Source organism: Electrophorus electricus, chromosome 9 (assembly GCF_013358815.1).
Source record: "Electrophorus electricus isolate fEleEle1 chromosome 9, fEleEle1.pri, whole genome shotgun sequence".
In the NCBI taxonomy this organism is placed as follows: domain Eukaryota; kingdom Metazoa; phylum Chordata; class Actinopteri; order Gymnotiformes; family Gymnotidae; genus Electrophorus; species Electrophorus electricus.
The window spans coordinates 15,813,035-15,883,260 of record NC_049543.1 but is presented as its reverse complement, the minus strand read 5'-3'; the positions used below and the strand labels follow the sequence as shown (position 1 = coordinate 15,883,260).

At 41.9% G+C, this 70,226-nt stretch overlaps 4 protein-coding genes and 3 non-coding genes across 13 annotated transcripts in view; 3 read left to right on the top strand and 4 right to left on the bottom strand.

Annotated features, from left to right (window-relative positions):
• Nucleotides 1-13, bottom strand: part of trnaa-ugc — a 73-nt gene extending 60 nt beyond the window's left edge. The window contains exon 1 of the tRNA in view: nt 1-13. This exon is cut by the window's left edge and continues 60 nt beyond it. This is a non-coding gene — a tRNA (tRNA-Ala).
• Nucleotides 14-3,024: 3,011 nt separating this feature from the next.
• On the bottom strand, nt 3,025-3,097 carry trnaa-ugc. The gene has a single exon. It is a non-coding gene; the product is annotated as a tRNA-Ala (tRNA).
• A 1,467-nt stretch (nt 3,098-4,564) lies between these two features.
• trnaa-cgc lies at nt 4,565-4,637 on the bottom strand. The gene has a single exon. It is a non-coding gene; the product is annotated as a tRNA-Ala (tRNA).
• An 8,063-nt stretch (nt 4,638-12,700) lies between these two features.
• fnip2 (folliculin interacting protein 2) lies at nt 12,701-34,266 on the top strand. Of its 6 annotated transcripts, none has more exons than XM_035530242.1 (18): nt 12,701-13,294; nt 16,923-17,046; nt 21,571-21,663; nt 21,749-21,849; nt 22,696-22,770; nt 23,823-23,881; nt 23,974-24,081; nt 24,668-24,739; nt 26,138-26,273; nt 26,454-26,655; nt 26,783-26,871; nt 28,810-28,956; nt 29,465-29,634; nt 29,774-30,509; nt 31,003-31,159; nt 31,622-31,822; nt 31,934-32,049; nt 32,195-34,266. In XM_035530242.1, exons 1-18 carry the CDS (start codon nt 13,206-13,208, stop codon nt 32,271-32,273), a joined length of 2,754 nt encoding a protein of 917 aa, XP_035386135.1. In that variant the 5' UTR covers nt 12,701-13,205; the 3' UTR covers nt 32,274-34,266. The 6 variants fall into 6 exon arrangements, with proteins under 6 accessions (XP_035386135.1, XP_035386134.1, XP_035386136.1 ...); XM_035530241.1 differs by having other exon boundaries at nt 21,568-21,663; XM_027024601.2 differs by lacking the exon at nt 12,701-13,294 and adding an exon at nt 14,920-15,037 and having other exon boundaries at nt 21,568-21,663; nt 26,457-26,655.
• Nucleotides 34,267-38,480: 4,214 nt separating this feature from the next.
• Nucleotides 38,481-44,367, top strand: LOC113586467 (zinc finger and BTB domain-containing protein 5). The gene is made up of 3 exons (XM_035530067.1): nt 38,481-38,764; nt 39,587-40,720; nt 40,974-44,367. Exons 2-3 carry the CDS (start codon nt 39,599-39,601, stop codon nt 42,066-42,068), a joined length of 2,217 nt encoding a protein of 738 aa, XP_035385960.1. The 5' UTR covers nt 38,481-38,764; nt 39,587-39,598; the 3' UTR covers nt 42,069-44,367.
• A 1,429-nt stretch (nt 44,368-45,796) lies between these two features.
• Nucleotides 45,797-50,020, bottom strand: grhprb (glyoxylate reductase/hydroxypyruvate reductase b). The gene is made up of 9 exons (XM_027024606.2): nt 49,756-50,020; nt 48,885-49,015; nt 48,719-48,791; nt 48,472-48,588; nt 47,983-48,071; nt 47,615-47,719; nt 47,064-47,199; nt 46,650-46,780; nt 45,797-46,408 (listed from the first exon to the last, which is right to left on the bottom strand). The coding sequence occupies exons 1-9, from the start codon at nt 49,908-49,910 to the stop codon at nt 46,287-46,289; spliced, it is 1,059 nt and encodes a 352-aa protein (XP_026880407.2). The 5' UTR covers nt 49,911-50,020; the 3' UTR covers nt 45,797-46,286.
• A 1,089-nt stretch (nt 50,021-51,109) lies between these two features.
• uba6 (ubiquitin like modifier activating enzyme 6) lies at nt 51,110-65,760 on the top strand. 2 transcript variants are annotated; one of them, XM_035530218.1, is made up of 33 exons: nt 51,110-51,181; nt 52,014-52,093; nt 52,219-52,313; nt 52,413-52,441; nt 52,634-52,728; nt 53,410-53,521; nt 53,698-53,778; nt 53,944-54,066; nt 54,869-54,992; nt 55,153-55,256; nt 55,353-55,415; nt 55,499-55,575; nt 55,673-55,739; nt 55,900-56,043; nt 56,158-56,225; nt 56,371-56,449; nt 56,527-56,607; nt 56,735-56,812; nt 56,945-57,126; nt 58,574-58,679; nt 58,810-58,899; nt 59,881-59,961; nt 60,862-60,990; nt 62,112-62,163; nt 62,311-62,374; nt 63,007-63,076; nt 63,220-63,291; nt 63,436-63,559; nt 63,678-63,871; nt 64,275-64,402; nt 64,511-64,598; nt 64,751-64,845; nt 64,969-65,760. In XM_035530218.1, the coding sequence occupies exons 2-33, from the start codon at nt 52,056-52,058 to the stop codon at nt 65,099-65,101; spliced, it is 3,066 nt and encodes a 1,021-aa protein (XP_035386111.1). In that variant the 5' UTR covers nt 51,110-51,181; nt 52,014-52,055; the 3' UTR covers nt 65,102-65,760. The 2 variants fall into 2 exon arrangements, with proteins under 2 accessions (XP_035386111.1, XP_026880415.2); XM_027024614.2 differs by lacking the exon at nt 51,110-51,181 and adding an exon at nt 51,430-51,438.
• Nucleotides 65,761-70,226: the final 4,466 nt, after the last annotated feature.

Genomic DNA, 70,226 nt, shown 5'->3' with positions numbered 1-70,226 from the left:
GAGCTAATTCCCCTTCGCATAAACTTTTCTTTCCATGGGCAATCAAACAAAAGCTTATGGCTCAAGACAGAATAGGACAGCCTGCAAAATCCAGCAACAGTTTCAAATGTTTTCTACTGCTGGCAACTCGAACATACTTGATCTGGAAAGATGCCGAAATCTATTCTGCTCCCCTGTCATTTCAACCAAACATTCCACAATTTGGGAAATATCACATCTGGCATCTCTTGTCTCGGGATTTCTTTTTGTGATGAAACTGCCACTGCTATCACAATACCTTTCCACAGCTTCGAGGACTTGCAACTGTGAAAATTTCCAGACCTTTTAAGCCAAATAGGTTATATGCATTCAGGTACCATACTAGCTGCTACTGTACCTTAGCTAGCATGAGATGGTTAGCTCCACTCTTGGCATGAGGAAAAATGTGCTCAGTGTCTTTTTGCTTATAGATGATGCTAAGAAACAGATTGCCAAATCGTGAGGTACAGACGATAAGAAATGTTAACAATTGGGGGAAATAATCTTCCCTAATCAGTATCACTTGAGACTTGGAGCAGTGACTATCACTGGTATAGTGATATATAGTCCAGAGACGGTCAAGAAGTACTTCCTTGGCGTACCATTTTAGCACAAGTTTTTAATGGAAGTGAAAGTGCACCTCAAGGCATGACTGCGCCGGGAGATCCTGCCTGAGCGCTCCATGGATTTCACAGTGGTACAGTCATTATTTTCTGAGTACATACCATATTATTGTAAATTGAGCTACATTCATTGGTAACGTTTTAATCGGAATCAGGCAAAGGCATTCTACTACGAGCTGAAATAGGTCACCTGGGAGAGCACTAGATTGAAGATCTATAGGTCCCTGGTTCACTCTCAGGTTTTGTTGTGTGTGCCAGACATAGCTCATCATCAGATAGTTCTCTTTTATAAGTATATTTAATAAACATTTACATTCCTTTTCTAAAAAAGGAATAAAACATTCCCGTCTTTATGCTATTGTTAGATGTAAAGGTGTAATCGCGCTGAAGACTTTGAGTTCAATGATCCTACTTAAACTTTTGTGGATCTTGCAATGTCTTATAATATGTCTCCTTGCTGCACAGAGAGGCTATTGAACAGTGGCTTCTGGACAAATGCTCTTACAATTTATTTCATTAGTTGACTGCTGGCCAAACACCTGGACAAGGGAAGGGTATGAGTCAGCTTGCATTTATGCTTGGTTCAAAAGTGTTGGTATCCTGGTTCACACACTCCATGTGTTCTCATGGAATGGGGCCTACCTCTGCTTCCTTTGGATCATGAACGGGCTTTATCCTACCAAATCAGATGATGCCAAATAAGTCATTTGCTAGTAAAGTTCTTGAAAATCACACCTTCGAAGAAGAATTCATAATGCCAAAAAGACTTACAAAATGCTGTTTTCTAAAGACACTGGCCAACATTGTTATAATAATTTTACTACTCTGCTGAAAAGATGCACTGGAGAATGTGGGCATCAATCCCACTACCTCTTGCATGCGAAACAAGCGCTCTACCACTTGAGCTAATTCCCCTTTTAGTAAGCTTTTTTTTTCCATTGGCTATCAAACCAAACCTAATGGCTCAAGACTGAATAGGACAGCCTACAAAATCCAGCAACATGTTCAAATGTTTTTGTATGCTGGCAACTCGAACATACTTGCTCTGGAAAGATGCAGAAATCTATTCTGCTCCCCTGTCATTTCAACCAAACATTCTACAATTTGAGAAATGTCACATCTGGCAGCCCTTGTCTCGGGATTTCTTTTTGTGATGAAATTGCCAATGCTATCAGAATACCTTTCCACAGCTTCGTGGACTTGCAACAGTGAAAATTTCCAGACCTTTTAAGCCAAATAGGTTATACACATTCAGGCGCCATACTAGCTTCCACATTACCTTAGCTAGCATGGGATGGTTAGCTCCACTCTCGGCATGAGGAAAAATGTGCTCAGTGTCTTTTTGCTTATAGTTGATGCTAAGAAAAAGATTGCAAAATCGTGAGGTATGGACCATGCGAAATGTTAAAAAGTGGGGGAAAATAAACTTCCCTAATCAATATCACTTGAGACTTGGTGCAGTGACTATAACTGGTAAGAATATAGTCCAGAGATGGTCAAGAAGTACTTTCTTGTCCTACCATTTTAGCACAAGTATTTAATGGAAGTGGAATTGCAACTCAAGGCATGACTGCGCCGTGAGATCCTGCCTGAGCGGTCCATGGATTTCACAGTGGTACAGTCATTATTTTCTGAGTACATACCATATTATTGTAAATTGAGTTACAACCATTGGTAACGTTTTAGTCGGAGCCAGGCAAAGGCATGCTGCTACTAGCTGAAATAGTTCACCTTAGAGAACATTAGACTGAAGATCTATAGGTCCCTGGTTCACTCTCGGGTTTTGTTGTGTGTGCCAGACATAGCTCATCATCACATAGTTCTCTTTTTTTAAGTATATTTAATAAACATTTACAATTATTTTCTAAAAAAAGAATAAAACATTCCCGTCTTTATGCTATTGTAGATTTAAAGGTGTAATCGTGCTGTAGACTTTGAGTTCAGTGATCCTACTTAAACTTTTGTGGATCTTGCAATGCCTTATAATATGTCTCCTTGCTGCACAGAGAGATTCTTGAACAGTGGCTTCTGCACAAATGCTTTTACAATTTATTTCATTAGTTGTCTGCTGGCCAAACACCTGGACAAGGGAAGGGTATGTGTCAGCTTGCAAGTATGCTTGGTGCAAAAATGTGGGTATCCTGGTTCACACACCCCATGTGTTTTCATGAAATGGGGTCTACCTCAGCTTCCTTTGGATCATGGACAGGCTTTGTACTACCAAATCAGATGATGCAAATAAGTCATTTGCTAAGTAAAATTCATGAAAATCACACAGTCGAAGAAGAAATCATAATGCTAAATAACTTTACAAATTACCATTTTCTAAAGAGAGTGACCAACTTTCTAATACTAAGTAGGCAACTCTGCTGGAAAGACAGACTGGAGAATGTGGGCATCGATCCCACTACCTCTCGCATGCAAAGCAAGCGCTCTACCACTTGAGCTAATTCCCCTTCGCATAAACTTTTCTTTCCATGGGCAATCAAACAAAAGCTTATGGCTCAAGACAGAATAGGACAGCCTGCAAAATCCAGCAACAGTTTCAAATGTTTTCTACTGCTGGCAACTCGAACATACTTGATCTGGAAAGATGCCGAAATCTATTCTGCTCCCCTGTCATTTCAACCAAACATTCCACAATTTGGGAAATATCACATCTGGCATCTCTTGTCTCGGGATTTCTTTTTGTGATGAAACTGCCACTGCTATCACAATACCTTTCCACAGCTTCGAGGACTTGCAACTGTGAAAATTTCCAGACCTTTTAAGTCAAATAGGTTATACACATTCAGGTTCCATACTAGCTTCCACATTACCTTAGCTAGCATGGGATGGTTAGCTCCACTCTCGGCATGAGGAAAAATGTGCTCAGTGTCTTTTTGCTTATAGTTGATGCTAAGAAAAAGATTGCAAAATCGTGAGGTATGGACCATGCGAAATGTTAAAAAGTGGGGGAAAATAAACTTCCCTAATCAATATCACTTGAGACTTGGTGCAGTGACTATAACTGGTAAGAATATAGTCCAGAGATGGTCAAGAAGTACTTTCTTGTCCTACCATTTTAGCACAAGTATTTAATGGAAGTGGAATTGCAACTCAAGGCATGACTGCGCCGTGAGATCCTGCCTGAGCGGTCCATGGATTTCACAGTGGTACAGTCATTATTTTCTGAGTGCATACCATATTATTGTAAATTGAGTTACAACCATTGGTAACATTTTAATCGGAATCAGGCAAAGGCATTCTACTACGAGCTGAAATAGGTCACCTGGGAGAGCACTAGATTGAAGATCTATAGGTCCCTGGTTCACTCTCAGGTTTTGTTGTGTGTGCCAGACATAGCTCATCATCAGATAGTTCTCTTTTATAAGTATATTTAATAAACATTTACATTCCTTTTCTAAAAAAGGAATAAAACATTCCCGTCTTTATGCTATTGTTAGATGTAAAGGTGTAATCGCGCTGAAGACTTTGAGTTCAATGATCCTACTTAAACTTTTGTGGATCTTGCAATGTCTTATAATATGTCTCCTTGCTGCACAGAGAGGCTATTGAACAGTGGCTTCTGGACAAATGCTCTTACAATTTATTTCATTAGTTGACTGCTGGCCAAACACCTGGACAAGGGAAGGGTATGAGTCAGCTTGCATTTATGCTTGGTTCAAAAGTGTTGGTATCCTGGTTCACACACTCCATGTGTTCTCATGGAATGGGGCCTACCTCTGCTTCCTTTGGATCATGAACGGGCTTTATCCTACCAAAACAGATGATCCAAATAAATCATTTGCTTAGTAAAGTTCTTGAAAATCACACCTTCGAAGAAGAATTCATAATGCCAAAAAGACTTACAAAATGCTGTTTTCTAAAGACACTGGCCAACATTGTTATAATAATTTTACTACTCTGCTGAAAAGATGCACTGGAGAATGTGGGCATCGATCCCACTACCTCTTGCATGCGAAACAAGCGCTCTACCACTTGAGCTAATTCCCCTTTTAGTAAGCTTTTTTTTTCCATTGGCTATCAAACCAAACCTAATGGCTCAAGACTGAATAGGACAGCCTACAAAATCTAGCAACATGTTCAAATGTTTTTGTATGCTGGCGACTCGAACATACTTGCTCTGGAAAGATGCAGAAATCTATTCTGCTCCCCTGTCATTTCAACCAAACATTCTACAATTTGAGAAATGTCACATCTGGCAGCCCTTGTCTCGGGATTTCTTTTTGTGATGAAATTGCCAATGCTATCAGAATACCTTTCCACAGCTTCGTGGACTTGCAACAGTGAAAATTTCCAGACATTTTAAGCCAAATAGGTTATATGCATTCAGGTACCATACTAGCTGTCACAGTAACTTAGCTAGGATGAGATGGTTAGCTACACTCTCGTCATGACGAAAAATGTGCTCAGTGTATTTTTGCTTATAGACGATGCTAAGAAACAGATTGCCAAATCGTGAGGTACAGACGATAAGAAATGTTAAAAATTGGGGGGAAATAATCTTCCCTAATCAGTATCACTTGAGACTTGGAGCAGTGACTATCACTGGTATAGTGATATATAGTCCAGAGACGGTCAAGAAGGACTTCCTTGTCGTACCATTTTAGCACAAGTATTTAATGGAAGTGAAAGTGCACCTCAAGGCATGACTGCGCCGTGAGATCCTGCCTGAGCACTCCATGGATTTCACAGTGGTACAGTCATTATTTTCTGAGTACATACCATATTATTGTAAATTGAGCTACATTCATTGGTAACGTTTTAATCGGAACCAGGCATAGGCATGCTACTACGAGCTGAAAGAGGTCACCTGGGAGAGCATTAGACTGAAGATCTATAAGTCGCTGGTTCACTCTCAGGTTTTGTTGTGTGTGCCAGACATAGCTCATCATCAGATAGTTCTCTTTTATAAGTATATTTAATAAACATTTACATTCCTTTTCTAAAAAAGGAATAAAACATTCCCGTCTTTACGCTATTGTTAGTTGTAAAGGTGTAATCGCGCCGAAGACTTTGAGTTCAATGATCCTACTTAAACTTTTGTGGATCTTGCAATGCCTTATAATATGTCTCCTTGCACAGAGAGGCTATTGAACAGTGGCTTCTGGACAGATGCTTTTACAATTTATTTCATTAGTTGTCTGTTGGCCAAACACCTGGACAAGGGAAGGGTATGTGTCAGCTTGCATGTATGCTTGGTTCAAAAGTGTTGGTATCCTGGTTCACACACTCCATGTGTTCTCATGGAATGGGCCCTACCTCTGCTTCCTTTGGATCATGTACGGGCTTTGTCCTACCAAAATAGATGATGCAAATAAATCATTAGCTTAGTAAAGTTCTTGAAAATCACACCTTCGAAGAAGAATTCATAATGCCAAAAAAACTTACAAAATGCTGTTTTCTAAAGACAGTGGCCAACATTGTTATAATAATTTTACTACTCTGCTGAAAAGATGCACTGGAGAATGTGGGCATCGATCCCACTACCTCTCTCATGCGAAGCAAGCGCCCTAATGCATAATGCTAAAAAATCTTCCAAAATGTTGCATTCCAAAGCCAGTGACCAACATTCATATACTAAATAAGAAAATCTGCTGAAAAATTACACTGGAGTTCATCTAGTCAGTCTTGAGCCATAAGCTTATCTTTGATTGCCCATCGAAAGATATGGTAAAGGGAAGTGTTAAAAATTGGTGCGAAATAATGTTTCCTAATCAGTATCTCTTGACACTTGGTGCAGTGACTATAACTGGTAAGAATGTAATCCAGAGACGGTCAAGAAGTACTTTCTTTTCATACCGTTTATGCACAATTATTTAATTGAAGTGAAAGTGCACCTCAAGGCATGACTGCGCTGTGAGATCCTGCCCGACCGCTCCATGGATTTCACAGCGGTACAGTGATTATTTTCTGAATACATACCATGTTATTGTAAATGAAGCTGCATTCATTGGTAACCTTTTAATCAGAACCAGGCAAAAGCATGCTGGTATTCACTGAAATTGTTCAGCTAGTAGAGCATTAGACTGAAGCTCTGAAGGTCTCTGGTTCAGTCTTGGGTTTTGGTGTCTGCGCTAGACAGAGCTCCTTATCAGATAGTTTTCTTTTTTAAGTATATTTCACAAAACTTTACATTCCTTTACTAAGAATGAGATGTTGCCATTTTTATGCTATTGTTATATGTCATGATGTAATGATAGACTTACACTAATGTGAAATTGCCTCTGATTTGATACTTTTCTCTGTGATCTCCAAAATTTGTAAACAAGCCAAAATCCATGGATAATATTGCTATTCGCGAAGTCAAGATTATAATCTCATTTTCCTGTTCTTGGATCATCTCTTAGCACACTGTGATTTTCAAGCAATGTTACAAGTGGCACAAGTTCAAAGACGTGCCTTTTTTTGCAATGTGCTGCTTGTTGGTTAGGGGTCATTCATGAGCCAAAAGCCAAATGGCTTATAGGGGGATCTAACCCATGACTTTGGTGTTGTTAGCACAATGCTCTGACAAACGGAGCTAACCTGTTTCTTAGGTGTTCTCTTTACAGCAGTGAAGGGCTCCTTTCCATGAAATTGTAGACTTAGCGTCAACAAGATTACGTGCACTTTTCGACTGAGCATAGGTGAAAGTTGACACATTTCATTCCCTCCTACAAATGGTTATTCTGCAGCCAACTATTGAGTTAAACTTGAAAACCAAATGTGCAGAAACTGTTAAAGAGCAATTCAGTGCGCTTGTACACAGTGAGGAAATGAACAATCAATTGCAATGTCCACTGAGCTTTATTGCTGTGAGTTACATAATGCAGTCTATTACACCATGAAATCTGCCATAACAGCAAAAATGTAATGTCTGATCCTGCGAGCCAAGGAATATAAAACTTTTAGGGACATATTTAAAATATCAGATTTTCTGCCTGGGCCTAAAGTAGGCATTTTTGTCTAGCTTTAACCATACCTCCTCTATCTTTGGAAATCTGGTTCCATAGAAAGTTATTCTGTAAGCATTAGTTAACTCATTAAAAAGAGACAGTTAGAGCCAATGGCTGCCAGATCTAACATAGCTCACATTTTATACTGTTTGCATAGCATGTCAGAATCTGCAAGAACTATTCCTGTCATTTCAGGAATAAGCTTTTTCGACTTCACAGCTAGATGAAATATTTAGGGTGGATGCAGGATTTGGTATGATCTCCTAGAGAATTGCCATTCCACTGTGTCTTCAGCTTTTGTATGATCTGCAAACAAGTCCCACTCTAGGAGAACTAGCTCAAGTGGTAGAGTGCTCTTTTAGTATGTGAGTGTTAGTGGGATTGATGCACACATTCTCAAGTCTAGAATTTGTAGTTTTTTTCTATGATGAAATCATTTCTGATAGCAAATGTTTTCGGGACCTGCTGATACACTAATGCCATGCACACATTACGTGACATTTGAAGTTTTTAAATTGATGTATGGCTCACACTGCACAACTCTATGTCTTGGAATCTGGAGTCCTTAATTTGTGGTATCTCAGTGGCAGGTATAATCAGATCCCAACACATTTCAGACTAAAAGATTTGAACTCCCTGGCACTGCCAGACATCTAGCCTGCTATAATTTGATTGGGAGGGTGTAATTCATCTGCTTGCCTCTGGAACAGTTTTTTTGACAAATTCACACAGCAATAGAGAGCCTTACACTAATGCCAAAGTGCTTCTGATTTGATACTTTTCTCTGTGATGTCCAAAATTTGTAAAGAAACACAAATCCAGCAAGTGAAGGGCTCTTTTCCATGAAATTGTAGATTTGGTGTCAACAAGATTATGTACACTTTTCGACTGAGCATAGGTAAAAGTTGATACATATTGTTCCCTCCTACAAATAGTTATTCTGCAGCCAACTACTGAATTAAATTTACTTTTCCTTGCTTTAAGATTGGTCATTTAAACACTTTCAGTCTGTTTTATCCAAAAAATGAGGAAAGAACATAAGGATAAAAAAGAATTTGTCCTTTAGAGTCCTTTAATAACGAACTTTTGAAGTGAGAATATAAAATGGATTTTAAGTCACTGTAAAGTTTTAAGGTCTTGCGAGTGGTCATCTTATTAGGAATGCTTTAAAAGAGCTAAACATGAAAGTGGCATTGCTAAAGTTTCATTTTCTTGCCTCTGGTAAAAACACCAAAGAAATAATAACGCCAAGATGCTTTGGTGTAGAGCTTATCGTTTTTATGATGAATACTGTTCAAAGCTTTGCAGAAGCTTCCATGTCCATTTTACACGTGCATACTCACAAAGGCAACCCAGTTACCAAAGTTCCCTCTTGTAGGATTATTTCAATAACATGTTCTTTTTCATTATTTCTATGCACAATAGATATTGTGTCCTGAAGAGAACTGTGTAGTATGTACTTTCCTGTGAGTCTTGTTTGTGAAGTGGGTAGTGCCTGATGTGGAAGGTCATGGTTTGATTACCCAAAGGGGAGGACCCTAAACTTTATCTAAGAGTCCGACAAACTGTGTGGCATACCAGGAGGTTATGGCTCACTGACTTAGCCCCTTGGTTCCCAATCCTTCAGTGGCATATGTTCTATGATTACAAGAGTTCCAAGGCTTCTGATATGAGCATGCCGGTTTTCATGGTGGAATAAGCAGCTTGGTTACAAGACTTTTCCACTGGAGAAACATGACTCTATATCATGAAGACCTGAGGGTTTTTACATGCCTGATGTCTGGCATAAAAACATGTGTTGGATATTCAATATTTGATGTGTGGTATGAAGCAAATTGATAGCATGCACAGGAATGAGATTTATCATCTCTGGTTTTGATGCCAGATGCATGCCTCATACGCAAAGTTTTTATGATTGATTTGATTTTTATGAATTTTTGCCATCCAAAGTGCCTCCTCATTTAAGGAGATGACAGTCTTTCCCCTTCTTCTTTCAATAGTCACATCATGTGCCACATCTAAAATGATCAAACAATTACCATATAGTGACAGATCCACATTTAAAGAGATCTGCTGGCCGGGAAGCTAACCTGCTTGGTTAACTGCTTGGAAAACCGCTATGCTTGCCACTATACCACCAACTCAATTGTCAAATTTCTTTCAATGCGTGCACATTGCACTTTTAATGTTTAAACGAGCCTCTTAAGAGGTGTTATATTTCACAGGCACTTTGACATCTCGAATGCAGTACACATTAACTCACCTTTCTTTCCATATGTGCACATTACACTGGTAATGTTTCTGATAATTCAGCCTCTCATTTCTCTCTCTTAGTGACGACGCTCTAGAAATTTTCTCCAAAGGAACTGAATGTTATTCTAACCATTTATGACCTTGCTCCCTTCATATACACAAAGTCTAGTATGCATCCAAAAGTCATGAAAATAGATATCTGTTGGTAGCTGAACAATGCGAAGTTTCTTCTTTGTGTTAAATGAACTTAAAAATTGAAATATGCACGACTGGCTGTGTTTCTTGCCATCATACTTGTGTTTGGACCTATGTGAGCCTTCGTGTGATAGCTCAATTGGTAGAGTAGAGTACTGTAGATATTCAAACTGTTATCTTAGGCTGTTGGTTCAAATCTGTCTGTATTGCTTCTATACTGATGATGTTTGAATGTATACTGGACTTGCTATGCATGAGCAGAAACAGGCCATAAAGCAAGGTATTCATCTTTTGTTTTGTTAAACAAAACATGAAGTTTGCAAGAGTCAAGACCATCTGGAATCACTCAAGAAAAGTGGGAACGCTAGTGTCACAAACACATGGAAAGAGCTGTTATTGTAATTTCTTATATACCCAGGGAAAAATCTTCATCTGAATGACCAGATGAAGTGGACCTTTGTAATTTGATGTTGCCATCAGAGCTACAGAGTTTTAAGATGAGAAGAAGAGCAGTCATTATATGCAAACTGACTGGATCTCACATGATACTTAGCATGCTATGACAATACACTGCCAAAGGAGTTAGCTGACAGACGCTGTAGCATTCCCCATTCATCTCCTTCACTATTGGAAAGCTCTTAAAATGTCATGTAAGTTAAGATGTACTGGACTGGGGAGGATGACCAAACCAGACCATGTGGGCCTTTGTGTGTCTTAAGAAGATTGACACAGATACCATATCAAAGCTTGAGACTTAGCTTTCGAGTCCTGAATCCTTCCTGGAGTAGCTAGGAAGCATTATTTGTCATCTGGATAGCTCAGTTGTTAGAGAATCTGACCTTCAATCTGAATTTGTAGCATTCGAGTCCTTGTTCAGGTGACAATACTGTTACTTTGCCACACTTTAGAAGTTTCTTGAAATACCTCTATGTCAAACTAAGTCTGGGAACAGGCCCATGTTTCCTTGAACCTTTCATATTCCTACCCATTCCCCCAGCTGTGACAATGTGTAATTGGCATATGTGCATATCCCAGGTTAGGGTAGCTAGGTCTCTTGGCAAGAATTAAAGGTCAAAATCCTTCTTACTTTATAAAATCAACACTTCTGAGCCTATCCCTTTTGACTTACTTACTGAGATTATTCTCATTGAAAATTCATTACACATGGTGTAGTTCTTGTAGTGCAGTGAGCAATTTCAATATTGGCTAAGAGAAGAAGCAGACTTGTTCAAGTCAAAGAATCCATTTACATTTAAAGAACAGAAGCTTGTCAGTGGAGGATGTACTTGCTCATACCCTTCTGTTCACTTCCTTTTGTACACACTACAGACTGTGACCTTGAGATGCTTGAATGAAAGTTGAACATATGGCCTTATGAACATATGGTTGAACATATAGAACATATACAATATCACTCTTGACTCTCAGACCTAATGTCTAAGTTTATTCACTAAACAGAGATAGGAAAACATGCATAAAAACCACTGACTAAGATTCTACTAATGACCAGAGGTACTGACTGCACTAGAATAACTGTAGTAAACAGATGAAACAATATAACCAACCAGAATTATCCCAAATTATTCATAGTGGACCAAAGTTACTGGGCAGTCTACATATCCAACAAACAAAGACCAACAAAGAAAAATTATTAACCAAGCAAGATTTTTGTGAAAAGAACTCAAAGATATAACATGAAGAACAGGTGAAAATGGGAAACCTTTGTGAAAAAGTTGGTGGGAGAACTAATTACAGAATTGAGGAGGCTGCATAGCAGAGGGGAGGAAAGAGTTAATGATATAATTCTTATATATATAAACAGTACTGGTACTGTTGATAACAACTGGTAATGTAAAAAGGGAAATGCTTGTTCTTACGACTTTTGTTCTTGCTTGTTGAAATGCTCGTTCTTGCTGGATTTAGAGGGCAGGGTGCTTCCCATTTATCACATCTCATATTGATGGTCATTTGTTTCTAAGACATCAGTGCAGTTTATATAACTTCACCTTGCCAGGGTCATCAGCATGCAGGCATACAACTACAGGCATCGACATAATTGTGGCAACAGATGCTTTGGCTCATTCATGAAATCTGGTCAAGAAACAGACAATCTAGCCATTTACAATAGTTTATAGCAAAAAGACACATATAAGCGCGACAGGTCAGAGAGATTTAGGCTTGATCTCAGATCATACCAAATGGAGAGTGCTTACTCACTGGAAACTTCAAAATAACCTTTATTCCTTATACCTAAATTCAGAGTCCAGAATGCTTACCTTTATGGTTTTGTCTCTGAAACAAGGTGGGGGACATTTTGCAATTTTCCACTGAGAATTGATCGTTTTTGCTTAAGTTAAAAACATATGGTAAAGACAGTAAAATGACTAAGGCAATAAAATCATTTGGATTTGCTTATTGATGTTAATAGTATTTTAGATAAGTATTATATTAATAATTATACGCACATTTTTCTATCTTCAATATGGCATATGGCAAAAAAAATGCAGAGATTTTTATGTTTTGAACAAAACGCTAACTATATTTAGATATCTTGGATTTTTTTATCAGTATTATTTCAGTATCACTATTATGCTGCTTGCTGCCACATCTACAAAAATGTACTAAATACATTTTCGACATTTATTGACATTGCAAAACACTAGCATCGCAGTTCTTCAGATACATACAACGGGGAGAGAAACAGGTTGTACAAAGTAAGTCTATTGTTTGTGACAAAATTATAACTTTTCTAGAATTCAGTTCTGTTGCATAAATGTGGGGTTTGCTTCCTTTAGAATGACAACAACAGAAAGCAGCATTTGTCTTTACTGTGTACTAAGACAGGAAAACAAAGGATGTCGAACCATTCGTCCACATCTACAAATTTGCAATTTCACGTAAGAGCCGCCAGAGGGCACCAGAACACTGGTTTGGTGGGACTGCTGTGAACGCACGTCAGCTATACGTGCAAGGCGCACCAAATGGTGAATCCTTTACTGCGAAAGCCGTATGATTTTTTTGTGATTGCTGCCATACGCGTAAAGTCCACCTGTCTTAACTGTCACATGATTGAAACACCGTGTCGACGATATTCGCGCTAGCCAGTATGGTGGACAGGGGTTCCCGGTATGTAGGCCCGCGTGTGTGATCTCGATACGGACGGTGCACTAGCAGCATGGCTCCGACACTCCTGCAGAAACTCTTCAGCAAGAAGGCGTCTTCCACGGGGGGCGCGAGGGACTGTAGAAAAGCTGCCGACCAGTGGTGAGTGGACGCGCCTTTGTTACCGTTAGCTCGCGGACAACCGAACAGTTAGGGCTGCTCGTCAGCAAAACAAAACAAAACGCGCTCTGCTGGCTACCAGCGTGTATCCACGCGCATTTCGCCCTAGCGTGCTCATTTAAATTCCGTGCGTGCGCGCATGAAATATGCTTTATTCTTAGTCAGCATCTCCGAACAGCTGGAAGTTGAAGTATTTTGTGTATGTTCTCTATAGTGTGTCAGTGGGAGTGTGTGTGAGTCAGTCCCGTTAATACGCAGTATTCCACACGCGGTTGTTAACACCCCGATTCCCGTAGTGTTCGCTTGTTCGCGTGCAACCTCACGTGCGGCCAGAGGTTCTGCGCGTGACGTAACGTCTGCACTGTTCAGCAGCACTGGCTGGATGCCTTAACGTTATGTTGAAATGTACCCATGTAATACATTTTACGCTATTTTTCCATTCAAAATTATTATTTACAGAAAATTAGCGCGACGTTCTCCCATAACCTTTTATTACTGTAGATCTTTCTTTTTTAATGCAAATTTTTATTCATTTTTTAACGCACGACCCCTTGATTTTGAAGTGCGGCCAGCAGGCGTGTGTGCGAGAGCTAGCTTGCTGTACTAGTGCGAGGGCCAGACAGAGGAAACCGTCACCTGGTCACCTCATCATATATGAATCTGCCATGGAAAATATTTCATACTTCCTCATTTGAGTCGTGAAGTCAAAATTTTAATGTTAATATGTGAAATGGAGAATACTTGGTTTTGGTTGTTATATTTGGAGAATATTGAGTGGTGGAGTTTGTGCAACCACAGGCTTGTTTTAAACATTTTTATTCGTTTAAATGAAGAGATCATTTATGTGTACCAAAATGGCTTGTATCTTATGTTAAGAATGGAGTTTTTTGGTCTGATGTGTTCTCCTTGCTATACTTGGTGTGTAAAACACCAATTTTTCATTCCTGATTTCTGTATCCTAACCTCTAGTTACTATTCATATGGGGTGTATTGGTAATATTGTAATATTGTAATATTGGTATATTGTAATATTGGTGTAACTGTTCCTGATTTGATGCCTTAACAGCCATGCTTGTTCTCTGGCCTAAAACAGCAGTAATTAGAGTTGCAGTATGTAGCATTTTCAAGCGCAGCCTACACATTACACATGAATTGTTCACTATGCGTCACATACTTGGTCAAATGACTTGACCTGATATGTTTTGGGGTTTTTTTTGGGTTTTTTTGGGGGGGGGGGTTTTATACAACATCTAATATTGTGATTATGATATGTTACAGTATTGTTTGCCTCAGCTGTCATCAGATGAGTGTGTGGTTCGGATGGGTGGGTGCTGAGGTGTGCAACTTTGGCTGCAGGGAATGTCATATGACTGTTGAATCACATGCTGAGTGAGTGAGTGAGTGTGTGTGTGTGTGGGGGGGGGGGGTGAGTGGTGAAAAAGAATGAGAGGGACACTGTCACATGATGCTCATGTTCCATTAAATCCATCATCAGATAGATAAGAAGGACCCTCCTTACATGCTTGGCAGTATGTGTGCACCTCTCTCTCTAGTGTAACTTTAGATGACCGTATAGAATATAGGAGAACACAGAAAGTACAAGGTGCATATGGTGTTTTGCCCTTCTTTTTTTCTTTCTTTTTGCATTTTAAAAATGAAGATTAAGAGTCAAAGAAAATCTGGTTCCGCCTGGCACTATAATATGGAGGCATTTCTACGTGACAGGTAGTGTGTGTGTGTGTGTGTGTGTGTGTGTGCGCATGCACACTCTCTCAAAATACACTTACAAGTCATGCTGACTGGGTAGAAACTCTAAAGCAACCATAGATTAATCTTACAGACACACTCGGATGCACCTCATTCTGGATCTCCTTCACATACAACTTGTAGGATATTAATACACACCACGCAGTAGTCCATTATGCGGGATTTTTTTTATCATGGTACGCATTTACAAAAGATAACATTACTGTATGAACCACAGTGAGAGTATAAGCAAAATTTGATTTGATTATGCTAAATATCAGATAGTGGTATATCAGAAAGAATCAGGGCTGTCCTCAGTCCCCTGATGAATTTTTAGGACACACAGGATCTGATTTCATTGATGTTTACAGCATTTCACTGAGACACTTATCCAGAGTACACAGGCTTCCTTGGGATTCGAACCCACGATCTTGGTGTTGCCAGGACCTTGCTGCTCTAGCAGGAACGCTTCAGAAGCATGCACCCCTGTGTACTCAGAAGAGTTCAAAAATGGAATCGCAGCACAGGAAGGAGCCGATGTGCTTGTGTGATTCACTTAGGGCCATGAGCGTGCTTGCTTGCCACTGTGGTCATATGACTGTATGTGTTAAGTTCTTTTATAGACCTTTTTACATCAGCTCTTTTTCAGGCTGTGTGTTTTCTTTGGCGCTCATGTGCATGTGTGAGCGCCAGTGTGTATCCGAGTGTGTAGTGGCAGTACCAGCCCAAGTTAGTGGTACTCACACACACAGTGTATGAGGATAAAGAGATCTTGTGTGTGTGTGTGTGTGTGTGTGTGTGTGGGTGGGTGGGTAAGCATTGCCTATGTGAAGCAGTGCATTGTTCTGCAGCTGGTCTAGTGAGTTGTCTCTAACACACATGCACACACAGACACAAAGTTTCCATAACGTAGTCTGAGCTGAAGATCACACACTCAGCAGCAAGTAATTATATAATAACACACTTGCTTACACACACACAGCCTGTGATAGGAGTAAGTGATATAACACTGCATTCTCTCTAGACCCCCAAGAAAAAAGCCCTCTGCATCATGTGGGTTCATCAGAAGAAGGAGTGGGTGTGGGTGTGTTGCTGATGCAGCATTATTTAACAAAAAATGAGAGCGTGGTCTAGCCAGCCTTTATGTAGCCTCTTTCCCAGTGTCAGGACATTTCTGGAAGTGTGTGTGTGTGTGTGTGTGTGTGTGTGTGTGTGTGTGTGTGTGTGTGTGTGTGTGTGTGTGTGTGTGTGTGTGTGTGTGTGTGTGTGTGTGTGTGGGGTGGGGGGGGGCGTATGTGTCTATGGGCAAGTCTGAAGTCAACAAATGGATGTGTGTTGACTGGACAGGATGGAGAGCAGGTACTGTAAATTTGTGCATTTGGCAATGGTGCATCTGTTTGTGGTGGAATGGTATGGCAGGCTGGGGTCTGTGTGTGTGTGTGTGTGTGTGTGTGTGTGGTGCATGCATGTGGGCTGGCGTGTATGTGGTGTGTGCATGCATGGGCGTTGTCCTCAAGATATTTACACTGTAATATGGGTTTAGAGCAAGGAAACTGTCTTAAAAGAAAACTGTTTGGTTCTTTTCAAGTTACACATGTTGTAATTTAAACCAATGCTCCAGAGTAGCTCACATCTCACATTTAATATCTGATTGCTTACTGATATTTAGTTGCATGTGCTTGTTTGCATTCGTTTCCATACTGGCTGACAGCTGATTATGCTTGCACTGATTTGGTCACAGCTTTTCTTATGTATTCCAATGCATGTTTTGACACTTTAGCTTGTTTCATTAAGCGCTTCTTGCCAATGTGTAGCTGTTAATATTACATTTTCTTTCTCTCTGTCTCTCTTCTCTCTCTTTCAGCTGGGCAACAGCAGAGTTCGATCTTGCTCAGATCAGATTGATTGTGTATCAAGATTGCGAAAGAAGGGGTCGGCAGGTTCTGTTTGACTCCAAAGCTATACAGAAGCTGGACCCATTAAAACAGGTATCTAGCTTCATTCTGTGTGTGTAAATGAAGGATAGAGAGATGGTGTTTTTCAGTGTGACAATGTTCTTTCAGGAGACATCACATGTTGCAATCCCTCTTGCTTGGATCTTATGACAGATGTGACTGATTCGATAACGGGGTCAAAGAGTTTTGTGTGTGTCTGTGTGTGTGTGTCTGTGTGTGTGTGTCTGTGTGTGTGTGTCTGTGTGTGTGTGTCTGTGTGTGTGTGTCTGTGCGAGAGGTTTTTTTTAATGTGTTATGTGTATCAGATTTATAGTTGCTTTCTGTTGGTTCTTGGTTTGGATGTTATGCTTATTATCCTTTAGAAGTGGAAGCAGTTGGGAATTTTATTGTATCCCACATGTAATAAAATGTGTATTATAATAGCAGTATATACAGAGTCTGTTGATGAGATAAAGCCATCCAGTTATATCAGGCTTACTTATTGGTTGTCCAGACAATCCATTTGTTTTACAATTCAATGTTTCCATGCATCAGATTACAGATATTACAGAATCCTCCACACCAACTCTCTCCAGTCAGAATGTGTTTTATGGTCATTAAGTTGTGGTCACATGAGAATCTGTTCTTAAGAGGTGTGTGTGTGTATGTGTGTGTGTGTGTGTGTGTGTGTGTGTGTGTGTGTGTGTGTGTGTGTATGTCTATACAACATTGCTACCTCAAAGTGCTTTTTGAGGCCAGTGATGCTGCTATCCGTTTCCACTTCCATTGCTCATGTGATGAGCCACTTTTGATGGAACTCCAAAGCATTGGTTTTAACCAGCGGCACCTCTCAAGTGTGTTTATAGTCTTAGTTGGATAAAGGTGTTGAATCTCTAATAATACTGCATATTATTTTGTATGAAGATGTCCTTTTCTTTGTGCATAGTATTTGTCAAAGATCCTATTGTACATTAAATTGCATGTGGTAGATGCTTTCATCCAGGGAAGCTTGCATATATGTATCAGTATGTATCACGTTTCATGTGCTCCCTGGGAACTGATCCCACATTCTTGCTCTGCCTGCTCCACCAGGTGAGCTACCGGATTATGAGCCTCAGCATTCCCAACATAAGCAGCATCATCAGTCGGCTCTTCATCTGCTGTGCAGTTTGGCCAGCAGGAGTAAAATGGTCTGTTTGCCCTATTTGAAACTATTTGCGACCATTTGAAACAAACCCCTTCATTTCTGGCCATGAATGTGGTGCAGAGTAAATCACATCAGGGCATCATCATCATCATTCCAGACCATATGCCCTGCAGCCTTCCAGTAAGCTAGTTCCTGCTTTGCAGGCACATGGGGCACAAATCCTCTTTTGGTTGAATCAGCCAGTAACACGGGGTGTTTTAAACCACACCATTAATAAGTTTTTGATCAACTGTGGCCAACAGTCAGACCTGGTGTATGAGAGGGAGCTGTTGATTGTTTTAAAGGAGTCACTTATAGGCGTGTTTTTACAACCCACAAAATGTGCACTCATTGCACGTGACTCGGTGAGACGTTTTGTTCATTCGTGCAAAGTGGAATGACCCTTGAACTCAAGCTCTCGAATTTCACACCCAGCCCAACCTGGGGTTTCTTGTGTCACAAGGTAGGGTGCTGGTCATCCCCTGCACCGCACCTGGAAAGTTTTGACCATGTCCAGTTCAAACTACCTGTGACCACACTCGCACACTCCCCATTCTCCACACACTCAGCTAGCAGCTCAGGTTCCTTGGCCAGTGCCGGCCACACCCGCTCTCTCTGTCGCCACGGTGCTGCTGAAGCTGGTCCAATTGCAAAAGGCGTGTATACGCTATATATGATCTTGCCGGCACAGCCGATGAAGGACCTCTGTCTGAACATCCCGTTTCTCTGGAAAACTTTACATATATGCACATATTTGTTGGAGCCACTTCTCCAACTTTAGTGGTCATGGCCCCCAAGTGCCCCTGTTACTACTGAGAAAGCCTTGGTGTTAACCTTCCACATTTCCCAATCTTTCCTCTTTGAGTCCCTGGTATTTATCTAATTTCTCAAATTCCTTCCTTTATATGTTTTCATCAGTTGGTAGTGCCATATCTATTGCTACTACTGTTTTCTGCATCTTGGTTGTTTATCTGTCTGGATCTGGAGGTCCTATGAGAGATTAACGTTGATCTCCACCACTTTATGGAATTCCTCCCATTTGGACTTGGAGGGGTGTTCAGGACATATACCTTGCATATGTTCCTGTACAGGATCCCTGACACTTGATTGTGTCTCTCAGTTTATGCTTTTCCCCTCCTCTTTTTAGGTCTTCTCTCTCTCTCTCATTCATATATATATATATGTGTGTGTGTGTGTGTGTGTGACATGCTGTTAGCTTTAAGTGTGTGGATGGTGCCACATATGAAAAAATATGTTACATTATAGGAAATAATTCTTTACCAGTCAGTAGCTTGGACACAACTGACTGATTGTACGTATGTTTTTCATAGTATTTTAATTTAATTGTTTTATGCTTATGTTTATGACAAATATAGTCAGAGTTGGTGGTCTATGTATGAAATGATCCACCTCCTCCTCCTCCAAAAGAAAAAAAAAGACATATAAATTCAGAACTTCATAGGTGACATATTAGATGGCTGCCTCATGAAACTGGGTAAGAGGACGCCAAAGTAATGAATGCTGTTGAAGAACTTTGAGTAATCTAAAATCAAATGTAGTCAATTTTTGTTTATCATGGCATAATCACATGTGCTATTTCAATATTTTTAAAATAATATTTTTATTTTTATTTTTTTTTCTAAAATGTAGAAAATATTTAAAATAATAGAAAAGGTATTTCCAGTAGTGGCTTGCTTCCATTTGTTCAGGCATTTGAAATGCAAAAGAAAGGAAAAAAGCTCAGTCCTGACTACAACACAGACACAGGTGTCAGACAAATAGAAATTCCTTGGATTCAGTGTGTACAGAAAAACAAAGACCAGAGGAAGGACTTTTATTTTGCATCACTAGCTTGTTTGTAGGAATCTTTTGCTGGAAACGTTAATACTTTCCATGTCCACTGATTATATGTAGGTTCTACTGTTATGCACACAAGCTGATTGGAGAAGACTGTCAAGAAGCAGGAGCTTGAGTGCTGCACCTGGATTAGGTTGAGAAGATCATGGCTTATTGAAGGCAACTATAGATGGCACGATGCCAGTTTTTCTGGTCCGATACAGATATCTTGCATTTGGAATATTGATACCGAACCAATTTTATTTCCTTAAAAACCACTGTTGGGCTGTAGTTTAGTTATTTGAGAGAATTATATATGCTACTGTCTGATATGTGGTTTTTATATATATATATATATATATATATATATATATATATATATATATATATATATATATATATATATATATATATATATATATATATATTACACTATTTTACAGATATTATGTGTAGATATGAAAGATAAAATAAGTAAAATTATAAAAAACAAAACACTTTGCAATTAGCTAAAGCATTTAATTTTTGTCTTTCCATTGCCTTACAGTTAGTGTCTCTCTTGCTGAGATCATATTTACAGCCTTGGTCATCACCTGTTTGTTTCTCAGCTTTACTGTAGTCACCCTCAGTATACACTCTCGCGCTCTCTCTCTCTCTCTCTCTCTCTCTCTCTCTGTCTAGCTGTCTCTGCTCAGTACGGCTGCCTCATTCTCTCACTGCTGAAATTTACACTATAGTTTGTCTGCTTTTTTCTTTAGTGTAATTCCACATCAACTTAATAATTTTATAGCAGTCCTTGTGAATTTCAGCAGTGAATCACTGTTCTACATGCTACACACCGATCGCACTTCAGGCACTAAATGAGCAGACAGAGAGAAACTACTGGTACTACTCTTCTCTCTTCACTTGAGCTCTGCTTTAAACCAATAGAAAGCAGATTAAATTATGTTTACAAGATGGTTATTCCTCCTCACCTATAAATAAAATAAAATAAAAATCTATGGACAGTTGTTTGAAGTTGGCTTATTCTGCAGTTTCTTATTCAAAATATCAAGAAGCAGCGGTTTTCTTTGAGATTACTAAACACATACTGCTGCACCTCCTAGCGTGGTAGAGTTAATATATTTTACACAGGCACAGAGCATACGTGCATCAGCTATAGCCTGTTTGGTGTGTTTAAGTGTAAATACACATAGGTGACGAGGGACGATAGTGAGCCAATAGAAAGCGATCAGTCTCTGTTGGCGTTAGTTCTTCAGTGTTAGTTCTATGTGTTCCTATCCTAAAGGCCCTTGTTGAGAAAGAGATAAATTGTACTATTCAACAGTGAATGGTAATGTCTGCCTGCAAGGTTCCAGGGTACGATTTGTAAGTTTTGGGGGTTGAGATTTGGACTGATCTAAAACTTTCCTGTGTTGTTGATGTGGGGTTGCAAAAATGCCTTACTCCTATTATTTGGTTATGCATATTTAAAAATTATTATGCTAGCCAATAAAAAGTATCTGTTCTGAACTGATTGGTTGATTCACTATACCAATTGGTTGTTTCACCAGCAGAATGCAGAAGAGACAAAAGCCCCGCCCAGCAAAAGTGGCACCTGTCAAATCAGCAGCAGAGAAAACCAGAAAGAGACTCAACCTATATATCAGGTTAAATTCTCACAAATTCAACCAAAGTAACCATTCTTATGTTGAAGGTTCAGTAGAAGAATAATTGTGCTGTATTTGCATACAGTACACCAGACCAGCTTCAGATGTGAACATGCTTGGGGAGATGATGTTTGGCTCAGTTGCCATGAGCTACAAGGGTTCAACGCTAAAGATTCACCATATACGGTGAGTATAAATGTTTTTTTGTGTGTGTGTGTGTTGTTGGGGGGACACAAACGGGTTTGTTTTATAAAAGCCATATGCACATCATAATTTTTTTTATTTAATGTGTGGTGGTGGTAGTGCTTTGAAACCATCTCTGTCTTGGTCCAAATTTGGCTTTTTTGCAGGGTACAGTTGGCAGATTGGCCCACTGACATGAATACAGTTTTTTGGAAGACTGTGGGTTATAAACACAGTCTCCATAAGACACAATTTATGAACTGAGCATAAGATGGCATGTTCACATTAAATACCATGGCAGATAATAAATCAAAACTAAATCAAAACATATGTCCAGAAACCAGAACAGACTCTATTTCACTTGACTTGTCTCACTGCGCAACACAGTTGCGCAGGGTATAAAAGAATATTTAATCAGTTATCATGTGTCTTTGGAAGTCTGTAGTGAGAGCCTGATGGAAGATGCTGAAAGTTTTTTTGTTTTTGTTTTTGTTTTTTTATTATTCAGCGGTTCTGATCTGATGCAATAATTCATTCAATAATTTATAATAATTAACTGTACTGTAGTATTCACCTCAAACTGTACTGTTTCAAGGCTAACCATGAGTCATTTGTTTCCTTTAAAATACATGTATGTATAAAATAAACAAAACAAAGGTTAAGACAGGTCTATCAAAGAATGGGTCATTTAACTCTTTATACTGACATCTGCACAAATTTTGAGGTCTCTGGTGATGTATGTGTGATTCATTGGTTATGTGATGGTACATTTTCTTAAGAAGGGGGTGGGTGGGTGGGTGTGTGTGTGTTTGCTTGCGCACATGTCTTTGTGTCTGTGTGTTTAATCAGGTCTCCTCCTCAGCTGATGGTCAGTAAAGTTTTCTCCACACGATATGGCAGCAGTAACACTGGGAGCACCACCACGTGAGTCTGTCTGATTGGCTCGTGGGTCATGCTGCATCGAATCACTATCTGTTGTCAACACCCTGTCATTCCTAAATTCCTCTATATCCTGATAGGAATTATTATATTTCATTCAAGAATAAAAATGTAGACTTGAATTGAGTTGAATTAGTAAAAGAAAATAGCTGGTCCTGTTCTTTATTGCAGGTCAATATTAACAAGCATATTGAGGCATATTGAATGTAAATCACACAAAGAACCCAAATATTTATACAGATTTCAGGAGTGATTATGTAATCACCCCACCTTGAAGCAAGTTGAAGCTTGACACCATATCCTCTTTTCTTTTTTATCAACAAAGATGATTTCAACTCTTACCACCAAACACCTGCAAGATAAAGTTGCTCTGTACCACTTTGTCCTTTGGTGATAAGATAAGGAACCTTGCTTAGCCACAGAACTCTCAAAGAAGCTTTCAAGTCTTTTAAAAACAATAATCTTTCTCAATACTCACAGAAACAGTCACAGAGACTTGCACAGAGACCTTTAAACCACCTGCATCAAAGACTCTGCTCTGCACCCAGAGACCCACAAGGGCCTCTATTGTGTTCTAATTCCTAGGCTTTACCTTAGGGTAAAGGGTCTTATTCGATGCCCAGACCTACAAATTATTTTTTTATATTACCACAACCCCTTCCAGAACTTCGAACTGATGAACAACAAGGTCCAGATTTAGGCACTTGAGTACTTTGTGTAAGCATCTTGACCCAAAGAAGACTGTAAATCTCTGAAAGCCAAATAATCCATTCTCAGATCTAGACTAAGTATATCTCATGAAATCATTCTTTAATCACGAGTTATCTATAAGTGATTTTTTTTTTTTTTTACAGAACTCATGGAATGTATAGCTACAGGCAGTCCTTGTTAACTACGTAGTTTTAGCTGAATGAACATAAAGTGACACTTTTGCCTTCATTTTTTCACCAGTTCTGATTGGCAGCAGTTTCAGTGTAGTCATGCTTGAACCTGCTTGGGGGTATTTAACCCTAACTCTTGCCTCTCTTTCTCTGCAGTCTACAAGACAGTTTTGAATCTCTAAGCCAGACTTGTCCGAGTCACAGCAGTAGCATAGGTAAGATGCGTGTACACACGTGTTGTGTTACTGGCCAAGGTCACATGGCCTTAATTGATGTGTCCAAATAACACGTTACTTCAATGTTAAAGGTGTTCCTGGTTCAGGGGTTTGGAGATTATATAGGTGCACTGTTACCCTGGGTTATTCACTAGGCTCCACCCCTCAGCTACTCTCCGAGAGTGCATCATTCTTTGCAGGTGTGTGTCTGGCACAGATGCATCATGAGCTCATGTGGCACGCAGCACATGCATGATGTCACATGCGGTTGATGTTACACTAACAGTTTTTCACATTTCTCTATTGCAGAGACTCTCTAGTGTCCTCCACCCCCCCCCCCCCCCCACTCTCTCTCTCTCTCCCTCTCTCTCTCTCTCTTCCTCCCTCCCCCTCTCTCTCTCTCTCTGTCTTTGTCTGTTATTCTCTAAACCTGTAACACCTAATGCACGGCTGCAGTAAACCAAAACAGCTGCTGAGGTCTTAAAAGCACTCATGATGCACTCGCGTGGTGTGGTATTAATAGGACAACCCAACCAAAAAAAATGCGATAACCTACTTTGTTAGGACCAGCAAAATTATCTGGCCAAAGTAAAGTTTTTAGTTCATGAGGTTAATGTTAGGCTTAGGACTCTTGTTGTCTATTTACATTCATGCAATACATTGTGACATAGGTGTGACGCAAATATAAAAAAAACAAATATAAATGTGTGCGCGCGTGTGTGTGTGTGTGTGTGTCCGTGTGTGTGTCTGCGCTCATACTCATTTTATCGGTGTCTTCTGCTCTAGCCCACAGTAATCCTGTGGACATGCCAGGTAGAGGTTGCAGCGAAGACGGGGATTCTGGCATTGCCCGTTCAGGTACACAAACTCACACACATGTGCACACTAATGCACACTAATGCAGAGAAGCCCAATCACAAAAATATACACAAACATACACAAACACAGACCAATGCACACAAATGCACAAAAACACAGACCACTTAAACAAACACAACACACACCCATACTGGTACACACAATTGCACACTAAAACATACTAATGCAGACAAGCACAAGCACATGGTAATACAAATGTATGCAAACACAGAGCAATGCATACAAACTGAAACACACACCCACACACCCATATCAGTACAGACGAGTGCACAATAATACACACAAACACAGACAAGCACAAGCACACACAAATGCATCCAAACACACACAAACAAGTCCACACTAATACATACATACAGAGAGAAGCACAAGCACACACCAATACATACAACTGCACGCAAACACAGACAAGTGCACATGAACACATACCAATACACACAAACGCACACAAGCATGCACACATTACAAAAGACACAAGCACACAACACCCATCAATACACACAAACTTGCATATACACATACCAGTACATGCATGTGCACAAACACACTTTCACACACACTCGCCAGTACCCACAAGTGCACTCAAATGCAGAATACTCAAGCGCACATACACACACATCGGTGCACACGCAGCTGGCAGCGCTTTGTGTTTGTAATTGAGTTGCTGTTTGAGAGATGTGTGAGTCTCAAAGGCTTTATACTGCCCTTTTTCAATCTACACTAAGGTTCAACTTTCTAACATTTAACATATATATTTGATTTAATTCTGTACTGATCACATTATGTAGTAGTAGCAACAAACGCTCTGGCTTGCTACATATCAAATGTGGTAGCAGGTAAACGATAGCTTCAATAGAGCTGTGTTTGATTTTAATGAGATATTTAGCATGTTTCTAGTTACATTTGTGTGAATGCATGATGGGAAGTTGAGTGAATGTGTTCTGAACTGCAACTTGAAAACTGCTAGTAATCCTCTAGCTACTCTACATGCTGATTCAGTTTTAGGTAAACATCGCTGTTTACCTGTTAACTGTGAAGGCCATTTGTGAAAATATTGATTGACCTTGGTGTAATGGTCAATTAGTATAGTAACCCAATGGAATGTGTTTATCGTGTATTTTGAACAGATTTTCATGGCTTGTTATGTATATTTGCATTGTGTAGCATGCATTTGAACTGTCCTTTTATATTGTAAATACATGTAGATCAGAGTAACTGTTATATTCACTAATAAAAGAATGAAACTGCATTACCAGCTACCAGTTTCTAGATCCATCACCGTTTCCTTGCAGTTCAATGTGCATGCATTTAATGCTATGCTTATTGTTTTATTCCTTCAGTCTTATTGATCTGTAAGTTGAATTTCACCTTTTACAGCATCACTAAGCAGCCTGCTGGCCACGCCGCTTCCTTCTCCTGGCTCTTCCTCCAGCAGTGGCTGCGCCAGCAGTTACCAGCGGCGATGGCTTCGTAGCCAGGCAACTAGCCTGCAGCATGGCCCTATCCCTCGCTGGTGAGTGTGTGTGATTTTAAGGTGGAACCACAGTGTCCAAATGGCTTCCCTCATCTTTGGCTTTTATGTGATCTTGTTTATGATCTTCTATGGTCTTGTATGTTGATAATATGTTTTTCTTGTGTGTGTGTGTGTGTGTGTGTGTGTGTGTGTGTGTGTGTGTGTGTGTGTGTTTGGCAGCAGCACCGAGGAGATGTTCAGCCTATCGGATGAGAGCTGTGGCTCAAACCCAGGTGTGGGCCGGCGGAAGAAGATCGCCGTCAGTATCATCATCAGCCTGCCCGAGAAAGAGGAGGAGAGCATCAGCTTCCAGGGGTTCTTCTTCTCCCACTTCCCCCTGTTTGAGTCACACATGAACAAGCTCAAGGGTGCCATCGAGAGGGTGAGCTGTGCTATTGCGGGACACTAGAAAGTTTTGTGCTAGCCTTTGTTCTTTTCAAACAAGTGGATGGTTGGAGAACAATGAGTGATGCAAGTGGACATCTTCAGATTGTGTGTGTGTGTTTCAGGCGATGATTGTATGCAGAAGAGTAGCAGAGGCGAGTCAGCGAGTGCAAGTGTATTTGTGTCGAGTTATGGAGGCATTGGGAGAGTTCAGGTGAGGATATATGCATATTCTTCATAAATGTGTTTTTTGTGTGTCATGTCTGTGTATCTGCATGGTTTATTATGTCTAATATGTTGGAACTTCAGTTCTATTTAGGGGTCGACCTATATGGTTTTTCAGGGTTGATATTGATTGTTAATAATCAAAGTCAGAGTCAAATTTATTTACATGTGTTGTCACAAAGCAGCCTTACAGATGTTTGGGTCCAGATCACTAATGAGCTAGCCAATAGCAACAGTGGCAAGGAATTAAGGAAGGAACCTTGAGAGGACCAAGACTTGAGGAGAGAGAGATATAAATATATACACACACACAGCCCATGTGACGATACAGTAGCATCAGTTTATTTATTTACTGGTTGAATTTGATGTTTGTAGCTCAAACCTTTATAAGAATGCACAATTTACTCACAAGTGACATTAAATGAACATAATGTTTAATATTACAACAAAAATGCTTTCAGCTTTACATAACATAAAGGTTGAAAAACAGTAACTTAAAAACAATTTCAAATAGATAAAATAAAATTAAATAATAGCTCTCTTATAGTAAAAATAGCTTCCCAAATTACAAATGGAATGACAACAACTCAATAAGTAAATTTTGTAAAATGCAAAATTTATTAAAAAGATTTTTTAAAGTTGCAATCTTCAGTATGTCAATATGAGTTACACAAAGTTATTGCATAGAAACTATGTTTAAATTACATGCTGTATATCCAATACATTATTAAAAAAAGGAATTTCTGTTTTATTTCATATATACATCACTGGAAAAAGCTAAGAGACCAATGCAAAATTATTCATTTCTCTGGTTTTGCTATTTAAAATTTTTGTTATATTCCATAAACTACTGACATTTCTCCCAAGTTCCAAGTAACAATATTGTCATTTTGAGCACTTATCTTCAGAAAATGACAACTGGTCAAAATAACGGCGTTTAAAAAAATGCAGTGTCGTCAGACCTCAAATAAGCAAAGAAAGGTTGCTATTTATATTTTACATTTAGGGCATTTGGCTGATGCTTTTATCCAAAGCAACTTACAATTATGACTGAATACAACTTGAATAATTGAGGATTAAGGGCCTTGCCTCAGGCCCAACAGTAGCAACCCAGCAGTGGTGGTTCTTGAACTGGCAACCTTCTGATTACAAGACGAGTAACGTAACCAATAAACTACCACTGCCCCCGTGTCATGCTGTTCTGCAGTCTTTCACATTGCTCAGTAAATAAGATTTGCTTCACGTGATGACCTAATCAGATGTATAGTCTAAAAAAATACCCACTCACCCTCCTCTGGGCACGCACTGACAAAACTGACAACTTCTCAGAACAGGCGTTGTTTTAGATTACACCAAAATATATGATGATATCCATCATCTCAAAGTGTGTGTGCACAAGTAAGTAAACAAAATTATATGACTGAATGCATTGTGCTTTTTGCCAACTGCATTGTTCAGACTTCCCCTCAATGTAGAAGTGAATGCAGGCTTGGCTTGATTCCCACATTCCTCACAAATTTCAAAGAGCATGTTTGATTAGATTTACTCAACATGTCCACATTTCTGTAAATCTAAAGGCGCTGCAGATGGGACATTGAACCAGGCTACAGAACTAATTTGTGTGGTTACACAACAATGATCCTTTTATCAGCAAGGAAATAAGTTCAAGGGACGATTCTGATAATCAGGAAAATAATAAATGTCCGTAACCATTATTCGTCAGGCCAATAATCAATTGAACCTGGTTCTATTTCTACCTTTTTACTCAATTTCTCTCTGCTAGATGTTTCTTCCATACTTGATCTGTGTGTTTTTGGTCATTTGCTGATGTCTGATCTTTGTATTTGCCTTGTGGCTCATGATCAGTGTCTCTGTGATCGTTGACTTGGGTCTGATTGTGGGTGCCATTCCCTTTGCTTTAATGTAGGATGACTGTATGGAACCTGTACATGGCACCACGGATCACTGAGCCTGTCTGGCTGACCATGGTATCCCAAAGTGCCGAGCGAAACCCACTGTGTCAGCGCTTCCTGAAAGAGATGAGCCTGCTTATGGAGCATGGGGCCAAGAACCAGTTAGTACTCCCTTCCCCTTTTAACCTTTAACTTTTAACCTTTTTAACCTTTACCAGTCATGGACAACTGAGCCCTTGCAACAATAAACCACACATGCATATCCATAAACTGTTCTTCTGCATTCTCCAAAATAGAAACTTAATGGGCTTAATTGGAAGTTTTCTTTTTAAATGTCCACATGAATGAAGTAAGGTAAATCTAAATAAAGCATATTTAACATAAGATCATTTTTAAAAGTAAAAGTTGTACAAAATCCAAGTCTAAAATAACTTATTACATAAAAAGAGCTGATATTATGGTTTATCATTGCAAAGGCTCAGTTATTATGTCTAGGCAAATCGGTGCATTAGCATATTAATTTAAATGTATTACATGAAAGCTCTTGTTTTATGCATTTTGTTTTATTACTTTATCTTCTCCCACCAAACTGCAAAAATGCCATATCATAGCATTACTACAGAGGTGTGGGTCATGGGAAAGCCCTTTCTGGTTCTTTGTTCTCCCCAGGTTCCTCTCTGCTCTTCTCACTGCTGTCCTGATGTACCACCTGGCCTGGGTTCCCACTGTGATGCCTAGTAACCACCTGCCAATCAAGCCTGTCTGCCAGAAGCATGCCTCCCCAACAGTGGATCTGCTGGCCAAGTCTCACCCATACAATGCTCTGTGGGCTCAGCTGGGTACACACACACACACACACAGTACTCTGAACTTAGCTATAGTAGGGACACACGCCCTATTAGCACGGACACGTGCACTCACTCTGTCAATCCATTGTGTGTGTGTGAGAGCCTGGTTGTTGTGGTGTTTGTTGTGTAGGGGATCTCTATGGTGCCTTGGGCTCTCCGGTGCGCGTGTGTCGCACAGTGGTTGTTGGGCGGAGGAGGGAGCTGGTGCAGCGCGTGCTTTACGTCATGTCCTACTTCATCCGATGCTCCGACCTGCAGGAAAACACCCAGCCTCAGGGACAGATGGACAGTCCAGCCAATCCTTGCCCTGCTCAGCCATCTAATCCCATCCCCTGTCCTGAAAGGACCAGTGAGAAACCGCTCACCACCCCTGGCTCAGGGGCTGTAAAGCCTGACATTGGCCCTGAAAGGACCAATGAAAAAATGTTAAGACCTGACTTGGATTCTGCAGTGCCTTTCATGCAATCAGAAAGGGCCACGGTGACAGCTGATACTACCCCATTTCCCCAAATGACCAGTGACATGTTGGAGGGTGCAGAGGTTGGACTGGAATGTTTTGGGGAGAGTAACATCTCTGTAGGGGTGGGATTAGAGCACATTTTGGCCAGTCAGAGTCCTCCTGTACACAGGGTGCAGTTCACCATTGGCAGCCCTAAGGAGCGGAAGAATGATGGACAACTCAGAGATTTGGTCAGGACAGGATGTGGGCAGGAGGTCCATAGGAAGTTACCTCATAGGATATTGACAGACATACAACGGAACACGAGCTTGGACAGCTCTCTGGGCGACAGTGATGAAGAGGAGTCAACACCCCAACGGCCGTACAAAGCGTCAGAGATGCAGGAGTATGAAGTGCCCCTGCTGAGGTTACCAGAACACACACACACACACTCACACGCTCTCTTAACTCTCTCTATCTCTTATCTCTTCCCCAGTGCTGCAGTTCTCAATAGCAGGACTTAGATTCAGTTATTTGAGGCATTACTAAGCTTAATAAACAGTACCAATATATATTCCAAACACTAAATTACATATGTCTGTGTGCAGTTCATAGGAATATAGAACATGGCTGTATATGGGTATACCTGTAGTATATAGGTATATAGTACATAGTACAAATGTAAATGAAAGGTCGGTTCACCTTTACGGAATGCTAATTGGCAAATGCTACACCAAATCATAGCCATCATTCATGAAGTGTATAATGCTAACTGTTGACTTAAACTCGACCGCTGTTGAGAAGACATGCCTTCTTGTAAAGATGTGTGTGTGTGTGTGTGTGTGTGTGTGTGTGTGTGTGTGTGTGTGTGTGTGTGTGTGTGTGTGTGTGTATACGCACTTTCATGTCTGTGCATGTAGCTGTCCGACGGAATGCCGCCCCAGCTTGAACCATTTTGGCCGTTCCCTTCTCGGAGGATACTGCCCCCAGTACATGCCTGACTTCGCCCTGCATGGTGTCAGCTCCGACCACCACCTCAGGCAGTGCCTGCCCACAGACCTGGAGCACACAGTCCTTGTGAGTACAGAGGGGAAAGTGTGTGTATGTGTGTGTGTGTGTGTGTATGTGTGTGTGTGTGTGGCTTCTTCACTTGCTGTGACTATTCCAATGCCTGCATGCGTGTGAGACTGAGTGGGTTGTATTTTGTTATGGCTTGAATGTGTCACTTGTGAACTGCACTCACATGTGGTCTCAGACCTGTGCTACTCCCCCCTAGTGGTGGCTGAGGTCTCTAACAAGCTCGTGTTAAAGTAGTGTACAGCACTTCTTCCTAATATCCGTCTTGTTGACTGACTTCCCTGAAGTCTTGTGGTGTTGTCTAGTGCTGCAGATTGTTAGAGGAGTAAAAACTATGTAGGGCCAAGACACTGAACTAATTGTCCTAATTGTCTCATTATTCTTGATGATGGTTATTTGGTATAATTGGTATACGTATGTGTGTGTATGTGCTTGTGTGTGTGTTTGTGTACACGCACACAGCATCCTGCTCTGGATGAGCCAGTCGCCGAGGCGGTGTGTATTGTGGCAGACACGGACCGGCTGTGTGTCCAGCTGGCCACCAGCCAGCACCGCATGTGTGAGACAAGCCGTTTCGGGAAGGATGTGATGGTGTCCAGCCTCGTCCACGCGCTTCTGGTGTCCACGCTCCAGCTGCACGCGCTTAACGTTGCTGCAGACTTTGTATGGCGCAAAACTTTTTTTTGTTTGGTTGTTTGTTTTTAATGAATGTTTTCTTGTTCGAATAACAGCTTCCGCTCTATAAGGAACTCATTGTGTGTGTTTGTCTGGCAGTGTGTGATGCATCTGGAGGATCGCCTGCAGGAGTTGTACTTTAAGAGCTGTTCTCTGGCTGAGTATTTGAGAGGCCAATCAAGAGCCAATGTGAAGGAGCTGACATTAACATTGGGGTATGTTTTCTCTCTCTCTCTCACACACACACACACACATACATATACACACACTCTACACTCTTTCCTTTCATTTAATTTCTTTAATGTGCTCCGTTTATGGGGTTGTGTGTGTGTGTGTGTGTTTGTGTATTTGCCCATGTAGGATTGAGTCCAATGATCTTCCGTTACTTACGGCGGTAGCCAGCACACACTCGCCCTATGTAGCCCAGATCCTGCTCTGAGTGGACCAGGGAAGATCACTTCACTGGACTAACCGATCAGAATGTGTTCCAGCTTGCAACAGCCCCCCAAGGACCGGATCACCCAGTTTTAACACACCCATCAAAGCTCTCTATCAGACCAATCATAGCCCAGACTCAGCCGTAGTTGGACCAATCAGGATCATCCTCTTACCCCTTGAGGAAAGAAGGTTTACATCCTCTCTGTTTGACAGGAACCAGCCTAAGTATGTTTTGTGTTAATTTTTTTCCTATGTTATTTATGCTGCCTTCACAAAATGGAACACACTTTATTAGGCACTTGTTTACATTCCAAGTCTCTTTTTTTGCATTTGCAGGGGTTTTTAATGGGTTTTGTTTGTCTTAATTAAAAGGGAGGCATAAAGAGACTGCCCAGCACTGAGTTAGAAATATGTGTGTTGCCGCTAAGGCACTGTTGAAACTGGTGTAATCAGGGTACCGAATGAGAAAAAAGGTAAACGGCTCTTCGATAAGGCATATATAAAGAAACAATCCATCCTTCCAAAATGCTTGAGGCAATACATACTGGTTAAATGTGTGTTATGCAAGTAGACAGTGTATGGTTTTAGTTTAGAAAAAGGTGGAGAGAGAGGTCATATTCCAACATTTTCTGGGAATTGACCAGCGCACAGGTCACCTAGTCAATCCAGAGCATCTGGAAGGTTCTAAAGTTGATATTTTCTTCAGTAGTATCAAATAAATTGAGAGATGCATGCTTGATGGTTAAGCATGTCGAAAGTTTCCCTCTTCACACAGAAATCATTAAAGAGCGATGGTTTAGAGAATTCCAATTTGCATAAGTCTTTAGTATTTGTCTTGGGAGGCAGTTGGTATGGGCCTATATGATGACCCAATTTTTGCTCATTTTGTTTTTTCTGTAGTTTGAGTTGATTTGCTCTGTGTGGCTGCCCCTTGTGGTGTAATGGCAGATGGCGGTTCAGGATTTTCACAAAGGCCACAACTCCACAGCAGAGATGCCTTTGGTCAAATTTGAATTTGTATGTGTTTATATGTATGTAAGCTGAACACTTGTTCTGAAAATGTTGCGATCATCCTTGTGCTGTGTACTACTGATGTCTTATTTATATCAACATCAAGTAGGCCTATAGTATGCACATTTCTTTCTCTGTGTATGCGTGAGTGAAAGGAAGAAAGTGAAAGAATGTAGGGTAAGCAGGGAATGTTTATGTAATGTAAGTGTAGGTAGACATATAGATGAGCAGCGGTTAATAGCTGTGTGTGTGTGTGTGTGTGTGTGTGTGTGTGTGTGTGTGTGTGTGTCTGTGTGTGTCTGTGTGTGTGCGCGAGTGTGCTTGTTCATCAGTCCAAGACAGAGGTGCGGATGTTTAATGGAGTTTAAGGAGGTGTACTTAGTCTAGTAATTAAGCAGCTGTTAATTACGTGTGTGTATGTTGGTCGATCATTCGGTTCTATCAGGTGCTCTCTTGTACACTGTGTTAAGGCATATTAAAACATATACTTTTTTATTATCTTTTAGCATAATGTTTCACTAACACCTTTTTTGGGATCACATATGGAGAGACAGACACCACAGAATATACTGAGTCAAATACTTTATTCTAATTCAACTCTTGTCTTATGGCTCTGATCTCTTTAATATTTAAAAAAAAGACAGAATGAAAACTTGGTTTTAAACTATTTTTGTACACTAAGCTCTACCTCAGAAGATGGCTTTCAAAAGTGTCCTTCAGTCTTGACCAGTGGTGTGAAGTATTGGCCATCCGTGCAACGCCGCCTTGTGTGGTAACACCAGACAGGTGTTACAGGAAGTGGAAGAACGCCAGTGTGCATTTAGAAAGAAACACTAATGCTTCGGTTATTACATCTGGGGCTGTTCACCTGTTGGTGGCGTGTGTAGGGATTTGCTTCGAACAAAACTATACGGGTTACACATTTGTCTAAAGGGAATTATGGATGAGAGCTGGCATCAAATAAATGTTCCCATAATTGGAAAGCCCTCTTTGTTTGTCTTGCTTCCTTTACATCTAACATAGAAACATTCAGAAAGGGTAACACTATCTCCATTCGACCTTGCATCACCCAAAAGTGCAAACATTTATTTAAAACTCGCTGTAAGTGCACGGGATTCAGTCTGCATGAGGTATTGACAAAAAGTACATGGACATCTTCAATCCTTGCATGTTTTCACATGTATAGTGTTAACGTTTCTCATTCTCTTGTTTTGAATGGTACTTCTGTAAACACCTCATTCAGTAGCACCATTGTAGTTCAATAGTAGGCAAACCCTCACATAAAACTATTCCATGGGGTATTTATACTGACCCTTAAGTTTTTTCTCAACTTCAGACCTTTCAAAACACTCCTGCGCTCATTCCTGACACTAAAACATGTACCTGGTATTGTTTCCACAGTGACTTGGTGTGAGGCATCATCTGATCTATGACTTCCCCCTGCGGTCGCAGCTCTCGGTTCTCGCCTTTTTTCTCCTTAAGACAAAAATAAGATGATTACTTCAAACAAATTGGGGAGAAATAAACAAATATTAAAATTCTACATGCACTGCGTAATGTTTAGAGAAAAACACGACATCAGTGTTTGATGTGAAATTTAATATGTATTTAATATGTGGTATTTAATTGTCAATCCGGGCCCATTACAAGAAGGGAGTGGGCTCAGCTGGCTTGTCTATGAAGAAAATGTGGAGATCAAGGCTGAACTGAGCAGGCTGAGAGCACAGCTTGAGAAAGTAGGAAAAGGGAAACACTTAGTTACACTGCAGTGCACATCCAATGAAGCAATGTTCTGCTATACACAGGAGATGGTTTTAGATTGAAATAAGGAACTATAATTAAAGTCCAGGTAAATAGCATAAATGTGTTAGGGCATATCAACAAATGGATCGTCTATGGTACTATAATATCACAGTCTAACTTGCGTTATGTTTTTGATAGTATATCAAAGTATGTGCACATGCATGTATTTAATAGTGATGCTAAATTAAATGCTTTTGCACAGTTGGAAAGCCCAAGGCCCAGTTTCCCCCTGGAGTCTCCCAAACCACGAGACAACAGGTTTCCCTCACTCTCCCTCAGACAGCCTACCAGATTTGCACCTGCTGAGTCCCACTGGCTCCAAGAAGCCCCATCATCCAGACCCTACAGGCCTTGCCGTCCACTACTGCCTCCCCTCTCCTGTCACTCAGATGTGAGGCCAACACGAACGCACAGGTGAGAATCTAAATCACGTACACACTTTTGGAGCGTGTGATAGCAGTTCAGTGTTGTGCTGCTGCATCAAAAATGCCGGCTTACATGCCAAGCGATGCACTCTCACTTGGTTTAGTATGGTCAAGCTCTTGCCATTATGAGTAGCTGAATTTTGAGATTTGCTGTGAGTGAAATGTATCCAGGAGACTCTTGGGTTTCTAAAGTAGTCTTTTTAATCTTGTCCAATCAGGAAGGCTGGATTTCCTACTTTAAGAAGGCTGAAAGCACGCAGTTTAGTGCACTGGGAAAGAATGAGAGAACTACTGAAAAAGCCCTAGAGAAAGAAGAAGGAAAGGGAAAAGTCTGAGGAAAAGAGAATGAAAGAACTGCATAAAAAGGATAAAGCTGAGGAAAAAACCGAAGCAGCAGGAGAAGCTGTTCAAGGAGAACGAGAAACGTGAAGAAGCAACTGAATCGTCAGCAAAAAGAGAGAGAGCAGAGAACTAAAGAAGAGAAGGGAGCCACGGAAGCAAGAAAATGTGGGACCACAAAACACCTTGGAGAAAAGAATAAGGAGGAAGAGTGGCTTACAGAGCAAAGTAGATTTGCGCAAAGCCCAATGGCTTCTCAGGGAAGAAGCAAAAATTTCAAGATACAGTGGAAAGGGTTTAAAGGAGAGAAGTCTGAAAGAGAGAGTGAAGACCCTCAAGAGAGGAAATTGAGCAAAGCAGGATGAAGTGGGGCAGTTTCCAGTTCTAGAATGAGTCAAACTCATAACTTAAAAAGCATTTGTTGTCATCAGGTGTGTCATGCATTGGTCTTTTTCAGGGGCCACACCTCAAATAATATTCCCTTCTCATAAGATTTTCGATATGGTTGTTTTTGGGAGGTAGGGGTATGGTGATTATGTTGCACTGATTGCACACCAACAGAACAATTAATTATTCATTCTTGTCTAAATAATGTATTAATCGAGAGCAAGATTAACAACACATGATTTTCAGTTATGTGAGAACCCAAAGCACTGGAATGTGTTTGTTTAGTATGCATTAGTTGAAGAATGGCTAGTTTTGCAGAATTCCTATTCTTTAGTGATTAAAGTACAACAAATTTTCTTTCTTTCAGAAGACATGTGAGTGTTTTCAAGAGGGTGATGCTTCTTGTGGCAGAACACTGGCTGAAGGGTTTCAAATAACCAAAGTCATAAAGGTATTCTGAGTATGAGCGCAAGTACAAGAGGAAGCTCTCAAATAAAGACAACAGGGAAGTTGTGCAAGTTGCTAGCTACCTTGTGCTATTGTTTTACCCATTTCACTGGACTAATTATGAGCAGATAAATGTTGTTCTTAAGTTATATATTTTATACAGAGTAGAGGACTAATCGTTTGGTCACAAATCAAATTATGGGATTATTTTGAGATAAAACTGTGCATTATTTTGTAATATTTCATTTTTTGAACTGCAGATCTAGAACAATGGCACAACACTGAATGTCCTGCTTTATTCTCTTGATACAGTGCACCTTCAGAATGAAAAAGCTACATCCAATGGCTTCCCGCAAAGGTGCAGGGAAAGTTTACACATTGTAATTCCAATCTGTCTTCATGCAAGATCAAATGTATGTTGTGTGCATTTTATAGGATGCACGTTTTATAAGCAGAGATGGCCCCTATGGAGAAGTAACAGAAGAGTGTTCACTAGTCCAGTTCACCTTCTCAATACACGACAGCAGTGTTCTGTTGAAGTGTATGCCACACCTCCACAGAAACCCAAATTCATTCCACCAAATTCCTGATTTACTCCATCCAAGGTGTTGTGACCTTGTCTAAGTTCCAGGCCAGAACACGAAGTGTGAGGAATACAACTGGTCAATTGTGTAGTGTAAATGAAGACCAAAAAGACCAAAGTTGTTCAGTGATAGCTGGTGTATTATAGAATAGAGTGTGATATATACAAGAGACATTGTAACACTGCAATATAATGTCAAGTGTGACCCAGTCCTTACACTACCCTTGTTTACACTACAGGAATTTTACTTCTTTAAAAAGTCACACAGCTCCTAGGGCTATGCTGAAATGTAACATTTTGAACATGTTTGGGTATTGCACGTCATCCTCACTCTCGCCTTGTGTGTGTGTGCAGGATGTAATATGTAATCATAGCGTGTGTTTAGTTACTGTTGAAAATAAGGACTAATTTATATTTTATGCGTAAACCGGGTTTTTAAAAATATATTCGCAAATTAACATGATTCAAAACGGTTTTGTTAATGAATACTTTTTAAAATTGTCTTTTACCCTCTATCGCGGTAAATGTTTCACAGAGACATGGCGCCACTGTTAAACGGAGTTGCCTTTTATGGTGCGCAGACTGCTAAAAGTGTTTCTTAAGTAGGCACGTACAAAGATGTAGATCAAAACAATTCTCTAGCTTTAAGGAGAAATATATATATATAATTTTTATTTTTATTTATTTACACTTTCGGTGAGACGTAGAAGGAGAGAACGCTAGCTCTGTAACCCCTTAGATAATGAGAAGTCTCTGAATGTCTTGGACTGTTGAATTTTTCTTCTTGAAAGAGCAAAATGGTGGTATTTATTTGAAATGAAGTATGCAAAAAATAAGACATTAAGGCATGAAGTTCAACCAGCCCTAATGTAATGGAAACAGACAGACAGACAGACAAACAGACAGAAGGGTTATGTTAGATGAAGGCCACTACTCAGTAATTCCTCATATGAAATGTTACCAAATTATAACATTTCTATGCATCATCTAAATACTATTTCTATTCTACGTTGTCTCTTATGTTCACCACCAATGTGCGTTTAATGCGAGTTTAACCGTGACCCCCATTCTCCCTTGATAAAACAAGTAACTTATACAAATGTACAATGTGTGCGAGACTCTGTTACTGGATATTAATTACATCTGTCGTAACGGAGGGTATTTTGGTTAATGAGGGGATTGATGCAGGGCATCTGGCAACCCACCCGTAACTACTAACTAGCTTTCGCTAACTTACAGTAGCGCACAGTTACTATGGGACATTGTTGCCTGTTAATCTGTTTTTATAATTAAACCATAATAGACATGTTATTGTGTAATAAAATATTTGTGGTTCCGCTTAGTATCTTTTATATATTTATTAGGTAACCTAATGTACTAGCGAGATATCTGTCGACTGAAGGTCCAACTTTACTTGCTAGCTAGCTGGTAGGCTAACTAGCTAGCTTGCTTGTGGGACAGAGGAACAAGCTTGTGGTTGTATGCATATAAGTAAAGGTGAGTGCCGTTTATTAGCTAGCTGTTTATTTTTGTTCACATAATTTGCGTTAAGGGCGTTTGATATTACGTATATTAAATACCAGTAATGTGTTTAGTATTTTGTTTAGCTAGCAATATTTAAGGCTATTAAAATAACGACACGCATATAAGATTAGCTAAGCGAGGATAGCTAACCTACGTTAGTTGACAATTTTTTACTCAAAATTGTTGACTAGCGAGGATGCGAATCTTGTTGTTAGGTAACCCAACACTTGAACAGGATTGATCACACTGTAATGAGTGTTAGACTTGTTAGCTATAGGTTAGCTAGCCTTATAGTTGGTTAACCTAGCTAGCTAGATAACAAACCGAAAAGTAGACGTGTCTTCTCCGCTGTTAACCCTAGCTATCTGCCTGTAACCAATTTTTAGTCTTTTTGCTGCAATTATATAATCTGGTAGCTGCATTTGAACACAGTTGGTAACCTAAGAACGCATCTTGCAATGCTGACTTTACGTAGCTAGCTAGCTAACCTAGCTAGCTTTGTTGAACCCGTACATGATTCAGACATAAAGGAGCAAGTTATCCCTTGTGCTGTCTTCGATTTATTAGTTAGCTAGGTTAGTTCATCTATATTGTCATTGACCTGTAACGTTCGTACGACATGGCGGTAAATGACAAATAGCTAGCTATATAGTAGTACAGTAGTTATCTGTTGCCTTTTTTGCACTTTAATAATTAACTTGCTTGCCGTTAGAGCGATGCATTTTAAAAAATATTATGACCAAGTCTTATAGTTTGAAATGTTTGGAGAGTTTTAATTATTGTTGTGCTTTTTAGTTCCTTCAGATCATGGACTTCCCAGGCCACTTTGAGCAGATCTTCCAGCAGCTGAACTACCAGCGTCTGCACGGGCAACTGTGCGACTGTGTGATAGTGGTGGGCAGCCGTCACTTTAAGGCGCACCGTGCTGTGCTGGCTGCCTGCAGCACACACTTCCGCGCGTTGTTTACTGTTGCCGAGGGTGATGCCAGCATGAGCATGGTGCAGCTGGACTCAGAGGTGGTAACAGCGGAAGCCTTCGCTGCCCTTGTTGACATGATGTACACGTCAGCACTGACGCTGGGCGCAAGCAACGTCATGGACGTGCTGCTGGCCGCCTCGCACCTGCACCTCAACCCGGTTGTCAAGGCCTGCAAGCACTACTTGACTACACGGACACTGCCGGCGTCACCCCCGGCTGAGCGTGCCGGCCGGCAGCACCAGCAACAGCAGACCGCTGTCCATGCTGCTGCCGGGTCCCGCCTCCAGCGCTCGTTCCTGCTGCAGCAGCTTGGGCTGAGCCTGGTCAGCTCTGCCCTCGACGGGGCAGAGGAGGAGGGGGGTGGGGCGGGCCGAGGGGCGGGGTCGGTATCGGCAAGTGGACTGGCGGACCAACGGGAAGCCTACTCTGCCCGCCGCTTCCATAAGCGCAAGCAGGCCTTCTCTCTGATTCGTTCTGAGGCAGAGCGGCTGAGGCAGAGGCCACGCCTCGGGGCACAGGCTGAGGGGGCTGTGCAGGAAGGGGAGGGAAGAACAGGAGGGGAGGAGCTTCTGTCCCCGGACTCTCACAACAAAATTGTGGATGAGGATTCCAAACTGGATGTGGTGGTCGCAGGGGTGGATGCTGGGGATGATGGCGGCTTACTAGATGGACGAGACTTCCGAAGGGGCCTGGGCCACGAAGACGTGCAGCTGCCCAGCCAATCAGATGGGGGTAGGGGAAGTGGAGCAGAGCAGCCTCTGCTGTTGCCACACAAAGAAGAGTATCCAGATGCGGGGCGTCTCCATGGTGAGGGGCTGCAGATCAAGGACGGGGGCGAGGAAGAGGAGCCGCAGCACATGCAGGTGGTGGTAAAGAGTGAACCGCTTAGCTCACCCGAACCTGCCGACGAGACCAGCGATGTCACCTCGCAGGCCGAGGGCAGTGACCAGGTAGCACTGATTGTGTTACTACTCAATAACCATAGCAGCTGTTTGTGTAGGACACAAGTTTCTACATTTGTGATTATGTAGCTCAGACTACATTGACCTATTTCATTAATTGGATTCCATTAATAGAATTTGGGCCTAGTTTGTAATCAAAAATGGGTTATTTTTTAAATCTTTCCTATCAGATTACTTAATTGACCCTGCATGTTTTAAGTTTAATGTCCTAAATCTAAGTTGGGTTGTCCTGCGTCGGCAGGTGGAGCCAGTAGGAGAGAAGCTGGAGCTGAGTCCCGAAGGCAGTGAACATAGCTTCACAGAGCCCCAACCCAGCTCCGAACTACTTCTCCTGGGCAATCACAGTGGGCCGTCTGGGGGTGGAGAAAGAGGAGGGGGTGGAGCAGGGCGGGAGGAGCTGGGCTCATGCGCCGATGCTCTGGAGTCAACCGCTCTGTTCCGTGCCACCAGCTTCCTGAGCGGTAAGGGCTTTGAGCGTGGCACACTGCCGGGAGCTGATGGTGGGGGCAGCGACAACATTCCCAACACAACCACAGGGGAGTGTCGGCTGGAGCGCGAACCTGCTCGATTCCTGTTTGGCGCCGACCTGGCCGGCGGCCCCTCCTCATCCCTGCTCCTCCCTCCCTCGCAGAGCCTCTATCCGGGGGAGGGGGCGGATTTCTCCACCCTGCAGGCAGATGCACTCCTCCTCCGCCCTCTACATGATGGCATGGCGCCATCTTCCTCTTCGTTGGTGACTCCCCGGACTACCGCCGCACACGAGCAGCTGACTTTGGACTTCCAGAGGAGCGGACTGGGCCTGCACCACACCTTCCAACGTACACCTAGAGGGGGTGGAGCCGGGGGTGGGATCGGGGCTGGCGCAGGGGGCATCTCCGCCTATCGCCGCATCGCCCCAAAAATGGGGCCAGGAAGCGGGGCTGGGCGTGTGGATGCCGCCCATCCACCAGGCTCCACCTCCTCACCAGCAGTATCGGCACTCCTCAACGCTGGCTTCGACAGCCCGGCGTGTGGAGGGGGCGGTGGCTCAAGCCTGAACCCACCCCCCCCACTGACCCGTGCGTCCGCCGACGTGCTGTCCAAATGCAAGAAGGCTCTGTCAGAGCACAACGTGCTGGTGGTGGAGGGTGCGCGCAAGTATGCCTGTAAGATCTGCTGCAAGACCTTCCTGACACTGACGGACTGCAAGAAGCACATCCGCGTGCACACGGGGGAGAAGCCCTACGCCTGTCTGAAGTGCGGCAAGCGCTTCAGCCAGTCCAGCCACCTGTACAAGCACTCGAAAACCACGTGTCTCAGGTGGCAGAACAGTAACATGTCTAATGCCTTGCTTTAACTGCCTTGCACAAAGCCCTCTGCGAACATACCCCACAATGGCGTATGGAAACAGTGCGTTGGGCCAGCCAGCCAGCTTTGATCGCAAACACTGTGTCGTCCACACTGTACTGCAGAGGAGGTGCAACTGCACCTAAGGTGTTGACAGACGTGCAACCATGAGCTAGCTAGCTAACATAGAGAGACGCACACACACCCTGTATACGCACCAAGGTTTATAGTGTCAACACAGTGCCAAAAAAGTAATCTCTCACTCATATTACACAGCAACCTGCTCACCATGTACACACACAAGCTCACATTTTCAGGAGTGAGAACACTTTACTCGCCAGTACTGTAGCTACTAATGTAGTTTGAAATGTTGATAAAGATAATGCATTGTCTAGTTTTTTTTTTAGCATTTGTGATGCAGTTTATATGATTTTTGTCGTGTGTGTGTATATGTATATATATGCGTGCGTGTGTGTGTGTGTGTGTGTGTGTGTGTGTGTGTGTATATACACACATTTCAGATAGATAGATATATATAAAATAATGTGTGTGTATGTATGTATATGTGGGTCCAAGTTTTTCATGCCAACCAAGGTAAAGCTCAAGTAATCTTTTTTTCAAGTGTCATGTTTGTTTTTTGTTTGTATTCTTTTTAAGAAATATTTATAATGGTGATAAACAATGAACAGTGGTTCACAGTAAGTAGTGAGAACTTTAAGCTGGGTAAAAAAAAAAAAGTTTTTCTTCAGTGGTAATGCCACAAGTTAGCTCCTGTGTTGTAAACACATGAAAATAGTGTACTTTTTAAGATGTGTTTGTGAAGGGTTGGCAAAGCCCCCTGAATTAAGAACTAGAAAGTTGTCTGCTTTCAAAGATATGAAGCATCCCTGCTGAATGTTTTTGAACTTTTTAAGATCTCTCTGAAGTGTCAGAAGAATCCTGAGCCGAAGTTAAGGTCAATATTGCTTCTTTGACACGTTGCACTGTTAAAGCTCAATCTGGCAACCCTTTTCAGAGCTGTGTGCTGGAAGGACATTCTGTAAATCATTGTCTAACAGCTCATATCCACAGCAGCATTATGTGGCAGACTGCCGCTGTAGGTCAAGATTCCTTCCTGCCATTTCAGAGAAGCCCACCACTGAGCTCTAGATAACTCAAGTTCCACTGTGAAGTTACTCCAGCTCTGACTCTCTGTTGCACTTGACACGTTTGGAATCCAGAACAAGGAGCCTTCTCTTAGAAGGAAGTTCAAGGGATGAACATCAACAAAGATCAGTTCAATTATTGGAGCTACCCATAGACAGTGAAAACTGGTGTTCTTTGTTTTCCCGTCTAGTTGCTCGGAGTCAGCATTTAATGGACATAAGCACATGCACTCCAAGAGTGTGGCTTAAGAGTTAGATATAATATTGACTTGGTAAAACTGGTCTGAAAATTGATTTCCTATTAAAAATTACCAACTTTCAAGATGTATAAAGCACGTGTGGGTGTTTTTGCCCAATCATGCTTGATCTCATTGAGTCCATGAAAAAACAAAAAACGATTTTCAGAATTGCTTTAGAAAGCACCGGCTAATTTTACCTGAGATAATCAGCTGCAGTAGACCTCGCCTTGGGACCGTAATGACCGCAGTCGGTCAAAGAAGGGATCGTGAAATGATGGTGAACAAGAATTTTAACAGATTCTTGAGCGAATTTCTTGCCTTCCTTTTGAACGAATGCACCTTTGATGAAGTGACTATAGGAGCCTGATAGTCATAGTACAGATCGGGTTCACAATGTACATTTTGGCTTCAGCCTCTGTACCTGCTTGTCGATTGTTGTGTGTTGCTTGCAGTGGTGAATGTTTTTTTGTTTTGTTTTTTTCCCCTCTTGAACAGAAACTTGTGTTGTGTTGTAATCTTGAGCGGAGTATTGCCATGCTATTTAGTTGTTTTTTTTTGTTGTTTTTTTTTAAATTACTTTACTATACATAGCACGTAAAATTGTTATATTTCATTGTAGTAGTTCTTGTATTTGGTCAGTAAGTTAGGAATGTTTTGTGTGTGTGTGTGTGTGTGTGTGTGTGCGCGTGCGTGTCTGCGTGCATACGATTGTGTTCCTTGTCTATGTTTGTAGCATGTGAACAAGCGTTTATTTTGAAGGGCTCAATCAGAGGACTTGACATTGGACAGAACGATGGGTATACAGCCAGTGCCAGAAGCTGAATCTACACTCTTTCTCTCTTATCTCATGGGAAAATGCCCCATCATATAAATTTTGCACGATTGTGGCTTTGTTTCCTAAATTCCTCTAGAAGATGGGGGGGGGGGGGGGGGGGGGGGCATTAAAGAAAGATAAATGCTTGTTCTGTCCTTTAGCTGTAAGCGTTTTGTTGTTTTCATGGTGAAAATACAGTTGTTGTTTTCTTTTTTTAACCTGTTACAATGGTCCTGTTATGATACAAGTCTTACAAAGTAACCACAAACTTGAAGTTACAAAAGGGAGTCATTTGAACAAAAACGACAGGGTTGCACAACTGTCATTAAATTTTTATTCAGGTTTCAGACAGTCATCACAAGGAGGGCCATACAATGTCTGTGTTGTAGAAAAGTCTGTACATACAGGCCTGATGGGATTGACTGGAACTTTGAAGGTGGCAGCCTGCCCTCCCAGTGTGAACCCCTGGATTAGACTACTTGCTTTAATAGATGCCAATTGGATATGATTTTGCTAAGGGTTTTCTATTCATTTCACTTGAGCTGTGCTAGTTTTTATTAGAATATTTGTTTTAGAAAAACTCTGTAAATGACTGTACATTGCCAGTGTAATAGGTTTAAAACAGGAAACATTAGGCAGAAGGATATAACTGACAAGACTTTTAACACAAATCAGGCCCTTTGCAGTTGGTCACCCGTGCTAACATCACCATTATTCATGTTAGTCTGAATGCTCATTTTGTAATCATCATTGTGTTGATATTTCTGATCCATGTTCTTTAATATGACTTCATTTATTTTAGTTGTATATATTTACAGTCAGACATGCCCAGTAGTTATCTTCAAAAACTTGAAGCACCTGGAAGGACCTCCACGTCCTGAGAGCCCGTTTTCGCTGAGGCACACTGGCAGAAAGTCAGCTTGTTATTGTTGACTTTTTTTGTGCGTTTGTGTGTTCATAACATGGGGTGATTGTGTTAACTGGGTTTCTAAACTCAAGCAGGACTGAAAGATAAAAAGATTAATGCAAGGGAAAAAATTAGTAAATTCATAGCTGATCAGTGCGCAACAGTGACTGCCTTATGAGCTTTTACCTACAGGATGGCGGGTTAGAAGAGAAGGGCTTTTTTATGAGTTCTTGTGCACTTACTGTATCTTTAATCACACTGTAGGACTAATTGTTTTTAATCTGTTAAACCAATGAAAGATGTAGCTCTGAATTAAAATAGCTGTTATACATATGCTCTTCTGAGATTTTTTTTTTTTTATGATTGAGTACTTTAAATGAGATAGGGCTTATATGTGTCATCCCTAGATCAACACAGACTCCGTAATTCTGGTTACTGTAGCTAAAGTGAAACAGTTGTGTTAAAGGACACCTGTTTAGAGCTGGTACCAGAGTTGTGGTTGATAATGCTACATAATCCACGCTAACTATCCATAACAAACATAACACTACTTTCAGGCACTATGTGAGTAGCATCAAAACTTGACAAATTTACTGAAATTTAAGTGTTTAAAAAATGCTTTTAAAAATGAAAAAAGAAAAGAAAGATCTCTTTAATGAAACTGATGAGTCTTGAAAAGACAATGTTATATTCTCAGCAATCTTAATGTGCATCAATGTTAAGACTTGCCACATACATTTTTGCATTTTCCACAAGTTAAAGGTTTTCACGTCTGTAGTATAGATGGGCTTTAAGTTGTTCAGTGTAGATCAGTGATCTCTGACTTTGCCCTTATGCTCTGTGTACTGACAAAGGCATGTTACTATTTATTTTTTAATTTATTTTCAGTACAATAGCCTCTTTCCCACTTTGCCAAACAGTTCGGAATACAGACAGTAACTGTTCCAATCGCATTCCCACAGGACCACGGTTCAGTAGTGAATGCTAACAAACCGTGTTCACTGTAGCTTTCTCAGCATAGTTAGCTCACAGGTCCGTTCAAGTGGGATGGCTTAACGACACAGGAATTCAGTATGGGTTCATGCATGTCTGTGAATAAGGCATCATTTCTAGGGCGTAGACTCTATAGGTGAAGTTCTTTCAGCATGCGATCTCCTCGGAGTCCAGCAAGCAGGTTATTGGCCGCAAGAGCAGACATGGCGTTCCGTGTAGTGTAGGAGGCACTTGCAATGTGGGGTAGGATCACTAAACACACACACACACACACACACAGCAGGATTATGATCACAACAGGACACACACTTTGAGAAAAACATTGAAACTACTCAGTCAAGTACTGGACTATATAGCTAAGCGAACACTTCATGGTATTTGTTATAGGGTGAAATCACATTCACATGTAATCACCTGGCAAATGGTTCATTTGAGAAATATGTCTGTTATGGTCATTTCTCTCTCACACGCGCACACACACACACGAACTCACCACAGTTTTTGAGTGTGAAGAGGGGATGGTTGGTAGGCAGTGGCTCTGGAGTGGTGACATCTAGTCCAGCCCCAGCAATCTCCCCTGTGGCCAAAGCTTCATACAGATCCTCCTGGTTTACCACTCCTCCCCTGTTTAACAGCAAAGTACATTGTGCACATCTCAGCATGGCTCACGTGACCATCTCATTGCTTGGCCTAACTGGAAATCTGGCCTCCATATTCGGTTTCTTGGCACATTGATTTAGAAGCAGCATGATTTGCTGTTGACTCGCCATGGGTGTCGGCTATTAACGCGCAGTGGGCGGGCTGTTGGCATGAACATGACGGGCTGTTGGCTGTTGGCTTCCAGGAGTGGTTGCTGCGAGCAGCTTCTCTGAGGCGAGGAGCCCGTGAGCTCCTGCAGGGGCCCTACCTGCTGGTGTTGATGAAGATGGACGTCTTCTTCATGTTGGAGAAAAGGTTCTTGTTGCAAATGCTCTGAGTCTCTGGAGTCAGGGCACAGCATGCCGCCAGGAAGTCCGACTGCCTTGCCAGGTCGTCCATGGAAACTGCATGTGCGCACACACACACACACACACATCAGCCTCTACTCATGAATGGTTTTTTTTTTATTATTTTCTTGCTCTAACAGCTGTTTGAATCATAGATTTGTCAGTAAAGCAGCCTCTTTCTATTTTAAGGGGCAAAAGGTTTTATATATATATATATATATATATATATATATATATATATATATATATATATATGTAATGAGTAACAGGTTTACTTAATTCATTGATGTTGTTCTCTACCATTTGGTTTGGACTACTGAGTAGATCTTAAAAAGATGGTGGACAACTGGCATATATATATATATATATATATATATATATATATATATATATATATATATATATATATATATATATATATATATATATAAATAAAATTACACATTTATATCAGTAAAGATGACCTCCTTACCATATTCTGCCTGAATCATCTCTGCTAGCTCTGGCCTTGGTTCAACATCTGTATAGATGAACCTTTTCACCTTAAAGGGCTTTAGACGCTCCGCTATGGCCACTCCTGCCACACACACACACCCCATTTGAAACTGTGAATATACCCCAACCACCACTAATCTCTACCTGCTTATTATTACAACTTGCTAATACTTTTTCAGAAAGCAACAGTAATGAGTAACAGGTTTACTTAATTCATTGATTTTGTTCTCCACCATTTGGTTTGGACTACTGAGTAGATCTTAAAAAGATGGTGGACAGCTGGCAGAGCCAGAGGGGCAGCGAAGGCATTGATACTGTGAGCGGTTCGTGCTGTGGGTCACTCACCGATCCTTCCAAGTCCGAGGATGCCAACTGTACTGTTGGCCAGCTCGTACCCACACAGCCACTGGGTCCTCCAGGTTCCCCAGCCCCCGCTAAACACAAACAAACCAGGTCAGGGTGGCACAGTAGAGTGGAGGTGTGAACAACTGACTTTCATTATCTGGCGAAATGCATTGGCAATGGACATTTATCCTGTCTTAATTAGAAATAAATAAAAATAAAAAATAAAAATTTCTAAGCAAAATATCTTTGTCACTTTCTTGTGCTATTTTAATGTATCATTTTTTGATGTGCATCATTTTCTCGTAAGTTTAGATACACACATTAAATGTATGAGTTTATATATACATATGTATAAGCACATTATCTTTACTAGGTTGCAACGACGCAGGCCCACATTAATTAACTTGCATTTTAGTACTCACATTTCACTCCGTGGGGTTATAGCGAACATTAATTTCTATCATTATATCTGAGTAAAGAACTAAGTACGTTTTGGCTTCGTGCGCAGCCTCAATTAATCTTCGCGACGTAGCGAGCAGCAGGGCAACGGTCAGCTCCGCCACCGCGTCGGTCAGCACCTCGGGAGTGTAACCTACGCGGATCCTCCTGAATGCACATGTAAAGAAGACAAATACGCGTCGTGTCATCAAAATCTCGCTTTTTGATTATAGAAACTTACACAAAGAAACATACACAAAGAAATACGCATGTACACGTATAAACGTCTGCCGCTGACCGTTTCTTCAGCTCATCCAGTGAGAGATGGTCAAACCCCACTGACATGGTACTGAGCACCTTCAAAGTTGGACCTGCACACGCAAAAAAACAACCGCTCATTTAAGTCGCGTACGCGTACCCACGACAAAACCACCACTACCGGCTGAACGTTTGCTTTGGCCAACCTGCGGCGTCTAATACTTCAGCGTCGATCTTCTCCGTCAGAACGCAGAGCAGGCCATCACAGCCTTTGACCTTCTTAAGCAATTCACGGCGGGGAACGGGGTCGTCAGAATCCCACAGCTCCAGTTGCACTCTAGACATTTACGAATGAGGAGAAAAATACACACGGAGTTAACATGTAGGCTGACAGCCTTCTACGTAGAATGGCCCACTGCACTTATAACGAGAGAATAGCGTTGAAGTATGCCTAGATTTCTAATTCTGAAGTGCATTGGCTATGTGAAACACACTATTGGTAAATGATTTTCAAAAATGCCACAAATTCGGAGGCAACTTTGTTGATAACGTTATTTAATATTTGTCTTGGGTTTTTACTGGAGGTAGATCCGGCCAAAAATATTGTAATTAAAGCGCCATAATCTGAAAATGCTAACCCACATTTGCCATTTAGTTTTTATTTTAGTTTTGACTTATACATTTCATGAAGAAATAGTCAAGCCAAACTGAAGATTAGATTTTCTTTTATTTATTAGCCATTTCAATTATAGTCATGCAATACCACAATGATTATGAAAACGAAATAGCAAACGTTTTTTTTTTTTCCATTTTCTCTTTATATTTGTGATAAATGACTCATGCCTTTATGGAAAACAAGACTTACAATGTAGCTTTTTCATTTTCATTCTTGTCCATGGAATGGAGAAAAAAATGAAATGGTAAATGTTGGTTTGCATTTTCATTTTACTGTTTTAATTATATCCATTTTTGGCTGGATGTACATCCCATAGTTTGTGTGTTTGTTATTCGGTACTGAAAATACATCATAAATGTATGCTCGCTTTTTAAGATTAATCGTAGGCTATATGAACTTACTGGCCAGACTTCCGAAGAATCTGCAGTCCGTCTGGGGGCACCTTGCGAGTAACGTACACCCGCGGTAACGAGGACATCTCCCGCTGAATTCCTGCGACAGCTACCTCCACCCCAGTCCGCTGGAGTCTCCGCAACGCGACTCTGTTCCACCACATTGTGCACCGACTTACAACGGGACGGGATGGGACCGTTGACAAAGGACGGCAGCGTGTTTACTCAAGGACTTCGGAACTTGGCCGACGGTCCTACAGAAATCGTGGGGGGCGTGAGATGTTTTTGCACCAGACCCACGGGAGGCGGTAACCGTTGCCCGATCGTCTCAGCCAATATGAAACAAGAAGGGGAATTGGTGACAAAAAATACAGCAACTATGCCAAAAGTTTAGTTATCCGACAGAATGATGGTAAACAAGACGTAAGAATTCCTAAATTTATGGCAACTATTGAATTAATTATAATAAACTGTTCAAATAAAGGCAAGGTTATTTGATTTGATAAATTGGTCAGTTGAAACACTACGTATGTTTTCCAGAAACCTTCAGTTACAATTAAATCAAGCCTATCAATAGACTGTGTTATCAGAAGAATCCGATTCTGGATGGATCTTTTATCTCAGAAGTGACCAGGACGGAGTGGTTATGTGGACTGTGACCTTTAGAATTCATAGTCCATGAATGAATGAATGAATGAAAGAAAGAATGAATGTGTGTGTGTGTGTGTGTGTGTGTGTGTGTGTGTGTGTGTATGTGAGAGAGAGAGAGAGAGTGTGTGTGTGTGTGTGTGTGTCTCTGTGTGTGTGTGTGTGAATGACATACAAAACAGATTAAGACCAACCAAATGTATTTAAACTGTAAGTATATTATAAAGTCTCTCTCTCTCTCTCTCTCTCTCTCTCTCTCTCTCTCTCTCTCTCTCTCTCTCAGTTTATTTTTTACTAAAGATCTGTAGTAAATATTTGACAGGTCTGACAAACAAAATGTCCCTCCCATACTCACATGCATGCATGCACATGCACACACACACACACACACACACAATACATCTGTCTATTTTTATTTTTGTTGTTCTTAGTATATAAATATAAAACAATAACACGCTAGTCTTATTTACAAATGGGATTCAGATGGACTCTAAAGTCCTTTCAGATTTCATGTGAAACAGGAAATATTTATAACTTTAAAGTGCTTTTCTTGAATTTTTACACTTCATGTGAAACAGTTAAAATGCAGAAAACAGGGCAGTGAACTTTACCCATAACCTAGGACTTTAGGTCCCACTGGCGAGATTGTATGGAGGGATCTGGGAAGACCCAGCGCCGTTATTCGCTCCTGTACGTTAGGTGGCAGTAGGTATCTATAACCTTCAAATGAACGAGCAGTAAACAATAAGTTTAATGCTTTCGGCCCCTCGCATACACAGATAAGTAGGTAAGTCTAAATTTATTTTGGTCTCATAAATTGCGCTCTTAATGACAGCAAACCAACAATGACTTGCAAGCATTCTCACTCGCCACCAAATGTGTGCGACGCAATGGAGCACGTCAGTTTGATATATTTTTCCTTCAGTAGACTGTTGAAGAGCCAGGCCCAGTCATGTGAGCGCTAGCCGGTTAGCTAGGACAGATAGTGTAAGCAGTCTGACTCTCATGATCAACTATACGCCAAGATAGTGAGGATCCTCGATGGTAGCTTCTCTTGCCAAGTGTAGACAAAAGTGTTTTGCGTATGTGGAATAAAGCAATCAGGATTTAGAGATCATCAGTCATAAACGATGCTTTAGATAGGCATCTTAATGAAAAGACACAAAAACTGCCAGTCAGCTAGCTAGGTTAGCTAGATAGCTAATTTAGCTAAACTAGCTAGCATATCTTACTTTAAGAGAGTCTGGATTTACTAACTAGCTAGCTAAATGAGCGGATATTACACAGTGGTACAATTATAGCCTAATGTTCTTTTCTATAACAAATTTACCTGATCATGCTTAAGTGTCACATCTACCACTACACCATGTTACGATCACTCCCTTATACCAATAGGGAATGTTAATTTACCCTGCTATATTAGTCTGCTGCTTAGCAAGCTAGCATTGCTAAGATAGCCGCCTAGCTAATACAGATTGCTGACTCTGCCACACACACTACTGACCAGATGGGCTGCTGTTACCTTCCTAGCGAGCTACTTTGTTAAACTGTTAGCTAGCTAATGTGTGTTAAGAGCACTGGTCGGCCTGTCACGGTAACATAACCTATGTGTAACGCAGAGTCCAGAGGAAAAGCAAGGTGTCCCCTCTCCCCCACCCAACATGGCCGACTCCATGGAGATAGATGACTCATTGTACAGGTAATTTGAACCCAGGTCTTAATCTGAACGACAGCGTCCGGATTAATAAACCTGCGTCTTTCCACATGCAAGTGTGTGTCCAGAAAAGGAATGGATGTAGGCTGATACGTGGCCCTGTGTTGCAGTCGGCAGAGGTATGTTCTGGGAGACAGTGCCATGCATCAGATGGCTCAGTCCTCTGTGTTTCTGAGTGGAATGGGCACACTGGGAGTGGAAATAGGTGGGTGATTATGCACGAGAGCTTGCATCAGAAAGATCATATCTCTTGAGCCAGGATAAGATTGACACTGGATTAAATGAATTGTCTGCCCTCTTGCAGCTAAGAACATCGTACTGGCTGGAGTCAAGGTAGGAAGACAGGTTTTCTGTCAGGTCTTGCATTTTCTTATTCTTCTAAAGGCTGCCTCTTTAAGGGTAATGCTCTGCAATGAAAACGTGGCATTAGGGATATATATTTAGACAGTGCCGGTGTGTCTGTTCTGGATTGTGTGCAATAACTCTGTCACTTTCTGAAAGGTAGCAATGTGTGTGTGTACATAGGTGGTCACGTTGCACGATAGCAGACTGTGTGATGTCTGGGACCTCGGCACCAACTTCTTCATTCGAGAGGAGGACGTTCAGAAACAGAAGAAAAGGTGAAGCAGTGTTTCACACCCTGCCATGCTGTAGGCCCTAGCCTAGCTCCTGTTACGCTGTGAGACCGATCTTTGTGTGTGTCTGGGATTGCCAGCCCCCCCAAGAGAGCCATTCTTCCGGCAGGGTTTAGACTCCTTTCTAGTGAACCAGCACTGAAATGTCACATTCTAGTTTAAACTGTTTTGCTGACAAAATAATTTCTCCTTGGGCTTTCAGGCCTTTTTGATTTTTGGAAGATATCTTGAACATCTTCAATTCAGAATGGTCAAGTAGACTTCGTCATGGCAACCATATACAAGCACAGTGACATCCGACGTCAGATATGTAACACAGTACAGATGAACTCAAAGCGCAGAACGACAATGCTTTCACATGTGATATAATACCAGGCAGTGCAAACCAATTCACATGTGCATGGTATATGAACAGAAAATGAAATGAAGCGATACGAAAAACATTACACAAAGTTGTCATAGTTTATGATCTGGCCTGATTCGTGCAGTGCCGATAAATTTTTTACATTTACATTTTTGCTCGTATAGCAGCTACACCACATGTGCACATGTTGTGATTTCAGAGGGCCAAGTTGTTTTGTGAAATAATGTTTGCAACTCTCTGGCCCTCACATTGAGATGCGTCTATTAGACTTGTAAAATCCCCCCTCCCCATCTCTCCTGCAGGGTAGAGGCTGTCCATTCTCGGGTGGCTGAGTTAAACCCGTATGTTCAGGTAAACTCGTCGACCGTTGCCCTCGATGACATCACTGACCTCAGCTTCCTGCTTCAGTACCAGGTAGGGTTTCAGTTCATAGCAGATGCAAGATAAAAGTCCTCTTTTGTCCTGGGTGACTTTCAGATGCTGTTTGCAGCTCCACCCCTTTTTGTTTGGTCCTTGCCAAATTATTTCAGATACTGAACACAGTATGTTTTGATGAAGTGTGTATGTGTGTGTGTGGTTTTGGTCCAAAGTGTGTGGTGCTAACCGAGACGAGCCTGAACCTGCAGAAGCGGATCGACCATTTCTGCCACTCTCAGCGTCCTCCCATCAAGGTACGTAGACACAAACCCAGACCGGATCTAGGTTAGCTTCACCACCCCAAACTATACCCCTTGAAAATAGCAGCAAGCATTCAAACTGAGAATGCCACTCGAATTCTGAATGACAGAGGCTGCTTTAGTGACAGGGTGTGTGTGTGTGTGTGACTGTTCCGGCAGTTCGTTGCCTGCGATGTGCTTGGCATGTGCTCACGAGTGTTCTGCGACTTCGGCGAGAGTTTTGAGGTGTGGGACCCAACAGGGGAGGAGCCTAAGGAGCTTTTCATTCAAAACATCACTCAGGTAACAGACACAAAATTTTTTCTGTGTGGCTCTGATACTGCACACACACATGTCTTAATATTCACGTAGGCTTTGTGTGTTGGATATAAACCAACAGTGGTAGCTCAGTGGTTAAGGTACTCAGAAATCAGAAGTTTGCCAGTTCACGTCCCACCCCCACCAGGTTGCAGCTGTTGGGCCTCTGAGCAAGACCCTTAACCCTCAGTTGCTCAAGTTGTGTTTAGTGAGAATTGTAAGACTTTTTTTTTGCATAAAAGTGTCAGCTAAATGCTGTAAATGTAGTCTCTCATCAGACTGTCACTGTCTGATTTAGTCCCAACTTGGTCGAATGTGAGCTCTTTTGTATGTATTGGACCAAATTTGTGGTGGTATTTGGACTGTATGCCACACGTGAGTTCCCCTTGACATTAAAATCTTGGCCTTTCGGCTTGGACAATGATTTGTTATTTTGACATTCAAGTTGGCAAAACTACATAAAATAATTGTTTACACTTACTGTTATACTATTACAGGCATCTACAGAATAAATAATAGAAAAATTGGTGGGCCAGTAAAATACCTTTCAGAGCACACACTGACAATCTCATATTTCTAGGAGCAGGGCTCTGTTTAACCTAACAAGCTGTGATCTTAAGTGTAATTAATCTGGATTTCTTCAGAATATCGGTATCTCGTTTTGATGCATTGCTGTCGTTTTTGCTATAGTTCCAGTACACCTCCTGTTCACTTTCTTTTAAACATCCTTTTGTGGGATGTAAATGGTTTTTTGTTGCTTCCGGCAACTTCCCCTTGTCCAATCAAGGAAAACCCCGGGGTGGTAATGTGCCTAGACAACCGCATGCACGGCCTGCAGACAGGACAAAGCGTGTGTTTCCGAGAGGTTAACGGCATGACGGAGCTCAACGGTACCACTCACCAAATTAAAGGTACACCCACAGATTCCTAATCTAAACTGTGCAATTAACATATAGTGAAATTCCTATTTCACCTCATGTGTTTTCTAATGTGGACATGATGTTGGGGTTTGTGGGTGGATGGGTGTGTGCATGCGTGGGTGTGTATGTGTGCGTGCTTGTGTGTGTGCAGTTCTGTCTCCCTACAGCTTCGCCATAGGTGACACATCCTCATTCCAGTCGTATCTCCATGGTGGAATCCTGCGCACAGTCAGGGTCCCCAGAACCTTCCACTTTGTACGTAGGCCCCTCAAACAGTGTTGTCACGTTCAGGCTGTGCTCACTTCAGCCTTGGTCTCAAAATCTCTCTTCCAATTGTGTGTGTGTGTTTAGGCGACGATGGAGCAGCAGCTACATGACCCCAAGCTTCTTATCCCAGACTTCAGCAAGCCTGAGGTCATTATCCCCCCTCAATAAACGGCAATCCATGAAACTCCAGCACCAGGCAGGTCTATTAATAAAACTCCATTTCCCACCAGGTACCACTGCAGATCCACACGACCATGATGGCTCTGGACCTCTTCCAGGAGCATCACAGCAGGCTCCCCATTGCAGGGTAACATGCTTTTGTCCTGCATGCTCTCGCACTCTCTCTCTCACCCTGTATCTGCCCCCTACCCTGTCTCACACCTGTGGGTTGCTGCCATGTGCAGCTGTGTTCAGGACTCTGAAGACTTGCTGAAACTCGTGGAGGAGGTCAATGAGACACTCAAAAGCAAAGTAAGTGTGTGTGTGTTTGTTTTTTTTGTTTTTTTAATTTTACATTTTGTTAAATAGTCTCACCAATAGACTGCTTGGTGACTTTAACACAATTTCTCACAACTTGCCTATCTCTCCTGTTTGTTTGTGTGTGCGCGCGCATGTGTGGGGGCATGGCCAGGCATGCATGAACGCGGCACTGGTGCGTTGTGTGTCGCGCTGCGCGAGGGGCTGCCTCGCCCCGCTTGCGGCGGCCGTGGGTGGGATCGCCAGCCAGGAAGTGCTGAAGGCTCTTACCGGAAAGTTTATGCCTCTTCAACAGTGGGTGGGTCAAAGGTCAAATCCACCCAGAAGTTGTCCCGATATTCTTATGTCATTAATAAACGAGATTTTAGGGGATGGGTTTAAATATTTCCAACCTTTTTGTGTTTGTGTGTAGTTTTATCTCGATGCTTTAGAGGTTGTACAGCCACTCCAGACACTTCCTCTAGAGGAGTTTGCTTCTAGGTGAGTATTTCAATACATGGCAACCCATAGGACAGTGGGTTCAAGCAGTTTACCAGTCCACACACGTCTCAATGTAATATGTCATGTTGAGGAGCATTTCTCAAACCTGCTGATCTGTGTGTTTGTGTGCATGTGTGCTTTCAAGGGGGGATCGCTACGACGCGCTGAGGGTGTGTATCGGCGAGTCCTTGCTTTCGGAGTTGCACAAGTTACGAGTCTTCATGGTGAGTGCAGATAAGCTCTCGAAGCATGTAGCGTGTGTGAACGTTGAGCGATTGTGATCTAGCCATCTCATTTGCAGGTGGGCTGTGGTGCCATTGGCTGCGAGATGCTAAAGAACTTTGCGCTACTTGGTGTGGGATTGGCCAGATGCTCAGGGGAGGTAGGGTCAGAGGTCACACTGAAATAAGGGAGAGCAATTTCGAAGGTCATGGTTCAATTGGGCTCTGCCGTTGAGCTGTATGCGATTGACCTCTTGTTAATGAGGATTTCTTTTGTGTTTGTCACAGATTTGCATCACTGATCCAGATCTTATAGAGAAGTCTAACCTCAATCGCCAGTTTCTTTTCAGACCTCAACATATACAGGTAATCTATTCATTTATTCGTTCCCTTATGTATTGTCACTCATGTTTTCGTGCTGTTAGTATTTAGTATTATTACAATTACAGTAGCTGTAGTGTTTTCTCTCTCTTCTTCTGCTTTCTCTCGGTCTTGTAGAAGCCGAAGAGCATTACGGCAGCGGCTGCCACGCTGGACATAAACCCGGAGCTGCGTCTGGAAGCTCACCTGAACAAGGTGTGTCCCGCCACGGAAGACGCGTACAATGACACCTTCTACTCACAGCTCAGCGTGGTTGTCACGGCGCTTGACAATGTGGAGGCCAGGAGATACCTGGACAGGTGAGTGTGGGGAGGGGGGGCGGTTGTGGTCCCTGACCCTTGACTCTTGAGCCTGAAGTGTGTATATGTTAATCTTCATAGAGTAAAAGGTGTGTTGCAATTTTTTCACCTATTAATCTCACCTGCTGCTTTAATTAATCCTACTTTAATTAATCCTACCTGCTGCTTTAATTAATCCCACTTGATGACTTGAGACATTTAGTGAAGTCATGCAGTAATTGAAGGTACTGAACATGTTTGGTGTCTCTGACAGATAGCATTTATTTAAGATGATTGGTTAATACAATTACTTTATTTTTCAAGTAGACAAATTGTTATTTAATCAGAATTGTTTAAGTTAATGCACTGGGCATTACTATCTTAAAGCTCGCATACTCCTGTTGTAAAAGTTGATTTTGTATGACTGCACTGTGATTCAGCAAATGTTTGCAAGTTCAACAATTTGTCCAAAATGACTCTCGTAAACAGTTCTCTGTGCACAACAGTTTGTGAAAACTGTGTATTTATTAGTGTATTTGACGCCCCACCCCTGCCATAGAAGGCTAAGCGCCCAATTGGTCCATGATCGTCATTTAAAAAAAAAAAAAAAAAAGCCACATGCGGTTAAAATGAACAACCTTCAGGTTATCAGACGCAAGTGAATGAAAATGTATCACACCGATAGTGGAAAAAGATGCCAAGACTGAGGACTAGGAAACGCATGTTGGCGGACTCGCCCGCTCCGTTTAAGATCTATAACAACTGAGACGTTGTCCTGGGCAGAGGACGTACTTCAGTATCAGACCATCACCAACTGTGAAGGGAGGTTAAAGGATTGTGATGTTTTAAAGAAGTCAGAAGGCATGAGTGGCTGTCGCTCTGATTTAGATAGCAAAGAGAAAGTCGCAGAAGGAAGTTCACGACTACTAGTACTACATTCATCATATTAATGAAGTTTAATCTGAAGTTTAATAAAGTTGCGTTTATACAGTGCCAATTTCTTCACACTACCAAAATGCATAGCTAAAACTGAAGCAGTCTTTGTCTGTGTTTTCTTGGGGTTTTTTTTTGTTTGTTTTTTTTACTTTGGGTAACAGCCATACGTGTCTGGTGCGTCACGTTTGCACCACTTGTACATTTTCTTCAAATCTGGACATTCTAAGCGTGAGAGAACTGGTGACTACATGAAGTCTTATTTAGCAGTTTAAGGACAAATCTTTGTGTGTGTTGTTGTTTTTTGTTTGTTTTTTTTCCTCTTGCATGATATCTGATTGTAACCATGAAGTTTATTTATATTAAAAACAAATTAAGGTATTTACACTGCAGGAAAGCAGTGCGGAATTTTTGGCTTTATGCTTGTTGCACAAGAATGGAGAGATTTATTTATTCAGTATATGGAAGAAAATGTATTGCAAACTTTTCCAAAAATCTTTATTGGTCCCCTATTGTCTGCTTTGTGTCTTCACAGTCGTTGCGTGTCCAATCAGAAAGCTCTGCTGGACTCGGGTACCATGGGAACAAAAGGCCATACGGAGATCATCGTTCCAAACCTCACAGAGTCCTACAACAGCCACGTGAGTGCGCCTGTGCTTTGGTGCATGTGAGAGTGTATGTTCCTTGAGCCCTTGTGTGTGCGTGCCCAGAGCCTGTGAACAGAATGCACCTGTGTGTGTTTTAACTCCATATGCTTGTTCTTTGTTGTAGAGAGATCCCCCAGAGGAGGAGATTCCGTTCTGCACTCTTAAGTCTTTCCCTGCTGTGATTGAGCACACCATACAGTGGGCCAGGGACAAGGTCAACACACTCACTCACTCACTCACTCACTCACTCACTCACTCACACACACACACACACACACACACACACACACACACTCTCTCTCTCTCTCTCTCTCTCTCTCTCTCTCTCTCTCTCTCTCTCTCTCTCTTTCTCCCTTACTCTCTCTCTCTCTCTCTCTCTTTCTCCCTTACTCTCTCTCTCTCTCTCTCTCTCTCCCTTACTCTCTCTCTCTCTCTATCTCTCTCTCTCTCTCCCTTACTCTCTCTCTCTCTCTCTCTCTCTCTCTCTTTCTCCCTTTCTCTCTCTCTCTCTCTCTCTCTCTCTCTCCCTTACTCTCTCTCTCTCTCTCTCTCTCTCTCTTTCTCCCTTACTCTCTCTCTCTCTCTCTCTCTCTCTCTCCCTTACTCTCTCTCTCTCTCTCTCTCTCTCTCTCTTTCTCCCTTACTCTCTCTCTCTCTCTCTCTCTCTCTCTCTCTCTCTCTCTCTCTCTCTCTCTCTCTCTCTCTCTCTCTCTCTCTCTGTCTCTCTCTCTCTCTCTCTCTCTCTCTCTCTCTCTCTCTCTCTCTCTCTCTCTCTCTGTGTCATTATACAGACAGAAAGAGGTGCCTCCTAATTCTATTAGTAGTGCATCACCAGTTTTCTTTGCTTTTCTGGCTTTGAACCTCTGTAAATACTGACAAGGAGATTTAAATGTCACTGTGTATCCCTGTGGGACTAAATAACCTGTTGTATCCCTTAAATCTCATTGATCCGCGTATTGTCAGGTTTAAATGACAGCTGCACATTAAGCCCATCCTTCCCTTTCACATACACACCAAAAGAACCAAAATTTGTTGATTTAACAACAAAAACAGATTTCAAAACCACTATTTACATTCAATTTACGTACCTATTTACATGCGCATAATCCAAGATCAAGCGTGCTGCACACGACAGAATGTATTTCACTGATGGCGCTCTGACAACAAATCCTGTTCGCTCCCCTTCTGTATGCAGTTTGAAAGTGCCTTCTCTCACAAGCCCTCCATGTATAACACTTTCTGGCAGAGCCACCTGTCAACTGAAGACGTGTTACACGTAAGTGTGTGTGTGTGTGTGTGTGTGTAAGTGTGTGTGTAAGTGTGTGTAAGTGTGTGTGTGTGTGTGCCACCATGAAGTTGTCATCCTTTGCACATGGGTTCATGAGGGATTCTTGCAGGTCATTTGAGTGTATGCGAGTGCGTTAGAGTGCACGGGAGTTCATGAGGGATTCTTGCAGGTCATTTGAGTGTGTTAGAGTGCACGGGAGTTCATGAGGGATTCTTGCAGGTCATTTGAGTGTATGCGAGTGCGTTAGAGTGCACGGGAGTTCATGAGGGCAGGAAAGTGCTCGGCGAGGGTGGGCGGGTTCGTCCAGGTTTACGAGAGTTCAGCATACGAGTTCAGCAGGGCGGTCATTGTCTGGTGCACAGCAGGCGGCCAGGTGTCTGGCAGGCGTGTGGCCTCACGGCTTCCTTTAGCTCGTCAGAGTGACGAATACAGGGCTGCATAGGAATGACAATGAAGATCTGCAGCTGTATGAGTTCAGTAAAAAAAAAAAAGTTGCAGTTTTGAAATAGTGCTGATATTAAAGAACTATGTCATTTGCTGAAATAATGAGCAAATTCTACTATGTTTCTCGTTCGAGGCCAGATCTGGCTAATTGAGGAATAAAGTGGACTTATTTGGCCCGTATTGAACACTGTAGGTGCACACGGAGATGGAGTGTTGACGGTGCCAAGTAACGTGGGAATGGCATTAGGATGGTGTTGAAGCACAGGGATGAGTGGAGGGCGGAGACGGTATCAGGATGTCCTGCGTGGGTGGGGTGGGGTGGGGACAGTGTCAGACATCGTGGGTGGGAGGGGACATGATTGTATCTATTTGTAGCTTTTTAACGTCAGGTTTTGTCATGTGCGTGGATTTTGCGTGCGTGCGTGTGTGTGTGTGTGTGTGTAGAGGATGAAGGCCGGGGAGAGCATGGATGGAGCGTTCCAGGTCATCAAGCTCCTGAGCCGTCGTCCCGCGCGCTGGGAGCACTGCCTTGCCCTCGCCCGCCTCAAATTTGACAAGTACTTCAAGAGGAAGGTAAAGCTGCCCGCCACGCTGCCCATGTCATCACTTTGTCAGATGGACCTGCTCTAGAGCAGAACCTAACAGGCTGCCAGACATCTTGCAGTCGATTTGTAAGTTGCAGGTCTTCACTTGCACGTCTGTTGTACTGTGAGTTCAGCCGACTGAGTTTTAGTCAATGTTTTATTGGCTATTTTCAAATCAGGTGATTTGTAATGTGCAGTTACAGTGTAAATGCCATAGTGACTATCCAAACTCTTATCAAGACAACACAATGGTTATATATACATGTGGACATTACCGGGCCGTGACATCAGCTGCCCAAAAATAACAGGTTTACTGTTGACATGTGGGCATCAGTGACATAAACTATAACTATAGAACAAGCAAACAGCCAAAAACAAGCAAAATGCCCCCAAACTGGACATCTGTACTTACAGCTCTAGCTGATGTGTCTGAGAAGTAGAATATTAGCGAATATTAAGAGCATGGCTGTCGCGCTTGTTTACAGAACCGCCATTACGGGGTTGTAGCGATAGCGTGTTTACAATTTACTTCTTTTTTTTCTACGCACATTTTATTGGGCCACCTCAGATATTTGGTTGTAAAATAAATTCGGTTCTGAATATTTATGTATATTTTGTGGGGTAATTTGGTTACAAATGAGTTCAAGCATGAATATTCATGCCCAGTTTATAAGGGCAGCTAAGATGGTAGTCTCAACTACCCTTTCAGCTGCACCGACATCACTGGAATGTCTACATCACCCCAGGCGACGGTGGTCTGACAGAACAACCTGATGAATGTAGATTAATACACTTCCATCATAGGACCTTTTCCAGCACGGTTTCACATTTAAGATATTTCATTATATTACAGATATATCACAAATATGACGGGTGGTAGCGGTTATATGACACTATGAATATAAGGTGTTAGATTAACCAGCAGAGTTACCGTTAGTGTATACTATTTATGTTCTAAAGTCTAAAATTGTTCAGATTTCTAAATTGAGTTAAGGTCATCAAAAGATTAAACAGTACTATGCACAGAACTGTTAACGTAGTTTGTTAATCACAACGTTTAGAACTTTACATAGATTTTAATGTAGCATTTAATGTGTTCTGGGTCGTCAGGCACTGCAACTGCTGCACTCCTTTCCACTGGATACTCGACTTAAAGATGGCAGTAAGTATCACATCTCCTGCTCTCACAGACACACACACACACACACCAACTGGTGCAGTATTTTTATAGAATGAATTAAATTCAAAATTATTACAATTCTCATAACTTAACAGAGTGAGTGATTTGTTGATGGCTATTTATTTTCAGCTCTGTTCTGGCAGTCCCCTAAACGGCCCCCAAACCCTATAGAGTTTGACATCAAAGACCCACTGTGAGTGAAAGCCACTTTTAAATACAAGCTACTCTAAAGCTTATGGACACACACACACACACACACACAGACAAACAGTTCAGTCCAAAGCCAACAGACACCAATATGGCAAAACCAGACTGTTTGCTTTTGAAAGGGCAGGGAAAAACTAGCATGTAGTAGTGGGTGCTAGCGATACTCTGAATTTCACACTTGAGGTCCGTGAAGCCTGCCATGTGCACCAAGGACAGCTCTGGTTCCAGAGTGCTGCAGCCTGTGACATCACAGTTCTGTGATGTCCCTGATCCAACACACCTGGTTGAATTCATCAGCTAATTAACCAGGTCGAGTAAGTGCGCTGGAGCAGAGAGACCACTCGACTCATTCGGTGCACCTGGCCTCCACAGCGCAAACGCTGGTGGTTTTAACGCCTCCGGCGGATACGCGAAACTGGCAAGTGTGTTTACACTGTGGGCTGGTGTTCCTGACTGGGATTCAGTCCAGGCTTGGCCCAGTATACACACACAGGGTTATGTAGACTATATTTCTTACGGGAAACCTGAAGTGTCATATAACTACAGTGCTGTTGCTATGTGAAAAGAGGGTGGGTGTAATTTATTGTGATATTATTCTGTCTGTCTTCTCTCCATTAGACACTTTGGTTTCTTGGTTAGCACAGCTCGGCTGTTTGCAGGAATTTACAATGTACCGTATACAGAAAAGGTATAGTTCCCAAAAGCAAGTAAACAAATTAACAACAAATATAGACTAAATGGATATTCATTGAATGTTTTTTGATAATGTTCTTTGTTCTGTGTGGTTGGTTTTTATAAGTGTATGTCTGTGTTTTGTTGTTTCTACGATAGAGTCTCAGTTTTGAGTCTGTGTCAGGCGTTTTAACTGATGTGACGATTCCAGAGTACAAACCAGCTGAGAAGGTAGTCAGTCATGGTGCTTCTCACCAGGATTGTGCCAATCATGCATCACATCCTTTTGTTAATCAACCAATTGGCTCATTGAGTGATTTCAATGTCTATTTACATTAATTGCAGCAGACTGTAATTTGATTGTGTGTCTTTTAGCGTATAGAGACAGATGAGACTGTTAAGAAGCCTGATCAGATGAAGCTGACAGTGAGCAGTGCAGAAGAGAGAGAAGCTATATCACAGCTAGAGGAGGCCATTACCACTGGCTTCGTCACACAAGGTACATGCGCGTGCGCGCACACGCACAGGCCTGTGCTGTGCTAAAACGGGCCTCATCTCAGGCCCCCTATGTGTGTCTACTATGTGTGTCCCCCTATGTGTGTCCCCTGCCTGTGCAGAGTGTCTGCGCATGTCCCCGCTGGTCTTCGAGAAGGACAACGACTCCAACGGCCACATGGACTTTGTGGAGGCGGCGGCCACGTTGCGCGCCCGCATGTACGCCATCGCCCCCGCCGACCGCCTGCAGGCCAAGCGCATTGCTGGCAAAATCATCCCTGCTATTGCCACGGCAACTGCCGCTGTCGCTGGCCTGGTGAGTGTGTGAGAGAACAAGATGCACAGCTGATCTCTGTCGTAAATGTCCTGTTTCTCTTAGAAACCTTGTGTATTTTAATGCAATTATGCCTACTTTTAACTACAGTCCACTGCAGTTACACCCTGGAATCTTCTTCACATATGTGTCTCTTGTAATGATGAAGCAGTAGTAAAAATTGTAGTATTCTACAAAAGGTTTTCAGAGAAACAAGATGTCCTTCGTCAGCTGTACACACAAAATGCTTCAGAATGATTTTATATATGAAAATTGAAAAAGTTATTTAAAGTAGAAATATGGCCAAATGTTTAGCTTGTCTAGTCTAATGTTAGACAAGCCGATGGTGTGAGTAAATTCTTCTCTGTTTAATGGGACTGATCAGTTGCTGCTGTGCTGTCTACAGGTGGCGTTGGAGCTGATCAAAGTGGCGGGTGCCTACGGCTTCGAATCGTTCAAGAACTGCTTCTTCAACCTGGCCCTCCCTGTGGTGGTGCTGACCGAGACAGCGCAGGTCAAGAGAACACGGATCAGGTAGCGCACACGTCCGTGCGCACACACTCCCTCTCCGTATCCCGGACTACTGCACGCCTGCCTGAGTTGCTTTTCCTATGTTCATGTGTGCTCTCACTCTTCTGTCAGAGATGACATCTCGTTCTCCATCTGGGAGCGCTGGTCTATCGTGGGCCACGAAGACTTCACCCTGTCCGACTTCCTCAGTGCAGTCAGGGTAAGCTTCCACGGAGATGCCGCCAAGAATGTGCTGGCAGCACCGTGGCTTTGTCATCTTCCGCGCCAGCGAGACGTCAGCCTGCTTCTCTCTGACCTCCGTTTTGCTTCTGGCAACTGACGATGACTGTGCATGCATATGTTTTTGGTCAGGAGAAGTACGGTATCGAGCCAACTATGGTGGTCCATGGGGTGAAGATGCTGTATGTCCCCGTCATGCCCGGACACAGCAAGAGACTCAAACTGACGTAAGACGCAGCCATTAAGCCACTGATTACTGCACAGCTACCACTATGTCTGAAACCAGAGGCATTTTGCACAGTTTCCCTATTTTTTTCTCTCCCCCTCTCTTTTCATCTCTCTCCCTCCAGCATGCAGAAGTTAGTAAAGCCTTCGGCGAACAGGAAGTACGTTGACCTCACCGTGTCTTTTGCCCCGGAAGCAGATGGGGACGAAGATCTGCCCGGCCCCCCAATCCGCTATCATTTCTGCAACAGGGCTTGATGCACACATTATAAAACACACACTCACGTTATACCCTCCCCTTCCTTGTCCTGAGGACCACTAGAGGAGTAGCACTTGATCAGATTCAATGTACATAGTAAAAGTCCTTTTTTTTCTACGGGTTTATTATTTTATTGCATAGCTTTGTCTGTGCTGATGCCTTAAGAAACAATATTGCGCTTCGATGTGACAATAATAATAATGACAACAATGATGGTATATTTCATCTCAAAAGTAAACAAAGAAGAGAGAAAAACAAGCGTTTACACTCGTAACTTAAAACTCCTAATGCACTTGCAAAGCCTGTTAGCGTAGGGGGAGAGTAGAGGTAGAGGGAAGACACAGCGTACAGTCCATTTGTGGCGTGGAAGGTAGACAAATGTGGATTTGAAAGTCATACGGACGGATTGAGTTCTACCGAACGGGGGCTGCCAGGTGCCCAATCGCATTCGCAGCGGTCGGTCATGAATACAGCCAGGCTGCGGTCTCTGGAGAGCTGTGCCTGCGTCAGACACTTCCCGGCTAGACGTGAGCAGCTGCCTGGCAGGGGTGTGCAACACCAAAACGGTCACCGCCTGAGCCCTTTCTGAGGATCGTCCCGTGAGGACAAAGCTGTGTTTTTCCCACTAGACTTATAATGCAGTAAGCCCAAAGCCAAGCCCCCCACCCCCCCCGTCCTGACATGGTGTCGGACCTGCGGTTACGGGCTTAAGTTCTAGAGGGGAATTGTCTCCACTACTCACAGGGACCATCATGTAGCAGAGAGGAAGAGAAAATCAATCAGCTGATGACTGGCCCTTTTTTTTTTTTTTTTTATTCCCTTTAACAGGGTCAGCGTTCTGTTGCACAAAAATATTCCAGCTTGATGTTTTTGATGTCAATCTTCACAACAACAACAACAACAACAACAAAACAGCAATAGCTGAGCAGTATGATGATATGCATCAATTGCTGACTAGCGTATTCTGTTGAATGTCCCAATAAAAAGTCATTTGTCAAACCCTATCGCAATGAGCCTGCAGGTGCCTATGCTGCCCCTCTATCGACTTTACACACAGTGGAAAACTTAGTTGATGTGTCCTAGCCTGGTTTTAAAAGGAAAAAGTAAGTCTTCTGAGAATGCTCGTAAGGTTGAGCTTTGGGTGAGCCCTGTTCAGAAGAGCAGGACACATTAACATTGAGAAATAAGGTTGGGCAATATGATATGTAAGCACTATGGCAATGAATTGTCATGATGCGCACTGTATAATTGAGACAAGGTATCGTCAGTACTTCTAAAACAGAACAACCGCACCAAAGATAGAGAGGTTGCCAGTGTATATTAACTTATGCTGCATAGTAATAATTACCTGCTTATAACCTAACCTCTCAAATTGTTTTTGTAAAAACTGAGGAAAAGTACTCGGACTTTCTCGTTAGTCTCTTTAAATTGTTAGTGGTGTTGCATTTTGTATATTCTCATTTGTTTACGAACCACATATCCTGAAAATGTTGCCAGGTTTGATGTTCGGTGTATTGCCCTCATCAAGAAATGCTTTCTAAGTACCAAGTTCCTGATTCTTTATGCTGCTGTTTTAACTTTCCATTTCTGCTTATTTTACATTTGTTTCATTTATGTTTACACTTTGAAAACAAAAGATTTAAACATGTATTCTTGTTTTGATGTCTTTCACTTCTGATTCCAGAAGTGCAGGCTCAGTTGGTAAAAATCTTTAAATGGAAGTGAGGATGAGGTGGTTTCATGGTTCTGTTTTATGAGGACCATGATTAACGTCCTCGATTTAATTCCTGCAGCTATGGCATGCTGTGGGAAACCAGGTCATTGGGCTTTAAACGTCATTGATTATAACAAATGGGCATACACAAGTTAACTTATGTGAGCCACCAGCAAGCAACAGGAGTCTGGAAAGCGCTGTGTCCCCGGAAAGTAAGCCAACAGCTCTAGACGCCATTGAGCACTTTGATAGCAACATTGGCTGTTTAGAAATGATGCGCACTGATGGAAGCATTCAGCCTGCTTACTCTGCAACAGTCCCTTCTGTGAGAGAAGTGTCTGCCAAAATGCTGTAAATGTAAAACGTTAAGAAGGCCAATGCGAGTTACTTCCCAAAAAGAACATGGGACAACGCTCAAAGAGGAATACATCAATGTGACATTAATGGAAGGGGTTGGAAGGGAGCAGGGAAGAGGGAGTTGATTCCAGCTCCTCTGTCCAAATCTGCTCTCGGTGTTTCTAATCTTCCTAATCACTGATGTTTGTTAACCGTTACTCTCTTTCTTTCGAGTTGATATGAGAGGTCTGAGGCCCTTCACGTCAAGTATGCAGTCAGAAATTATACAAAATAGTTAATAAACAAACAAACCACCAACCAAAATAGCACTCTCCTCCAAGCTTGGCTGACTACCCAATTCTGTGTACATAACCTAAAGGGTGCCTACGGGTGCCGTCTGACACCGCACTAGTCAGAATAAACAGAAACAAGTCCATCATTCCCATCCAGGCAGCCGGGCCACTTGTTTATCACCTCGTGGCGGCGGCATTGACAGGACACAAAACAACAAAGATTAGCTAAAGTATATGACTTTGGAAAAAAGAAAAAAAAAATTCAGACCCTACCAGCTCTCGGCAGGTCCACTTTTCTGCTCAGATGAGCCCCCAGCTCTCCAACATATCTCTCAAAGACCTTCGGTAGATGGTTGCTGAATTTGGACACGGATGCAGGTAGAACACCTGGAACAGAACTGGGTGCCGTTTGCTTGCTGGCTAATAAAAAACTGTTTAGTATCAGGACAGATGAAATGATGCTACATTCTCGACAAGAGGGGGCAGCAGAGAGTGCTGCCACTATCCACTTGTCTTTCTTCAGCTCTGCAGCACCGCGAGTATGAACAATTACTGAGTTTTCATGGTACTTATCTAAAGGTCCTCCACAGACTACAGAGATCAGTGCTTTACCTTGTTGCAACACTTGATTTGATTAGTTTAATGGAGGCCTTAATAATGAGCTGATGACCTGAATAAAGGGGAGCAATTGTTTTAACATGGATTTTAAATTTTAAGAATGGGATTTGTATAGCGCTACACTGTATTTGTGTCCGCATATGTACACAATCACTCACCACAACAATGTGAGTCGCTTTGTGTTCGGCATTGTGTTTAATAACCACCCACCAGAGTCGTACATTTGTATTAAATCTATTACTTTTGGTATTATAAACTTGCTTTAACCAGCACCCATTACTTCAGGAGGGGGATCCGATGGGGTTAGTGGAGATCGTTAGTAGGCTCACAAGTTTCATTTCGACTCCTGTCATCTTGAATTTCACTGTCTCACTCTCAGTGACACCAAGTTGATTGTTGGCAGTCAAAAGCTGATAACAGGGGATTTCGCCCAGCCATGACTCTGCCGTTTGATTGGCAGGAAGCCCATGACTGGCTTGTATCTGAAAGGTGTTCATCCTCTTCTCCAGATTCAGGAAGGCGACCGTGTGAACTGGAAGTCAACCGCAGTCAGCCAGTACTCCACCACATGAGTCACTGTCACTGTGAATGGGTTTGCTGGGTGCATTGTTTCTCTCTCTCTCTCTCTCTCTCTCTCTCTCTCTCTCTCTCTCTCTCTCTCTCTCTCTCTCTCTCTCTCTCTCTGTGTGTGTGATCAGTCCTCATGTGATGTTGCATAACTCTCTTTAAGCTTCTGTGTAACGTGCTTGCTTGCCACAACTTTGGTTATATATAATATAATCCAATATATATAATGTTTGAAGCATGATGGATTTTTTTGTTGTTGCTTATTAACCTGAGGGACAAGTTCTTTGGGTTGTTAATTTGTATAAATCTAATTTATTTACTAATTTTGCATGTTCACATCTCTGCTCTGAGAGAGCAAAGCTATATTTCAATGCAGCTACCGTTAGCGTAGTCTATATTTTCTGCATTTGTTCATATATACATCAGGATTAAGAATGCTGTCATTTACCAGTAGTTGCACGAAAAAAGGGAAGGTAGCAGAAGTAATTTAATGTGACTGTGCATTCTTGACTGAAGTGTCATAGTAATAATGTATTTGAAGGAGTACATGAATGACAGTAGCTAGCTACGTCCTGGCAGTATTTATCTTCACCACTCCAACTGTTTGTTGCTTGTCTACCCTGCAGCTCATTGGTAGGCTTTCCATATGCCTGAGATTCTTGTAGAATCTAGAGGAGATTAGTCTGCAGAGGAAAAAGTATTTATGTGTAATCTATCACTATGAATATGTGCAGAGGAACGCTTCGCTAATTCCCATGATGTCATCGTGAAATGCTCAGCTAGCTAACTTGAAAGTCACGGTCTTATTTGCATTTGCGATTGAGACAGGAGGCGGGGTAATAGGTGTGCCTCGTGCCTTCCCGTGTTTTAATATTTTACAATTTTAATAAGAAGTGATTCGTTCAGGTCTAGCATGAGAAAATCATGCCCTAGAATTATGGCCTGTGGAAGGCAATGGAAGGTGATTTTTGACCCTGCCTGTAACTGTAAACCCAAGCATTTGAAAAATAAAAATATCTGCACTAAAACCGTTTTACATAACTCTGTATGCTCTCTGAATTGAGGTTTACCATCGAAGTATTGATTTTAAAGGAAAGATTATTTTTGTTTCAGTATAGATCATACATCTTATTGATGTTGTTTTAAACCAATAGTAAGAACAGGCCGACAGCACTCATATAGCCTAATCTACGATGTGTTTATTAGACTCACAGATAAAACACGAACGTTTCAGCATCTAGGCCTTCATCAGCGTGCTTGTCATTCCAACCACCAAACCACTTACACAGTATGAACAAAGGTGTATCCCACCCCTCAGCGACATCATCACAGGTGTATGACTGATATACAAAACTGATATCAAAATTATCCATTTGGAGACATGGTATTCCAAGTAAAACTGTACCAAGCCTCTCCTGGTAGAAGACAATTCTCACGCACCTTGACAACTGATTTACATTTCCAAACCCACGAAACATAATGAACTGGCTTCATGTCCTGCATTGTTATAATTTCTAGCTATGGGGGATTTATCCTCCTTATTCCTAATTGCACATTTATGTTCACAAATTCTTGTTTTTAATTATTTGTTTTTCC

What these genes read in the sequence shown, in the direction of transcription:
- fnip2 (XM_027024600.2), top strand. Translation starts at nt 14,922, where the DNA reads ATGGTGTTTTGCCCTTCTTTTTTTCTTTCTTTTTGCATTTTAAAAATG. An exon ending in GAGGCATTTCTACGTGACAG is followed by an intron (nt 15,038 to 16,922) that starts GTAGTGTGTGTG and finishes TCTCTCTTTCAG; the next exon opens with CTGGGCAACAGCAGAGTTCG. An exon ending in TTCTGGCATTGCCCGTTCAG is followed by an intron (nt 24,740 to 26,137) that starts GTACACAAACTC and finishes CACCTTTTACAG; the next exon opens with CATCACTAAGCAGCCTGCTG.
- LOC113586467 (XM_035530067.1), top strand. Translation starts at nt 39,599, where the DNA reads ATGGACTTCCCAGGCCACTTTGAGCAGATCTTCCAGCAGCTGAACTAC. An exon ending in AGGCCGAGGGCAGTGACCAG is followed by an intron (nt 40,721 to 40,973) that starts GTAGCACTGATT and finishes CTGCGTCGGCAG; the next exon opens with GTGGAGCCAGTAGGAGAGAA.
- uba6 (XM_027024614.2), top strand. An exon ending in ATGAGACACTCAAAAGCAAA is followed by an intron (nt 55,740 to 55,899) that starts GTAAGTGTGTGT and finishes GGGCATGGCCAG; the next exon opens with GCATGCATGAACGCGGCACT. An exon ending in CACTGGCTTCGTCACACAAG is followed by an intron (nt 63,560 to 63,677) that starts GTACATGCGCGT and finishes CTGCCTGTGCAG; the next exon opens with AGTGTCTGCGCATGTCCCCG.
- grhprb (XM_027024606.2), bottom strand. Translation starts at nt 49,910, where the DNA reads ATGTGGTGGAACAGAGTCGCGTTGCGGAGACTCCAGCGGACTGGGGTG. An exon ending in GCTGCGCACGAAGCCAAAAC is followed by an intron (nt 48,072 to 48,471) that starts GTACTTAGTTCT and finishes GTTTGTGTTTAG; the next exon opens with CGGGGGCTGGGGAACCTGGA. An exon ending in ATCTTCATCAACACCAGCAG is followed by an intron (nt 46,781 to 47,063) that starts GTAGGGCCCCTG and finishes GCTGTTAAACAG; the next exon opens with GGGAGGAGTGGTAAACCAGG.